Source organism: Balaenoptera physalus (assembly GCF_965194825.1).
Source record: "Balaenoptera physalus genome assembly, chromosome: 20".
Taxonomy (NCBI): domain Eukaryota; kingdom Metazoa; phylum Chordata; class Mammalia; order Artiodactyla; family Balaenopteridae; genus Balaenoptera; species Balaenoptera physalus.
The window spans coordinates 21,786,725-21,857,599 of record NC_138901.1 but is presented as its reverse complement, the minus strand read 5'-3'; the positions used below and the strand labels follow the sequence as shown (position 1 = coordinate 21,857,599).

General features: G+C 47.9%; 2 protein-coding genes across 10 annotated transcripts; one reads left to right on the top strand and one right to left on the bottom strand.

Annotated features, from left to right (window-relative positions):
• Positions 1–21,801: 21,801 nt before the first annotated feature.
• Positions 21,802–36,849, top strand: ETV4 (ETS variant transcription factor 4; the record flags this gene model as incomplete). Of its 9 annotated transcripts, none has more annotated exons than XM_082442581.1 (13): positions 21,802–22,036; positions 22,555–22,697; positions 22,896–22,989; positions 23,211–23,258; positions 30,200–30,253; positions 31,430–31,556; positions 32,123–32,266; positions 32,510–32,787; positions 34,611–34,685; positions 34,846–34,914; positions 35,075–35,247; positions 35,518–35,619; positions 35,952–36,849. In XM_082442581.1, the coding sequence occupies 13 exons, from the start codon at positions 21,802–21,804 to the stop codon at positions 36,174–36,176; spliced, it is 1,767 nt and encodes a 588-aa protein (XP_082298707.1). In that variant the 3' UTR covers positions 36,177–36,849. The 9 variants fall into 9 exon arrangements, with proteins under 9 accessions (XP_082298707.1, XP_082298706.1, XP_082298708.1 ...); XM_082442580.1 differs by having other exon boundaries at positions 32,105–32,266; XM_082442582.1 differs by having other exon boundaries at positions 21,803–22,036; positions 22,587–22,697; positions 32,105–32,266.
• A 3,227-nt stretch (positions 36,850–40,076) lies between these two features.
• On the bottom strand, positions 40,077–68,075 carry DHX8 (DEAH-box helicase 8). The gene is made up of 23 exons (XM_082442579.1): positions 67,715–68,075; positions 63,407–63,492; positions 62,531–62,603; positions 62,036–62,121; positions 60,963–61,072; positions 60,234–60,575; positions 59,709–59,853; positions 59,412–59,615; positions 58,631–58,718; positions 56,766–56,863; positions 55,637–55,784; positions 54,417–54,598; positions 53,052–53,246; positions 52,560–52,745; positions 52,224–52,434; positions 51,481–51,662; positions 49,110–49,250; positions 45,801–45,956; positions 43,286–43,423; positions 42,670–42,798; positions 42,295–42,491; positions 41,636–41,815; positions 40,077–40,779 (listed from the first exon to the last, which is right to left on the bottom strand). The coding sequence occupies exons 1-23, from the start codon at positions 67,860–67,862 to the stop codon at positions 40,560–40,562; spliced, it is 3,645 nt and encodes a 1,214-aa protein (XP_082298705.1). The 5' UTR covers positions 67,863–68,075; the 3' UTR covers positions 40,077–40,559.
• Positions 68,076–70,875: the final 2,800 nt, after the last annotated feature.

Sequence of the window (70,875 nt, the reverse complement as noted above, 5' to 3'; positions counted from 1 at the left end):
ACCAAGTCCCCCGACATGGTCTTGCCCCACATCGGAATGCCCCTCCAGTCCCACCTTTCACCCTCGTCTTGTGCTGTTTTAGACTCAGGTAGACCTTGTCTGAAAGGACAGCCGCTACTACCCAGAGCCCTTCTGAAAGCCAAGTGCCGTGTGCAAAACAAGAATTGACTGACACGGGACTTCCCTGGCGGTCCAGTGGTTAAGACTCTGCGCTTCCAATGCAGGGAGCGTGGGTTTGATCCCTGGTCGGAGAACTAAGATCCTACATGCCACGCGGCGAGGCCAAAAAAAAAAAAAAAGAATTGACTGACACAATTCAACTCAGCGAGTGAGGGGCAGGGAGTGCGCGTTTGCCCAGCCATGTACATGTCTGTGTTTTTGCATTTGAGACCTGTGGAGTTCGTTCAGTTCCCTACCCTGCACTTGTGTGCCCATTCATTCAGTCAGGAAGCTTCTATTCACCCAGCATCTCCTCTGAGGCAAGCATTGCCCTGGGATCCGGTGATTCAGAGATGAACAAGACAGGGTCTCTACCCAGGAGTAACTTGTGGCCCAATGTGGGAGAAAAACACATGTGCAAAGAATTACAGCTATGTGTGGTAAGCACCAGAGTCGAGATATTTGCAAGGGAGAGGAGACAGAAAAGCATCGTATAAAACACCACATCTGAGCTGAGTTAAGGACAAATTAGGGTTCACCAAGTGGGCTGAGGGTGAAGGAGGATGTTCCAGGCAGTAGAGAGAAACATGCAGGGGCATGTCGTGCCCTTGGAACTAGAAAAGTCAAGTTCAAGGGAGGGAGAGGGAGTTAAGCAGGGGTGGAGTTCAGTAGGCATGGTCTGCTGCTGAAGGCAGGGACTAGGGGACTTCGGCCCGGAGGAGTCCAAAAGAATGATATTGGTGGAAGGACAGGAATGTTCTTTCTCAAATCTGGTCAACGACATCAGCTCCTTTTCACAGAAAGTCCCCAAAGACCAATCCTTTTGGTCCAAATGTGAAACTCCTTCCAACGGAGAGAAGTTCTCTTCCAGCTCTAGCTAGAATCACCATGTTTCAATCTTCTCCATCCCTCCCTCTCTCCTTCAGGCTCCTGTAATGCAAAATCTGTGTTTTGCTCCCTGTGAATGAGAGAATTTAATCATCTGAATTAAATAAATTAAGTCAATTTCTTCTCCTAGGCAGGAAGCTCAGCACATTTCAGAGAGAATTCCAACAAACCCTCCAGAAACAAATAGAGGGCCTGAGATCCACCCACATGAACAATGGCTAAAAGGGTCAGCCAGTTACCAGAAGCCATCTTCTCTGCATAAATCTGCATCATTACAAAATCTGTGTATTATAAAAAACACATAAAGGCTATCCACAGGAGGAATAGCAGCGGTGTGGGCCAAGCACTCACACCAGGGAGATGAGTCCCAGAAACTCCACGTGTGGCACAGGCTAAGTATGTGTATACACACCCCTGCCCAGGTCCCACATCCAAACTCCAAAGGGAGAGGAAAGCTTCTGGGGCCCATATTTAAGTGGTGCTCACACACACACATGTCTCTCATACTCACACTCACAAGCACAATCACACCCACCCACACTTGCACACACACTACACACTCTCACGTACATACCCACACATTTTCTGTGCTCCAGGGAATCAAGACTAGCACCCTATATGTTAAGGTGAAAGGTGCGTATGGGCTGGTGAACTTCCGGTCTCTTCAGTAGTGTCCTTCTCTGCCCCAGCAGAGCAATAAGGCTTGGGTGACATCAGCAAGGCCTTCCTGTTCCCGCAACTAGACTCACCGAAATTTCGCTGTTTTTCCCAAGATGCTTTTGGAGCTATTTTCTGTACAGTTTATTGGAGTAGAACATCTGCCCAGAAACGTGCCCAGGTCATAAGTATAGGTTCGATGCCTTTTCACAAAGATCATTCTCAGATCAAGAGGCAGAACATTTCCTGAACCCCAGAGGCCCCCACGTGCCTCCTGCCCAGGGTAACCACTCTCCTGGCTTCTAACGGCACAGATTAGCTTTGCCTGCTTTTGAACTTTATGTAAATGGAATCAGAAGTTCACTTTGATGCCCCCTAATGGCATCCACATCAAGAAATTCATCACACCGACGCCATAGGACAAAAGAAGCCTAGGAAACAGGAGTGTAGAGTAGCGTTTGTCACTTCGTTTAGACTAAGGATGACCAAGGGCTTTGAAGGGTAAAAATGCACTCCATGGATGCAAGGCGTTCTCTGATTCAGCAGGCAAAACTAGCCACCCAGACTGAAGCCAGACTTCTTGCTGCAAGTAGCGGGCCCTGGAAAAGGGGACGTAGATACCACCAGACTCTTCCGTCCTTGAGCATTTTTCTAAGTGGGTTGAAACCACCACCCTGAATGTGGACTCAGGAGATCTGGGTCGGAGTCCCAGCTCTGCCACTAACTCCGCAATGACCCTGGGAAGCCACTTTACCTCTCCACATCTCTGCTTTCTCGCCGTACAGTGGGGGTAAGACCGGTAATAGCTAAATTTTCTTGAGCACTTGCTATGTGCCAAGCCCTGCTCCAGCTCACTCACTGCTCTAATCCAGGGCTCAGCAAACTACCGCCCATAGGCCAAATCCGCCCCCCGCTCCCTGCACCTGTTTGTGTACAGCCTGCAAGCTAAGAATCATTCTCACATTTTAAAATGGTTTGGAAAAAAAAGCAAAAGAATGATATTTTGTGACACATGAAAATCATATGATACTTAAATTTCAGTGTCCATAAATAAAGTTTTATTTGAACACAACCATGCACATTCATTTATATCTATGACTGCTTCTGGAGTAGCTGTGACCAAGACCTTATGGGCTACAAAGCTGAAAGTATTTACTATCTGCCTTTTTACATAAAAAGTTTGCTGAGGGAATTCCCTGGTGGTCTAGTGGTTAAGACTCGGTGCTTTCACTGCCGGGGCCCAGATTCAATCCCTGGTCGGGGAACTAAGATCCTACAAGCCACATGGCCTGGACAAAAAAAAAAAACAAACAAATGAAAAATGTTTGCTGAGCCCTGCTCCACACCCTCACCTTGGACCCTCTTTTTATCATCCATGTAACAGATAAGGAAGCTGAGATCCAGAGAGGTTAAGAAACCTGCTGGGGGGCTCAGCTGGGAGTGGGAGGTCTGGGCTAAGTGCAGATGGGCTGGCCCCAGTCAACCCACCCCGGGGATCTGCCCACCATGTGAGGTCCTCTCAGGCAGTGGGCATGATGGTGTCACTTGGCAAACAGCAGAGACGGATAGAAACATGAGACAGGTGCCTCCCTGACCCCCTGGCAGGCATTGGTGACTGATTCTACACTCACCCCTCAGATCAAAATGCCCCGACACCCTACACATCCCACATCCAGCCCAAAGACCTCCTGATTAATTAACTAGTGATTTTCTACAAACTTCTACTTCAGAGGCAGAGGGTTCAGTTAACCATACTCTCCATTCATGACCTGTTTTCATAATTAGTCTTTTCAGGACCCTATTCTTGGTTTCATTCATACATACATTCATTCATTCATTCATTCATTCATTCTCTCTTATCCCCATTGCCTATGTCCAGATGATAGTGGCTATCTTTCTGTTTGCTGAGTTCTTGCAGGATGGGCAGTGTTGTTTCACATGCATGCAGGGTTTTATTTACATAAATGGTATTGTGTCATATCTCCATGTTTCCTACTTTTTTCCCTGGGCAACATTTTTTGCTCTGTACTCCCCTGTTGAGGGATAACATGCATACAGCAACGTATGTGTGCTTAAGTCTAAAACTCAGTTTTTTATCTATGAATACAACCCGTGTAATCACCACCTAGATCAAAATATAACACATTTCCAAGTACCCTAGAAAGCTTCCCCTGTGCCTCTTCCCAGTTAATAAACTCTTCCCTTCCCCCTTCTGCTGCCAGGGGTAACCACCACTCCAGCTTCTGTCACCACCCAGTTAGTTAGCTTGTTCTTGAACTTCATCAAAATTGAATCATACAGTGGGGCCTCTTTCACGTCTTTCATGTCTTGCTTCTTTTGCCCAACTTGTCTGGGAGATCCCTCCACCTGGTGTGGGTAGCAGTCGTGTGTTCTTTTTTACTCCTAAGTTTTCAAGATCTAGCCACGTGGTTCTGGGTGCGTGCAGTCTGTTGCTTCTTGCTGCTGCTCCGTGGCACATCCAGCCCTTTTTACCTTTCCACTGTCCCAACAAAGGACACACAGGGTGCCTCGGGGATCATCCTCACCCATGTCCCCTTATGGAGCTGTGTGAACATTTCGCTGGAATGAATACCTAGGAGCAAAATTGCTGGCACAGGGTCTGGGCAGGCTGCAACTGACAAGTTCTACCAAAGCAGAAGGAGCCAGGAGAAACAAGGGCTGCTCTGGTGATCCTCCCCTGACCCCATTCTCCCCTCCCCCATTCCTCTCCAGGAAAAGCTTTCAGCCCCTCTTCTGTGTCTTCTTGCAGGACCCAGCTAAGCATCTCGCTTCCTGAGTATTGCTGCCTCCGCGGCAGCCTGCACCATCCTGCTGCATTATAACAAGACGCTAATCAATGAACTGCTAACTCTATTGCAATAAAGGAGCGAGCCCAACCTTATATAATTCTTTTTAATTGTTTTCTCACATTACTAGGGTTTTTTTTTTTTTTTTGCTAAACTTATTCTGCCATAAGTTATGTCATTTAATTTCTCAAAGTGCTAATAATTTAATTGCTTCCTTCCTGTGCACAAAGTGCCTATACTGTCCTCCCTCCCCGGCACAGAGATTATAAAATGGAGTTGGCAGGAATACCTAAGAGGGGAGTCTTTTTGGTGGTAGGATTTGATGAGAAGCAGCTTTCTCAGAAGTCAATGTGTGGGGCTGGGAACCTGGCTGCAGACTTCAAAGGGGCACGGGGCCCAGCCAAGCCTGCTGGCTAGCTAGCTCCGGGGAGTTTATGATAATCCCAAGGGAGGGGAGAAGGGGAAGGAGCTGAGATTAGAGGGGCAGCGTGAGGTAAGGGAGCCCGGAACGCAGAGTGTGTCCCTGTCCCGGAAGGCTGTCAAGGAAACTGGGATCCATCTACAGCAGGAGGGATTTAGATCAGACTCAGGGACGGTCCTGACAATCAGGACTCTTGAGATGCTGGCTGGACCCAGGGCAGGGTTCCGAGGTGACATCTGATAACAAGAACTAGCATTTATTGAATCTTTAAGGACAGTCTGACACTGTGCTCCCCTATATCGACGCATTTTATCATCACACCAGCTCCCTGGAGTAGGTACTCTTATTGCCGCTGATTTACTGATGAGGAAACCAAGGGAAAGAGAGATTCACTTGCTCAAGTCCTATAACTAATTGGTAGCAGAGAAAATGAGTAAGGCTCCCTGGCCTTTCTTACTGCTTTCATCTGCCCTGCAGTAATGCCTCTGCCATCTGTCTGGGTTGGATGGCATCGCATCTTACGTGGCAAGAAGTGGAGGGTATAGGCCTTGGGACAGGATCACAGGTGAGCTACTCTTGAGGGTCCCTCCCTCCCTCTGTCCAAGGTCTGATCAGTCAGAACTGCTTCAACACCCCTCCCCCTCCACAAGCCCCCTCTAAGAAACTCTAAGGTTGTGCCCAAGACAGCTGGCACATTCCTTGGGAAATGTCTTTCTGGGGTCTGGGGAGCTGGATAAAATAGAGAAAACAATCCAATTTATTGGGTCCAATTTCCATCAGAAATCTTTTCCATCCTCTCCCTTAACCCCAACTTCAGTTCAATCTTAGCAAGGATTTACCAAAATAAACTTTGCGCCAAAAAAAACACATGTTCTTGGGGGTCCAGAGGCTCAGAAATGAGTCAGGCCCCTGCCCCTGCCCTGAGGAGCCCACCATCTAGTAATGGCATTATGGGGCAGGGCATGGGGAGGAGCTATGTGTCCTCAATGTTTTTATGCAAAAGTCAGAAGGGTCCCTTTCACCAGAGGGAGACTAGGGGTGAAGGTCAGTCCTGGAGTTCTGATTTCTTCAAGTCTGTCTCTAATGCCATTTCCTCCATGAAATCTTTCCTGCCACATTTGTTCTCCCAGGGAGCCCATTACTCTCCTTCAACTTTCTCAACTCAAGTTGCAGATAACTCTTTTTTTATTACTGGAGTAGAGTTGATTTACAACGCTGTGTTAGTTTCAGGTGTACAGCAATGTGATTAAGTTATACATATACATATATCTGTTCTTTTTCAGATTCTTTTCGCATATACAGACTATTGAGTAGAGTTCCCTGTGCTATACAGTAGGTCCTTATTGATTATTTTATATAAAGTAGTGTGTACAATGTTCATTGCAGCACTATTTACAATAGCCAGGACATGGAAGCAACCTAAATGTCCATCAACAGATGAATGGATAAAGATGATGTGGCACATATATACAATGGAATATTACTCAGCCATAAAAAGGAACGAAATTGAGTTATTTGTAGTAAGGTGGATGGACCTAGAGTCTGTCATGCAGAGTGAAGTAAGTCAGAAAAAGAAAAACAAGTACCATATGCTAACGCATATATATGGAATCTAAAAAAAAATGGTACTGATGAACCTAGTGGCAGGGCAGGAATAAAGACTCAGACGTAGAGAATGGACTTGAGGACATGGCGTGGAAGGGGAAGCTGGGGCGAAGTGAGAGAGTAGCATTGACATATATACACTACCAAATGTAAAATAGATAGCTAGTGGGAAGCAGCTGCATAGCACAGGGGGATCAGCTCGGTGCTTCGTGACCCCCTAGAGGGGTGGGGTAGGGAGGATGGGAGGGAGACGCAAGAGGGAGGGGATATGAGGATATATGTATGTGTATAGCTGATTCACTTTGTTATAAAGCAGAAACCAACACAACATTGTAAAGCAATTATACTCCAATAAAGATGTAAAAATAAAATAAAATAAAATAAAATAGTGTGTATATATGTTAATCCCAACCTCCCAATTTATCCCTCCCCCACAACCTTTCCCTTTTGGGAATCATAAATTTGTTTTCTGAGTCTATGAGCCTGTTTCTGTTTTGTAAATAAGTTCATCTGTATAATTTTTTTAGATTCCACATATAAATGATATATGATATGACTTTGTCTGATTAGTATGATAATCTCTAGGTCCATCCATGTTGCTGCAAATGGCATTATTTCATTCTTTTTTATGGCTGAGTAATATTCCATTTTATATATATATATATATATATATATATATATATATATATATATATACCACATCTTCTTTATCCATTCATCTGTCAATGGACATTAAGGTTGATTTCATGCCTTGGCTATTGTAAACAGTGCTTCAGTGAACATTGGGGTACATGTATCTTTTCAAATTATGGTTTTCTCTGAATATATGCCCAGGAGTGGGATTGCTGCATTATATGGTAACTCTATTTTTAGTTTTTAAGGAACCTCCATACTGTTCTCCATAGTGGTTGCACCAATTTACATTCTGCAGAGAACTTATTTATTCACAGACAAGGTAAGGTCTCTTTCATGATGCCAGTCGTCCTTGACCGTGTATCAGAATCTTCCTTGGACTTGTCTTGGACACTCCCCTGCTACTGCATGAGAAGTTCCTTGAGGACAGGCTGGGTGCCTCACTCCTTTTCTGTGCCCCTTTGATTCTCAGCCCAGGCCCGGGAACAGTCTGCTGATGCTGAATGAAAGACAGCTGCTTTGCACAGCCCCTGGAACTGAGTTTACAGCCAGAGGATGCTCTCCCGAGAGACATGGAAAGACCAGAACCTCTAAAGCAAAGCTTTGAAAACTATGGCCCATGGGCCAAGTTGGATCCACTGCCTATTTTTGTAAGGCCTGTAAGCTCCAAAGGGTTCTTACCTTTTTCAATGATTGGAAAAATATCAAAAGAAAAATAATATTTTATGATATATGGAAAATATAAGAAATTTAAATTTTAGTGTACGTTCGATGAATAACCTTATTGGGACATAGTCATGCTCATTTGTTTAGGTGTTGTCTTTGGTTGCTTTTGTGCTGCAATGGAAGAACTGAGTAGTTGCAAGCGAGATGGTATGACTGACAAAGCCTACAATATTTACTCTCTGTTCCTTTACAGAGAAAGTCCACCAAGCCTTGCTCTAAAGTGTAGACGGAAGACCTAATTCACCAATAGTAGGAGTCTACGTGGAAGGTCGGGCAGCCAAGGGAGGGGACCAAGTATCTCTGGGAAAGTCAGGGGCAGAGGCAGCCCACAACTCATCTTCCCAGCCGGAACCCCGCCCAGGGGGCTGAGAAGGACCTTTGGAGGTGTATCTTCCCCGAGTCAGGAGAGCCGGGAAGTGGAACTGAGAGGTGACAAAGAGGCAGGGGCTTTGGGGTTTGCTTCCATGTGGCATGGCCAGCTGGCTCCAGTTCCCTGCTGCCTCCCAGACCCCTCCAGGGTGTGGGAAGGGGACACCCGCACAAGGAGAAGAGGGGCTCCCAATACATCATGCTCTCACCTTCCTGAAGGCTGACTTATTCAGAACGAGTTGGAGAAGCAGGCTTGAGAATCCTCAGGGGAGAGCCCTGCCCATCACCATGGACTCTGGGCTTGAGCCCACGGGGTGAGAAGTGACAGCTTCTCCCATGGCAGGGCTCAGCCACGGCGCCACTGGGGTCGGCCCTGACCCGCCCTCCCCCACCTATGAAGAAGGGGTTCAGCCAGCGTGCTTTGTGCTCCCACCTTCCTTCTGCATCCACATGGAGGAGGCCAGGCAACCTGAGACACTTGGGAAACTTGCCTTGAAGAACAACCAAGAATCAGAGAGATGAGCAGAAGACCTTGTGCCTGGGTGGCGTTTCCTCGGGACCAAGGGGGGAAGGGTCAACCCCAGGAGACCATCTTGAACAGAACTGACAGCAACTCTTTTGAAAGCTCACACCTGCAGTGCTGGCCCCGCCCCTCCCCATTTGTTCATTCATTCATTCAACACATATTCATGGGGCCCTTCTGTGGGTTGAGCTCACCCTCTGGTAGAGAAGATTCTCTGCTACGGGGAGAATGTTATAAGTAAAATAGAAATAGCTAACATTTATTGAGAACTTACTTGGTACCAGGCACTATTCTAAGCCTGTATAAAATCACTTAATGCTCTCAAAAACACTGTGGGGAAGAGAGGTACTGTCACTATCCCCTTATTATAGATGGGAATACACAAGCTCAGTGAAGAGGGGGAACTTGCCTGAGGTCACCCAGCTGGGAAGGGGCAGAGCCAGCCTATGAATCCAGTGTTGTCTGATGTCAGAAGCCAAAGTCCTAACCACAGCTTGAACTTGGGTGTTCCAAGGAGAGAGAGACACATGCTCAGTGGGAGGATCAGGGGTGACTTCTCGGAGGAGGTGGCATTGGAGCTGGCATTGAAGGGGGTAGGATTCAGGTGTGGGGCTGGGGAGAGGGTATTCCAGGCTTCGGGGATATCAGGACCAGCAGCAGGAGGCTGGTAAACATGAGGCTAAATTAGAAGATTCTAGGGGGGTGTGAAAGGGATTGTGGAAAGTGAGAAAACTAAAAACTCCTGAGATATTTGCCTCGGAATTTTCTCTTTGGAATCTTGGCTCTGCGGTCCCAGGCCTGATGTCCACAGCTGGCCGTCCACAGAGCTGAGTGAGAAATTCTAAGCCAGTGTGAGAGAAGGAGAGGCTCCACCTGGCCCTGACCTTGCCCAGGCCTGCACACACCAGTGGCCTTGAACTTGTTTCCCAGGGCTCAGGCTTGGTCTGGCCGGCCGGGATTCCCCCAAAGGGAGCCTGGGCTTGCTCTCCCGCTGAGATTCCAGATCCTACCTGTGAATTTTCCATGGGACCATCACCCCGGTACTGTGGGGAGGAAGAAAGAGGGAATTGGTTTCCTTTGCAAGCATGCAGCTTGTGGCTTCTCCTTACCAGGCTGGACCCACTGTCCCCTTCTGGGATAGAGTAGGGGAACTTTTACCTTGGGGAGCCTGGGAGACCAAACTGGGAGATTTAGCAGCTGACACCCCAAAAGAATGAGCCTCAGGCATCCAAGCTGTGTCCCTGGCACCTACATCAGTGCTCAATAAATATCTGTGAAGGAAGGAAGAAGGTAAGTGGGTAATGAGGGAAGGGGTTTGTCCAGGGAGGTGTAGAACAGGCTTCCACCTGCCAGAAGCTTCCTGTCTAGTCAGGGAGGTGGGTGGGAGTGGCAGTGAAATGTTATAATGATAACATTTTTCATAACTCAAGTTTGAGGCACCAAAGGCAATATGGGGGAGGTATATGTCAACATGAGGGTGGGGAAGCCTTTCCCAGAGGGGGGGCTTCCCCAATTACGGTCTGAAGAGGCTCTGAGCTCCCGCTCAGCTCAGCGGTGGCTTTTCCTTGAGGTCCTTCTGAGCCGGGTCCCTCTCACCCAGTTTGGCATGTCAGGCCCTCATGTGGTCTCTGCTGTTCTCTGCCGAGGATGGAGATTCCGGAACCACACTGATATGAGTGTGTCTTCCCTGGGGCGGAAGGAGGAGGCCTGGGTGACTTGGCACCCCGCCCCCCAGGAGCTGTGAAACTTACTTTCTCTGCTCAAACAGTGGGGAAGGCGTTGTGCTTTTTGCCCAAACCGAATTGTAGCAACTGCATGTGAAGGGAGAAACATGGCAGCCCCAAGCCACAGTCGTGGTGCCTTGTCCCATGGGGCCCCCTTGTAGGAGGGTATCTGCCCATGCCCTCCAAGTCACCCACTTTTCCGTGGCAAGGGTAATGGTGGTGGCTCTGGTCCACCCCTCTTCCCTGGTCCTCTCAGGATCTCAAACTCTAGAGACGCCAGGCTCTGACCCTGCCTTGTCAGTCTCCAAGGGCAGGCAGCCGTGGCAGGGAAGGGGGACCACCAGAATAATCTCCGTGCAGCTTTACATGACTGAGTCTCACCCATCTCTACATTTTCATACCACAACCTGGGGATTCAGAGAGGTTAAGTGACTTGCCCAAGGTCACACAGCCAGGAATGGCAGTTGGAGCCTGAACCCCTCTGATTCTCTGTCTAGTGCTACTTTATTGCGTCAGTGGTCTCCAGTGACTGAGAAAAGGAGATACGAGGCTTAGTCCAGGCACCCCCATTCTGAGAGGCAGGGCAAGGAGGCAGAGAGTCCCAATTGAGGATTCCTGGTTCCAGATAATAGAGATTGTAGCTGGAGCCAAAGAAGGGAAAGCGAAAAGGTGAGGAATGCTGGTGGCGAAGCTCCGATTTCTCCATATCTGGAGGCAGGACATCCTGGACAAGTGTTCACACTTTCGTTTGGTGACTGCTGCTTCAGGATGCCCTCTGCTGCCCGCTCTCTGGGGTGGAGTGGGGGTGGGGACAGGTGTCAGTTTATGTGGAACGCTGGGAGCCCTGCCTTCCAGAGGAAGCACCAGACTAATGCTACATCTGGGGTCCCAAACTTGGAGAAACGGCAGCATCTCTGGAGCAGAGGTGGGGGAGGTAGGAGAACGTAACTGATTAATGAATGAATCCATTTTATTCATTTATTGAGCAACTGCTACATGCCAGGCACTGTGCTGGGAGACGGGAATACATAGTAAGTGACAGCCAAAAAATAACAGCAAATGTTTCTTTTAGCCCTCACCGTGTGCCAAGCCAACCGTTTTACATGTGTTACTCACTTATTCCATATCACACACATGTGGGGCTCAGAGAAGTTAAGTAACTTTTCCAAAGTCACAGAGCTAGAAAGTAGCAAGGGCGGGGTGGGGGGGGTGGGCGCGCGGGGGCAGAATTCCCTGGTGGTCCAGTGGTTAGGACTCCACGCTTCTACCACAAGAGGAGAGAGCTGAGTAAGCTCATGCCGACAATGCAGGAGACCAGGTCTCCCTCCAGGAGAGGTGTGCTCTGAGTGTCCTGAAGGATTTGAGAGAAGGTTCTCTGCCTGGGAAAGTGGAGAGGAAGCATTTCATCTGGGCCTTGTGAGGTTTCATCCGTAGGGGAGGAAAAAAGGGTTTCAGGTTGAAGAAGTAGCATTTGCAAAGGCGCAGAAGCCCAAAAGAAAATATGTGTCCCAATTCGCAGAGACATGGATGGATCTAGAGACTGTCATACAGAGTGAAGTAAGTCAGAAAGAGAAAAACAAATATCCTATGTTAACGCATATATGTGGAACCTAGAAAATGGTACGGATGAACCGGTTTGCAGGGCAGAAATAGAGGCACAGATGTAGAGCACAAACGTATGGACACCAAGGGGGGAAAGCGGCGGGGGTGGTGGGATGAACTGGGAGATTGGGATTGACATGTACACACTAATATGTATAAAATGGATAACTAATAAGAACCTGCTGTATAAAAAAATAAATAAAATAAAATTCCAAAAAAAAACCTGTTAAAAAAAAAAAAGAAATTATGTGTCCCCGGGTTAATGAACTTGGGTATTAAGCGTGAGACTGGGGAGTGTGAACATTGTGGAGACCAGGTTTAGGAGCTGGGATTGCATCCTACAGACAATGGGGAGTCACAGGGCAGGGTGGGGTGGGGAGGACTCATTCTGAAGAAATTACTGCAGCCTTCTGACTTCTTGGAAATAACAAGTGAAGCAGTGACTATTATAACTTGTGTTTGTACACACACACACACACACACACACACACACACACACACACACACGGACCCACAATCCTCCTTCCTCTGACCTCCTGCCTCTTAACTGGATCCCCATTTCTCTGCCAAAGAAGGCGGAACCCCTTGTCCCTGGAAGCATAGCATCCCAACAGCCACTGCAGACTAGACCCTGGGGACCTCAAAGCCTCTTCCCCTAGAATCCAAATGAAACTGGCCACCAATACCCAGTAGATGAGAAAGGTCACTGCCTGTAAACTGGCACACCCAGATCCATGGCCAAGCAGCTGTGGAGGCTTCCCCAGGACAGCAGCGTGGAGGAGATGGAGGGGAAGTGGGGGAATATCAGCCCATACTCTGGGAGCCAGAGAGGCCTAAATGGAGGAGGCCATGAAGTGAGGGTGCACCGGGGGAAGGGGGCAGCCAGAGAGACCTTGCACATACATTTATAGAGAGAGATTGAAAAGGGGCTTGTTCTTGTTAACTCGGCATTTTCTACCCATTATCCCTAGACCTGAGCCAAGGCAGATCTTATTGTCCCCATTGTACATATAAGGAAACTGAGGCTCAGAGAGATTAATTGACTCACCCAGATCACAGAGCCAGTCAGAGGCACAACCGGGATATTTGTCTCAAAACCCTTGCCAAGTAATCAGACTCAGATTGTGCTTAGGGCAAAACAGAGGCACCATTTTTTTTTTTTTTTCCTTTGCAGTACTTTGGTATTGGTAATCATGATGAAAATCCAATCTTGTCTGGATTTCCTCTAATTTATTCTATGGTTTATGTTGTTTTTAATTGTATGGGAGGTGGGGGAGATGGGCAAAACCATCTTAACAGTACATATAACAACCTCTAGAAGTTCTAGTTCAGTTTATTGAACTATTTGTTCTCTGGTTAGGCCAGGCTGTGTCAGGATGAAGTTTCTTTGGCTCTTGGTACTTTCATGCCCCTGTGTTCACAAGTCTACGCCATTTGTATAAACAAAGGAGAGGAGATTCAGGTATGTGTGTGAGGTCTGCAATTGTTGTGTATATGTGTATTGTTTGTCTCACCAAGAATGCACAAGAAATTGAAATCTCATCTGGGCTGCCTCTAGTAAGGCAAAATGGGTTGCCAGGGGAGAGACTATAAAACTTCACCAGAGAGCATTATACGACTTTTGAATTTTGTACCAAGTGCATGTCTTACCTATTCAAATAAATAATGGTTTGCAACATTTACAACCTTGTTTTAAACAAAAACAACATAAAATGTGAATTCAACAGCTTCTGTTTTCAACTCTGCAGACACAACGGGGACAAGAAAAACAAAGGTCTGGTTACTACCTTGAGGAGGCAGAGAGAAAATTACAGAGAATCAAACACAATTTAAAATCACACCAAATGATCCTGAGAATTAAGAATCCAGCCTGGGAAGCCAGGAAAGCCAGAGGGACAGAACTGGGTGGAGAAGTGGTCGGTACCAACTGGGGAGGTGGGGGGAGGGGCTCGAGACCAAGCCCCTCCCAGCAGGAGTTTGCCCGGCGGATGTGGGGAGACATTTAAAGAGAGAGGAGCACAGCCAGAAGATTCCTGCCCTTGAGATACACCAGTAAGTTACGAAAGAAGGTGGGGCCATGAAGAACCAGCCCCTCACACATCACTGGAACTTCAGGGGTCCCTTCCCCAATCAAGATTCAGTTTCTTTGTCTATAAAATGAAAGGTTTAGCCCAGAAAGATCTCCAGGTGCCTCGCAGCTCTAATATTCTCTGATTTGATGGCTGCAGCCTCCTGCAAACATGCATAAAAGAGATTAGTTTTAGCGGTAGTAAAAACAAAACTGAAAATCAGATTTATCATTTTAATTAAATATACTTTACATTCTCAATTTCTAGGGAGCAAAATGCTTCCCCCTGCCTTAGTTTTCCCTTTGTGGGAGACATTCGTGTCTGATGTGCAATTTAAGAAAATGCCGAACTACCCCCTAAGAAGATAGACAATTAACAAGACCCTAACAGGTATTAACAGGAAAGTGGGTCTTGTAGGGGGAAAAAAAGAGCATAAAAAGGAAATGTCAGGGAGGGAAGGGTCAGATGGGTCAGGATATCAGAGGACCGTGGATCAGGCTGGTAAGAACAATATGCTTTTGTCTCTACGGGTCTCTCAGAAGCGGCTGCCCCTGGAGCTGGGTGGAGCTTGAACAGGGAATCAGGAGGTGGGAGTTTGGTCCACTCTCCCATCCCCCCCACTCCCCGCCCTTCAGTGACAGAAGGCCAATTGCTCTCTGAACTTTAGAGTACTCAACTACAAAATGGAACTAAAAATACCTGCTTTGAAGAATGCCGGGAAAAGGTAATTAGATAACATATCTGAAAAGGCTTAGGAATACAATAAAATGTAAAGCACACAAGCACACGTGAAAACACCATATTTTGGAAATTCAAATTGGGATCCAGAATGCCTGGGCCCCATCTGGTGAGGTTCTGTGTCCTCTCCGCATGCCTCCCCCTAACATCTTTCCTTTCTGCCATCCTCTCTCCACCCAGGTGCTTGGTCCCCACGGAGTGAAAAGAAAGCAGCGCCTTCACCCAGGACGAGCCTCATTTCCTGGGCTCTGGGTTCCATGGCCCCAGATTGTAAATTAACAACTGTGGCTGTAAATTACCAGATAAATCTGGGCTGGGGTCGCCAGCAGGGATAGCTGAGAATCAACAGGAGAAGTAAATCTACAACAGCGCTTCCCGAGTTGCAGGGAAGCCCTTCAGATGCCTCAGGGGGAGTCAGAAGAGTTTCTGATTTGAAAAAAAAAAACCACTCAGAAATAAAAGCAGGAATCCCCACCACCACCACTATTTCCTCCAAAAAGAGTCCAGGAGAAGTCAAGCCCCCAGGCTTCTGCCAGCTCCGGGTTCCCTGCCTCTGCCTTAGCCAGCTGGGGCGTTCACTCGGCGGCGCATTACTCGTGATGACAAGAGCAAATATAGACCAAGAGCAAATATAGACGCTCTCAGAGAACTGGGGAGAGACTAAGTGGAATGAATGGCATTTAATCTTTAACGAGAGAAATTGCCTCCCCTTGGCAGTGCCCTGCCCATCAGGAGCTACGGCCCCTCATAATTCAAATCCGCACTTAATTAAAAAGGGGATCATCCTGGATTCTGCCCAACTGGCACCGATTCCACTCTCATCCTTCAGGCTGCTGACATTTGTCCATTTGTTTCTCTTTGATAGAAAGGGAAAAAATTCAAAAGGGAAAAAAAGATCCTGTTGCATCCTACAGCTTTCAGGGAGGGCCTGTTCTTGAGCTGGGCTGCTTCGTCTAAAGGCCGAGGGTTGAAATCTAAACTAATAGGGGAAGAGACAGAGCAAGACAAGGAAGACTTGGCATTTGGGAGAGTCCTGAGCGGCTGCAGCAGCAAAGTGGAAAAGCTGAAGTCACCAGCACCTTCTAAAAATAAAAGTGACTTTCCTCAGGGGCGCACTTTGACCTCCCAGACTCTTCCCAGCGTTAGGCGCAAACTTTCCTCCCATGACAATATCCCAGATGAAAGGAGGACACATTTATTTAGCCTTGTTTAAAAATATTGAAATGTTCCTCAGTGGGCGTCTGACCAGTTCTTATACGGTTCCCCAAAAGGTGACTCCCGAAGGAGGAATACTAAAATCATCCCCTTCCAGGGATTGGCCTGGCCCAAGGAGGTCACTGTGTCTGTCCCCCTACTCCGGAGAATCTCACACCCAGATGAGGGTCTCTCGGGAAAAGCAGAACCTCCCATCTCAGATTCCTCACTGTGGCCTCTCTCTGCTGTACGAGATCCCGCAAGAGTCAGGCTGTGGTGATCACCTCCTCTTGTTTCTCCCAGGTTTCCTGAGTACATCCCACCCCTACAACACCCAAGGGAAAGAGAGACCTGCTTTCCACCCATGGCCTCATTTTTAGGTCTTTTCTCCTGAGACAGCTCTCCTCTACCAGGGTGCCCTCCGGAGTTGCGTAAGACATCTGCTTTACCCCTACATTTCCTCCAGCCCAGCGACGTGCTCCCAGCCAAATGGCTGGAGGGAGGGCCCACCCCTTTTTTCTGTGGGGCTCTCAAGAGAGGTCTCCCACTAAGTAGAAGGTGGAGAGAACAAGGGGAGTAATTGCTCCACCCCCTCCCAAGCAGAGTCTCCAAAAGTGCTCTTTCCAACCACTTTGAAGATCATATATATTGACAAGATGTTTGTGAAGACATCTAGGATAAAAGATATTAGGGCGGTGGTTCTTAACCTGGGGAGATGGGGGATCATAGACCCATCTGCGATGGTTCCGATAAAAGCTCTGGACCCTCTCCTCAGCCAAATGCATACACGTCTGCACGCACCGATGCAGACAGTTGGTTTCAAGAAGTAGCGTTATCCAAAAAAAAAAAAAAAAAAAAGAAGTAGCGTTATCCATGGACCCTGGGCTCAGAAGCCCTGCAGTTCAGAGGAAGCAGTGTGAAAGAGTGGGACTGTGAGACAAGGACGAAAGGAAATCCAAGAGTGGCACTCTTTTTTTGGTGACCCACCGGCCCATGGCGAAGACCCCATGTTCTCCCACCTCCACCAGAAAATAGGCCCTGACCTTATTCTCTGGTTCATTCCCCCTGGTGGCAGCTCCAGTTTGGGAAACACTAAAGAGTCACAGGTTACCTCTTGACCCTGTTTATCTCACCCATCAGGCCTTACTATTAAGCTGGGTTACCTTCTAAGTACTGCCCTTTAGGTCTCTGAGACTCAGCTCTTCCAGACACTGAGGAAGCCAGGCCTCTGAAGGCATTTCTGTCTTCCCCTCATAGTCGCGCTGGGCAGGTCACCCAGCACCCACCGCTACATTCTGAAAGGCCACCGAGGAGAGCCTGCTTCTCTGATGGCTCCTGGGCCCTTCAGGTCTAATCCAGGTGTCTCTCCCTCCTCACCCCAGCGCTCGGAACTTCCAGCTCTCAGGCAAGTCCCAAGCTGCCTTTGTTGGACATTTGCATATCTAAAATCCACATTGACATTTTATAACTTAGACTCCTAGGAAACAAAGTCAGAGTCCAGCCCCAATATTCCAGGGAGAAGGAAGCATTAACCTGCACAGCCCCCCACCAGAGGGGTGTTGGGGTGTGTCAGGGAGTATGTTGTATGTGTTCTCCGTGAAGCTGTGTGTCCAGGAGGGGACTGCGAGCTTCCTTAACCTGGATGTGTCCGTGTATACTCTCTGGCTCAGGCGTGTTCTCCATCCCTCCTGCTGTGTATTCACTCAAATGTAGTCTTTGGGCCCATGAGTCTGTCTGGGGAGTCCTCAGTCTGTTGAGCAGATCCTTGGGGGTAGATGTGTGTTTCCAAGGCCTCAGTTTCTTCGTTTGTAAAATGAAGATGACGCCCCACAGGACTGCTGTGAAGGCTGCATGAGTAAATACAGGTCGAGTCGTTGCAGCAGGGCATGTCACATGGAAGTTCTCAGTAAATATTGGTTATTGAGATGTGATTGCCAACAGAAAAAAGCTCTGGACCCTCTCCTCAGCAAAACGTGATTTCCAGCCCCTCTTTTCCTTCCTCTCCCCAACAACCTCAAGCCCTGGAAGAAGCTCAAATGTTCCCCCTGGAGATGTCACTGCTCTTAAAACCGTGAAACCCAGATTGGGACTTGAACCCATGATCTTTTTTTTTTTTCTTTTAATAAACTTATTTCTTCATTCATTCATTCATTCATTCATTTATGGCTGCATTGGGTCTTCACTGCTGCACTGGCTTTCTCTAGTTGCGGCGAGCGGGGGCTTCTCTTGTTGCAGAGGCTCTAGGCACACGGGCTTCAGTAGTTGTGGCATGCGGGCTCAGTAGTTGTGGCTCATGGGCTCTAGAGCACAGGCTCAGTAGTTGTGGCGCACGGGCTTAGTTGCTCCACAGCATGTGGGATCTTCCCGGACCAGGGCTCGAACCCATGTCCCCTGCATTAACAGGCAGATTCTTAACCACTGCGCCACCGGCGATGTCCCGAACCCACGGTTTTTTTTTTTTTTTTTTTTTAACATCTTTATTGGAGTCTAATTGCTTTACAATGGTGTGTTAATTTCTGCTGTATAACCAAGTGAATCAGCTATACATATACATATATCCCCATATCCCCTCCCTCTTGCGTCTCCCTCCCATCCTCCCTGTCCCACCCCTCTAGGTTGTCACAAAGCACCAAGCTGATTTCCCTATGTGATGCAGCTGCTTCCCACTAGCTATCTATTTTAGATTTGGTAGTGTATATATGTCAATGCTACTCTCTCACTTCGTCCCAGCTTACTCTTACCCCCTCTGTGTCCTCAAGTCTATTCTCTGCCTCTGCGTCCCTGCCCCTAGGTTCATCAGAACCTTTTTTTTTTTTTTTTAGATTCCATATATATGTGTTAGCATATGGTATTTGTTTTTCTCTTTCTGACTTACTTCACTCTGTATGACAGACTCTAGGTCCATCCACCTCACTACAAATAACTCAATTTCGTTTCTTTTCATGGCTGAGTAATATTCCACTGTATATATGTGTCACATCTTCTTTATCCATTCATCTGTCGATGGACACTTAGGTTGCTTCCATGTCCTGGCTATTGTAAATAGTGCTGCAGTGAACATTGTAGTACCTGACTCTTTTTGAATTATGAACCCACGGTATTTTAATTGAGATCACACACCTGGTCTCAGGACTTAATGAAGCTCAGGTTCTTGATGTCTCATCACAGAAGGATTTTGGTGAGAGACAAAGTGATAGGTAAGAAGTGGATTAATTTAGAGAGAAATACACTCCACAGACAGAGTGTGGGCCATCTCAAAAGGCAAGAGCGGCCTCAAAATATGGCGTGGTTAGTTTTTATGGGCTGAGTAATTTCATAGGCTAATGAGTGGGAGGATCATTCCAACTATTTTGGGGAAGGGGTGGAGATTTCCAGGAATTGGGCCACCGCCCACTTTTTGGTCTTTATGGTCAGCCTTGGAACTGTCATGGCGCCTGTGGGTGTGTCATTTAGCTTGCTGATGTGTTACAATGAGCATATACTGAGGCTCAAGTCCACTGGAAGTCAAATATTCTGCCATCTTGGACCTAGTTGGTTCTAACCAGCTTTCATCATAGCCTATGGCTATGTTGTTTTTTTAAAGGCTGTGCCCTGCCCCCTCCCCTCCTGTTTCACTCTGAGCCTGGATGTTGAATCAGAGGCCAGGTGACAGCCGTGGGGACTCAGCCAGCCTGCTGAGCCACAGCCGGAGGAGGAGGGCCCCTCAGCCACGACCCTGGATGAGGAATGAAAAGGAAGCACTTACTCTCCAGGGAGCCAGGGGGCCTCCAGAGAAATGGAAGAACTCAGAACCAGAGGGGCACCCCGAAGAGAGCCCCAGACTGGAGTGCCCTCTCCAGGACCCGCCAGAATCTTCTTCATTGTCATGGAAACTACATCAGAGCTGCCTTCCTGGAAGCTGCCTTTCCTCCTCCCCCACTTCTCTTGGCTCAGAGACACAAGCTCCTCCCTAAACTGGTCCCATCCAGCTTAAAGCTGAGATTTGCTTGGACTTGTCTCTCCTTGCTTGGGGAGGGTTCCTTGCTAAGCTCGATTAGTTTGGCCTTTATTGTACCTACTCACTAAACAACTATTTCCTGGGACCCTCATAAGCATGAAGTAAGCTGGGGAAGACTTAAAGAGGCAAATGAGATCTTTTCCAGGCCCTGGAAAGCTCTCCATACAATCGAATGACCATGAGGCAGAAAAAGACATGACAACAGAGATATAGGCAAGAATGTTGTAGGGTCTTTATGGAACTGATTCAGGATCTCTGGAAGGCTTCCTGGAGAAGAGAGGCGATAAGCATGAGTCTTAAATATTTCGGCAGAGAAGAGAGGGAAGTTTATTTGCATTTGCCCAGGATGATCTCCTGAAAGGAGCCCTAAACAGGTGCTAGAGGTTTGGTGTTCTAGTTCTGATCCTGACAACTGAAAGAGCTTGCATGTATCATTTCCTTCTCTGAAGCTCGACAGCCTCATCTGTAAAGTGGAGGTGTTAGATTAGATGAATTTTGAAAACAGGCCTGAGGTTTGGTCACTCTCTTGTGTTTATCACAAACAGGCAGGAAACAAAATCAGGCTCTCCTCAAAGGACGGCATAGACTGTAGACCCAGATTATCTCAGGAAAAAAAAAAAAAGACCTGGAGGACCTCATGTCCTGTGTGCCTCCATGGCTCCAGCCTAAGCAGCACAGCACACCAAGTGTCTATCTTGGTCACAGCTGCCTACCTGGCACCCAGCACTGTATCTGGCACAATAAATATTTATTGAATGAATTGGTAAATGAATGAGGTGACAGACTATGAGTAGCTTTTGGCTAGAACTGAAAGCAGTCCTGCCCCCAGATCATCAGATCCCTTGGGGCTTTTGCTCCCTCATACCCTGTGTTTGCTCTCAGGATAAGAGGAAAGATGGCGGAGAGAGAACTGCATTTTCAGAGGTCCATGCCGGGCCTCTAGTTTCTGCTGCAATCAATAGAAAGTGGGTCACAGAACAGCTATGTAGAGAACAGACCCTTGAGAAAAAGCCTGGATTCCGTGCCAGCTTACATTTATTGAGCGCCTACTGTGTATCAGTTGTTGTCACATAGCTTTAATTCATTTAATTGTGGCCTCAAAGGGCTGTACAGGAGAACATAGGGGATTGCGGGCTGCAAACCCCAGCCGCGCTGACGGAGTGACCTCCGCAAAGCCACTGCCCCTCTCTGAGTTTTCATTTTCAGTCTCTGTAAAATGGAAAAAATAGAACCCCTTCGCCAGCTTATGGGAATGAAATGAGCACGTGGAAGCAGAGCGCTTCATAAATGCTCTTTATTATTTTTCCTCTGGGCATGCAAGTCCGCTCGCCTCCCCCCAGGACGCACACACAGATAGATTCACACTCCCACGTACACGCAGATTCACAGAGATGTGTGCAGACGCCAGCCGGAGGTGCTAGCCGAGCCTCAGGGCCACAGCCGAGTCCCGCAGAGAAGCCGTCGGGTCCTCGACTTCCCCCGTTTTCTCTCAGCTATTTATGAATGAACTCCGGCCGCGAGGAGTTTATTTTTTTATGAATGGGAGCCCAAGAAGTGAATGAAGCCGGGAGCCAGCCCATGCATTCTGATTGGCCCCCGCGGCTGGGAAACTCCGCCCCTCCGGCTCGGCCGGGCGAGTCTCGGGATTGGCCGGCGAGCCCGGCCCTGGGGTTTCATTCACAAAAGTCAATGAAACAAAGGGAAAGGGGTGGGGGGAGAGAGAGCCGAGGCCGAGGCGAAGGAAATGCACCAATCAGCGGCTCCCCCGGGCTCACAACTGTCGGCGGCGCCCGGAAAACAAGCCGGTGCGCGGGGGACCCGGGGCCGGGGCCGCCTCGCTCCGGCCTAGCCCCGCGGCCCTCAGTGGGGTCCCGGGGTATGCTCGGGACCCCCCGCTGCTCCAGCACAGACGCCCGGGCCTCAGGTGAGGCTGCGGGAGGGAGAGGGAGGGAGAATGTCTGCGATTCCCAGCCTCGCCTCCAACCCGCACCACACTCTCACCGCCGCCTCCGCAGATTCCAGGGCAGGGGGTGGGAGACGCTGGGATTCAGGGTTGGAGGGGGCGCCAGAGTTGTGGGTGTGCGAATGGTGCGCTCCTCGCCTGCTCCTCCGCGCGCCAGCGCACACGCGCGCGCGAGCGAACACACAGACACACACACACACACACACACACACACACACATACACACACATACACACGTCTTATGTAACTGAGCCTGGGCAAAGCAGGGCTGCAGAAAGCAGCCGAAACGGCGAGCCCGGCTCCCAGGAGCAGGTGGGACCTCCTTTGGCGGGAGGGGAGTGGTGGCGGCGCTAAGCTCGGCAGGCGGAAACCTCCCCATCGCCTAAGTGAGTCGGAGAAGTTTTGCCGTCGGACCCAGAGCCTCGCGACTGCCCCTCCCGGTCACCCTTCCCCACCCCCACCTCGCTGCCTTCCCCCAGACGGTGTGCGAACGCAGCCCCCCCGCCCCCAGGTCTCTGCCCCCGCGCGGGGCCCGGGCCGTGTGGCCGGAGGGAGCGGCCGGATGGAGCGGAGGATGAAAGGCGGATACTTGGACCAGCAAGTGCCCTACACCTTCTGTAGCGTGAGCGCCGCGCCGGCCTCCACGCCCGCCCCCTCCCTGCACCCCGCCCGCCCCCTCCCTGCACCCCGCCCCTACCCACCCAGCGGCCCCAACGGGGTTCAGGGCTGCCCGCCCCTGAGTCACCCCGAGACCCCAGCCCCGCCCCCCAGACCAGGCGGCCTCAGGGTGACTCGGGGGCATTCTTCCCCTTCCCCGCAGAAATCTCCCGGAAATGGGAGCTTGCGCGAAGCGCTGATGGTCCCGCAGGGGAAGCTCATGGACCCGGGCTCCCTGCCGCCCCCCGACTCCGAAGGTAAAGAGACAGAGAGACAAACCGCTACCCTCCCCACCTCACACACCCCGAGGGCTGACTCTGGAGCCCCCGCCCTTTTCCCAAAAAGACTCGCCCTCCAAGGGACTCTGGTCATTATCTGCCAGTACCCCCAAGGGGGAGGTCATCCGGCTCGCTAGGGCTCCCGCTCTCTCACCAGCACCTCCAGCTCACCTTCTCCAATTCCATTATTCACCCCTCAGATCTATTCCAGGATCTAAGTCACTTCCAGGAGACGTGGCTTGCTGAAGGTGAGTGGTTTTGTGACCTTTACTATTATTGGGGTGGGGAATGCTCTCTACTCCTACTATTCCAGCCTAGCCCGCTTCCTCTCTCCTCGGCCTCAAGGGCCTCTCCAAGGCCCCTTCCCCAAGTCCCCTGCCTCTCCACTCTTTCCAGCTCCCAGCGTGGATACTTATATTGATATTTATTTTCTCTGCCCTGAGCCAGGCTTGTGTAACTAGGCCTGCGGATGAATCAGACCATTGTGTGGGGTATTTGCCTATTTGAATGGAACTTGGCCCCAGGCCCGTTTTCCTGGTTGAAATTTTCATTTGCAAAGTTTGTTTGGCACCAGCCGCCAGGCCGAGGTGTAGGTTGGGGTGTTGCAGGAGTGGGGAGTTTAAGAAACTGGAGGAGGAGAAGGAGAGATTCATTTGTTACTTGCCTTCTGGAATTGCCAAAACATTAATTGTTACACCCTTGGTTTCTCTTCTTCCCAGCCCGCAGCGCCAAACAATTTACTGTTTGAGCCAAAAGAACAGCAAAAGTTTAAATAATTCTTTTTTGCCGCACTTTGGCAAAGCAGCCCAGGGCTTCTCCCTCAAACAGCCTTGATTGTAATTCTAATGGCAACTGATCCTTCCGCCTCCTTCCCTCCTGACTACCTCCCTCCCCAGGCAAATTGCCCCTCCAGTTTGCTGGGGGCGGGGGTGGGGTCAATAGCGAGGCCTCCTCTGGGTAGCGAGGTGTGTTCTGGGGGGGGGGGGTGTCTCCTGGTTGGATTCCTTGGTGTTTGGTTGGGGCCTGAGGGTGTCGCCGGTGGGGCTGCAGGTAGGAGGCTTATGGTGTTTAGACAGTCTCTGAGAGGGAGGGGTTAACACCCCCATCTGAGGGTCCCTTCAGTGTAACACTGAAAACCAAGAAACTACAGCACTAGGAACCCCTTCTTGAGGGCTTTTCTCTTCTTTGGGATCTCCCCTTCCCTCCAACTGGGTATCTTTGACGATTTTTTTAAACTCAAACCCAGCTCCTCTAGAGCCATCTTTAAAACCTTGGGGTAGAAGAGAAAGACCCCTGACTAGGTGAGACTAGATCTGTCTTGACGACTGTGGTGTCCCCAAAATACGTACGCTAACAGACTGACTGTTTAGCATAGAGCAGGCACTCAAGACATTTTGTGGAATTCGAGGCTGAACGGCCTCGTGGGTGCTGGAGGGATCTGGGGGTTCTGGGGGAGATTGTGCACATCTTGTCTTCCCCGATTCTGCAAGCCCTGTGTGCCCAGCTGCGAGTTACATGCAGAGCTATGCCCAGTCCTCCCATCCTCCGCTCGAGGTTCCGGAGCTGGGCTGGAGCTGAAGAACGCAGCGGTGTCGGTTTCCACCGTCTCTCGAAGACTTCCTTTCCCAAAGCCTGATTTCTGTCTGGCTTGCCAGGCTCCTCGTCTGTCAGCTGAGGGTCCCTAGGCTCCCCAGGTGGGCAGCTCCCGGGGCTGTGACCTAGGGGTAAGCTCAGAGGGTGGCATTTTGGAAGCAGCTGGGTTTGGAATGGGAAGGGGAGGAAAACGTTCTCATCTGCTCTCAACCTTGGAAGCCCCACCCCTTGGCGGTGGGGGTCTAGAAATTGTACTTGTGTCTATCTGCATGTGTCAGTGTGACAGCCAGTGTGTGTGCTTCCTGCTGCTGCCCTGGAAGTCCCTGTACATTTAAATCCAGTGGGTGGGGAGGTGGGGGTGGGGATCGCAAGACGGAGGTCGGGGGCGCCGCTGGGATCTCCTTGGTTCCCTCTCCTTCCTTCTGAGGGAGCAGCTCAGGTTCCCAGCTGGCGATGGATGGCCAGGCGTGAGGGGGGGATGCTGAGGCCGATCGCTCCTTCTCACTCTCTCTGCGGAGACAGATGCAGCTGCCAGGGCCCTGTCCCCCTGCACCATCCCAGCACCACCCCAGCCTCCTCTCCTGCCTCTTCCCACCAGGTCAGTGACCCCTGCAGCCCAGAGGGAGTTTTGGGGTGGCAGGGAGGGACTAGCTCCTTTGGAAACTTGCCAGTGGTGGGGCGCATGGGACTGGAGGCCAGAGCCCAACCTCCCTCAGCTTGATTTCCCCCTAAAGCCCCAATGTGGAGAGACGCAGTGGGTCCTTGAAGTGTGGAAGAGGCTGTGAAGAATTCGGGGGAACACCAGGCTGGATTCTGGCGGAGGCGGTTCTGGGTGCGGCGTCTGGTGTCCGTGCAACATTGAGGGGGAGGGGGAGTGGGGCTCTGTAGAGGCAGCTCAGACATCTTTGGGTTGGAGGTTTTCTAGATGGAGAGGGTGGGGGTGAAGTGAGGCTAAGAAGGTGTGTCTGTTTTCGGGGTGCCTGGGATCTGCTGAGCTGCTGGAGAAAGAATCAGGCTACTGCAGGGAAACCCAGGCTCAGACAGGCTGAGCCCAAGCTGTGTCTGGCTATGGTTAAAGATGTGCCGCTTCTGGACGAGGGTTCCTTTCCGGGCTTGTCGGGAGCCCTCAGGAACCCTCAGAGACAATGACGTTGGTCTCTTTGGTGGTAAGGAACATTGACTCTGGGTCATGTATGTCCTTTGTATGAGGCGGGGGTCCATAACGGGGTCGGTGGATTCCCAAAAGCTCGGTGGATAGGTTGCAGGGGTCCTTGTGCCCTCTGATATGTGTATAAAATTATTGGGGGTACACCATACACAAAGGCATGTGAATTTTTCTCGGAAGAGAATGATCCATAGCTTTTATGAGATTCTCAAAGCGGTGGGTCTGTGCTCCCCTTGTCATAAGAATCACTGCTCCCAAATCTTCCTCCAAGGTCTTCAGCCCCCTTGCCCCTTGGTTTTCCCTCATCGTATTTTTAAGTCCAAAAAGAGAACCTGTGTGGGAAGGGTATGCATGGAGGATGTGTTTCATCCGTGTGCTGCCGTGAAGTAAAAGGCAACTGGGTGTGTGTGAATCTGCGTGTGTGCACGCTGGTGCTTCAGCCTCTCTGTGGGGCGATATGGGGTTAATCCCCTCCCCCAGTCTTTCCTAGCTACAATGCCTCCTTCTACATCTTTCTGTCTCCTCCCCTTCCAGAAGGCTCTTGGGGACAAATGTCCCCTCCGTAGATAGAGAACTGGTTCCTTCCAGCACACTGCCAGGGTGGGGGCAGGGTAAGGGTGAGTGATGAGGCCAGTGGTGACACAATGGAGCAGAAGCTCCGGGGAATGGCCCCCCTTCCCCCCGGGGCTCCTTGAGAGACCCCTTCACCCTGTGATTGCACCCTAGGAGGGAGAGAAGGTGATGGGGCATATATCGTATAGGCGGGTGGTTTGCCTGGGGTGGGCTTAGCTACTTGGTGATTTTCACCTCCCAGTTCTCCTGGAGCCCAGCTTGGGAGGCCCCTAAGCCCCTTCTCTTCTACTGACCCCCCCCCCATTGGAGGGATGTTCCCTAAAATTCTCTCTTTCTGGGCATCATGCTGGCTTGGCACGTTTTCCGTCCCCTCCTTAAGCATGTGCCATGTCCCCAGGCAGATAAACTCCACCTTAGTGCCAGGATGGAGTTGGGGGCAGACCCTGGCACACTGGCTTGGCAGCCAAAGCTCAGCCAGGTCAACAAATACAGAGTGGCTGACACTCAAGACCAAACACGGTAATTAGAAATTCTCCTGCTCTCCAGGAATGAGAGGCTCCATGTTTCTTTTCCTATTCCCATCCTTGACAGTCTCTGTGCGACTGAAACCCTGTCCCGCCCCTTTGGGAGAAGCCGGTGTTCTGGAGAGGGACCAGGCAGGGACTGGGGTTCCCACCACAGCCCCTTCTTGCCTTGGCTGATTTCTCATGGCCTTGGGATGAAGATGGCGCCACCTCTTTTGAGGTGTGGTCAGTGTGCTGCGGTGGGTGGGTGGGGGCCTCCTCTGGGACTGCTGGGGGAACTGGGGGTTCTGGTCAAACCTTCAGGCCTGAGGCAAGAGGAAAGACAAGATGACCCCAGGGCTCTCTAGCGTCACGTGACCTGGTCTGTGCCGCCAGCAGGAGACGCCCCCAGCCCATTACCTCAGTGGAAACTGGCAGTTAATGTAGCCCCAGAGGCAGACCTGTGTGTGTCAGCCTCCCCCGTGTTCTGCACCTCCCCCACCCTTGGAACCCTCCTTGCCCAGGTAGCAGGAAGGGAAATATTGTCCATCTTGCCCTTATCACCCCCATCCTGCCACCTTGGGGGTCTTGTCTGTGGGTGGGCCAGAGGGCACAGCAGGGATGGGCTTGGGCCTTGCACCCCTGGGTAGCCGAGCAGGTTTTGCACCCTTCCCTTTATCCAGTTCTCCAAACCTGCCTATTCTTAAGAGCTGCCAGGGGCGTGTGTTAAAATACAGATGCCTGGCCCCCACCCCAGGCCTATGGAATGTGGCTCCCCAGAGGAGGGGAAGGGGAATATGTTGTTAACAATGTCCCGGGATTCTCGATTGGGCCCAGCTTGGGAATGGTTGCCTTTGTGCCCTAGTTGCGCTCCTGAAAAGATGTGCTGTGTGGTTTTTTGGTTTATTTGTTTTTGCCACGGGATTTCATGCCCTAATGATCTATTTGATCACTTTAGGATTGTCCTATGCTTACTTTTCTTTCATAAGGTCTTCAGCTGCTAGTGGTTCCTGATTCTTAAACCCCTCAGCCATTGGGTTCCCTCTGTCAGGAAGTCACCTACCTACAAACGTATATTTTAGTTTATTTTATTTATTTTTTTATTGAAGTATAGTTGATTTACAATATTGTGTTAGTTTCAGGTGTGCAGCAAAGTGATTTGGTTATACATGTATGTATGTGTATACCTATATTCTTTTTTATTCCTTTCCATTATAGTTTATTACAAGATATTGAATATAGTTCCCTGTGCTATACCATAAATCCTTATTTATTTTATATATGGTAGTGTACATCTGTTAATCCCATGCTCTCAATTTATCCCTCCCCCCCCCCCCCGCATAAATGTGTATTTTAAAGCACTTGACACCTCTGATATTTAAAGTAAGTTGGTGAAGAATCCACTTGCCAAGCAATTGATCACAGCCTAAAGCATCCCTTGTGAGATGTGCTTTTCAGGGGACCTGCCTCTACTGTTACCTGGTGGTGGAGAGGGGGAGCCCTAAAGGGGAGGGAAGGGCTGGTTGGTTAGGATCTCTTTAGTTCTTGCTCCCAGGCCCATGTTGCTGGCTCTCACCGGCCTGAGGACAAGGAGTCATTGTAGTTTATTCATGTAGTTGACAAATAATGCATTGAGTGTCTCTTCTGAACGAGACCTTGTTTGAGGGGTGCTGGGGAGTCAGACAAATAAGACAGACAAAGCCCCTGCCCTCAGCAAGGTTAACTTTCTGGTAGAGGAGATGGACAATAAATTACACATAAATTATACGTACGTAAATTAATAAGTTCAGGTAGTCATATGTGCTAGGGAAAAAATAAAACAGGGATGCAGTCGAGAGCCAGGAGGGACCACTTTGGTTTGGGTGGTCAGAGAAGGCCTCTGAGATAGCAAAGTGAGCTAACACTTCAAAGGCCAGAAAAAAACAGGCCAAGATGTGGGGAAGAGGGTTCAAGCTGGTCAAGTTTGAGGACCCAAAAGGAGACCAGAGCTCTGGAGAGTAGCAGGCAAGGAGAGGCAGGTGAGAGAGGTAAGCAAGAGCCAGAAACTTGGGTGCCACAGAGGCCAAGGGCAAGAGTTTGGGGTTCATGCTTTAAGCAAGGGAGAGAAGTGATCGGATTTCTGTTGTAAAAAGATCCCTCTGACAGTTTTGGGGAGAGTAGATGTTGGGAGTTCTGATAACATGTCGTGGCTGAAATCCAAGGAAGAAATGATGGAGCCTTGGCCCAGGAGGGAAGCCATAGAGACTGGGGTGTGTCCTGTATAGACTAGGATGAGTGGCGGTGATCTCCAGCCATCTCCTCATATCCCTCACCCTTACCAGCCATTCTCAACTCTCTGGTCATTTTATCCATGAGTTTTCCTATTGTCCAATCTGAGAGCAGTCTCCAGGGAACAAAAGACCCCTCTCCATGGGTTCCACTGCTTCATCTTCAAGCCACTCTCTTCCCAGACTGATAGGAAGTCCCTCTCGGTGTCTACCCTTCCCCTTCCTGCTGTGATCTATTTATTTTTGAGAGAGGGGCAAAAAGTGGGCAAAGACTCTGGGGTCAGGAAAGGTGCTCAGCTGGATCCCACCTGAAGGAGTTAGTGAGGCCAGGATAAGAACTAGAAATCAAAGCCCGGATATCCAGTCTGGAGGCCATGGATGAGCTCTTGTTCTATTTTAGTTTTCCTGCCTAATCCCCAAACCCAACTCGACCCACGCTGGCACCCTGGGAGCGCTCCTCAGAGCTCCAAGCTTGGCAAGCCCTTCTCTCTCTCCTAGACGCACATCAAAGGGATGAGGCACCATGACCTGCCAGTGTCCCCAGCCTCCTCTCCCATTGTCATCCTCTTATCACCTCTCTTGAACCATTCTCTTTCTTCCATTCCATCTCCTTTCCCAGGCTCTAGATTTCTACCTTTCACCCGGGAGGTTCTATAAAAGGCAGATTCCTGGGTCCAGCCCAGATTCAGAATCTTCCCATGTGATTCTAAGTCCACAGAATCTCACTCCTTATAGTACCTGCCCACCCCAGATGTGACTCTGCTGGGAGCTTTGAGGGAGCTTTGTAAACTCAGAGGGGCAGGGCTGTCTTCACTCATAAAAGTGGAGGAAAAAAAGACAAAGCACCTAGGACAAAACTCTGGAATCTGCTCAGACGGGTTCTGAGAACTTGCAGCCTTCCCTCCAGGGTGTTAATGGAGCCCAGAGATGGAGGTCGCTAGGACCTGGGGTGGAGTTGCCTTCAGTCCTAGGAAAGCTGTTTCCCCGCTTCGGGCTGGTGCTAATCTGCAGGGCTGCAATAATGGTGTCTGCCAGGGGCTGCCATCCAGGGCCCCCACCCCAGCCTCACCTCTGGCCTCTCTTTGCAGCTCAGGTACCAGACAGTGATGAGCAGTTTGTTCCTGATTTCCATTCAGAAAACTGTGAGTAGGGGGCCCTGGGTAGAGGGAATGGGGAGTAGGGGAGGGCAGGAAATGAGTCATAGGGAGAGAGAATCACAAAAGATCAACTTGTTCTGTCCTCTAGAAGAGGGTGAAGGGAAGGGCTGCCCATTCTTGGGTTTGGACTCAAAGACCAAGCAACAACTGGGAGATGAAGACCTTGCTTCAAATCGGGGCTTGCCCATCCTAGCTGTGTGACCTTGGAGCAGACACTTCATCTCTGTGATCCTCCATTTCCTTATTTCTGAAACGAGGGGCTTGGACCGGTGCAGCAGGGTCCAGTTCTACTATTCTAAGTTACTTTCATGCAACTGGGGGCGATTTTGCCCCCCAGGAGACACGTGGCAATGTCAGATGACATTTGGGGTTGTCACAACTGAGGGTGGGGTGCTATTGGCATCTAGTGGGTAGAGGCCAGGGATGCCGCTAACATCCTACAATGCTCAGGATAGCCCCCATGACAAGGAATTATCTGGCCCAAATGTCACTAGTGCTACTGTTGAGAAACCCTGCTTTAATGTCAGATACTTTGCTCTCAACTATCTTCAATGAAATGAAACAGGGCACAAATGATCGACAACAGAACAGTCGATTGCAGGTTTTGACTCTCTCACATTCACTGCCTTGGAACCAACTCTGCCGCTCAGCCTGGTGGCTGGAGTTGGCGAACCCAGCAGGGGCCACAGGAAAGGCCAATGTTCTTCTCAGATAATTAGGAGCATGTGTATGATGCTAGTCAGCTGACAGGCAAGTGGGCTAATATCCAACCTTAACCAGAAAAAGAAAGATTCTCCATAGCCCCAAATAAGAAAACATTTTTCTCCCTTGGAATTTTCCCGGGCAGTCAGGAAAACCACAGGCCTTTGGTTGGAGGGGCTCACTCCTAGAAAGGTGTTTGGGGGGTGGGGGGATTGCATTAAATGTTGAACTTCAGACAGTTTCTTTGGTTCATATTGGACATTAGCCTGAGGTATAAAACTACACATAATGTAAATAGCCAAACTGTTCTTAGAAGTGTCTGACGACGGAGATCCAGAGAAGGGGGGTGAGGCTGTCCTGGCACCCAGCTGATCCTTAAAGAGCAGAAAGTGTCCGCAGCTCTTCCTGCCTCTCCTGTGACACTCTCTGGCCTTGCTCTGCCTCTCCCGACCCCCACAGTAGCTTTCCACAGCCCCACGACCAGGATCAAGAAGGAACCCCAGAGTCCCCGCACAGAGCGGGCCCTGCCCTGCAGCAGGAAGCCGTCCCTCTCCTACCACCATGGCGAGCAGTGCCTTTATTCCAGGTGAGCCCCAGCCCCGCCCTGGGGAAGGGTTGGATGGAGGGTGGGGGTGGGCACCTGTGATCAATGGCAGCAGTTGAGACGCAGGTTAGACGACAGAAAGGATTTCCGAGCTCCGGTAATGGAGTAATATAGCTCAGGATTTCCTAGCTCCTGTAATGGAGTAATATAGCTCAGGATTTCCTAGCTCCTGTAATGGAGTAATATAGCTCAGGATTTCCTGAGTAGTTAGGATGAAAAATGCAGCAGGGGGTTCAAGGGATGTGTGTTAAGACTGGGGCAGAGTGTTTCCACTGGAGAAGCTGCTGTCTGACCCAGCCCAGCTGCTCTGGGCTGGGGAGAGGTGTTCTAAAGATTACACCCAGCTTCAGGATTAAGAAAGGAGAAAGAAAAGTTCATTTGGGGCTGAGTCTGGCTCATGCTGTTCCTTTCCCGGCACCCTCTACTCTTCTCCCATAATCCCTGTGACCTGACTTCCCAGGGAGTGAAGCGTTCAAAGATGCTCGCCCAGCTTCTCTGCCCCCTCACCCCTGTCTCCCCCTCACCTCCAGTGCCTATGACCCCCCTAGACAAATCGCCATCAAGTCCCCCGCCCCTGGTGCCCCCGGACAGTCGCCCCTGCAACCCTTTCCCCGGGCAGAACAACGGAGTTTCCTGAGATCCTCTGGCACCTCCCAGCCCCACCCTGGCCATGGGTACCTCGGGGAGCATAGGTAAGGTGACAAGGAGAACCAGGTCTCACCAGTTTTTTTCTCAATCCCTGAGTGTTCTTCGCTGCCCTTAAGAGACCTGGCATGGGGGGAGGTAGGGAGGAAGGGATATTGACATCCCCCCCTCCCATCCCCCCCCGCCCCCCCCCCCACTGGAGCCCACTCTGTAAGCTCTGGGAGCGGCAGGCACAAGGAGGGCTTCGTTTAATATTCTCTTCTCTTCCTTCTCCATCCAACCACATCCAGCTCTGTCTTCCAGCAGCCCCTGGATATCTGCCACTCCTTCACACCCTCTCAGGGAGGGGGCCGGGAACCTCTCCCAGCCCCCTACCAACACCAGCTGTCGGAACCCTGCCCACCCTACCCCCAGCAGAGCTTCAAGCAGGAATACCTTGATCCCCTGTATGAACAGGCCGGCCAGCCCGGCCAGCTGGCAGTGGGCCAGGGTGGAGTCAATGGGCACAGGTACCCAGGGGCGGGGGTAGTGATCAAACAGGAGCAGATGGACTTCTCCTACGACTCAGGTAAGAGATGCTCCCGGGAAGGGGATGGAAGGGTTTTGGTGGGATTGCTGGGTCGGGTGGCATGTGATCAGTTCCGTTAAACCCAGAATGTCTCCCCACAAGTTTTTTTTACCTTCCCGTCCATTTACCAGTTCATACATTCAACCCACCCACCTACCACTTCTTTTCATAGATTCAAAAGAACTGTCACTTTTCAATCAGCAAACTTATATTCAGATAAGAGATAAGTGAGATGTGCAGGTCCTTGCCCTCAGGTAGCTTGTGACTTGATAGGAAAGTTAAGGCATTTCTTCCTATTTCTATTTAGCAGGTGCTTGGGGGTTTAATTACCTACTGAGATTTAAGTACTGTGCCAGGAGCATGAGTGTGTGCAGTTGGAGGACACAAAGATGACTAGGACGTGTCATTGGTCCCTGTCCCCACAGAAGCTTAAAAATACAAAGAGATTTGAATGAGGAGAAACATGAACTTGAAACTAGCCAGGTTCACAGTTCCCAGCTGGAAGGCAGGGTTCGCATGTGGTTTCCACATCCTGTTCCGAGCCTCCAGGTTGGAAGGATCCGCCATCCTGGCCAGACCGGAAGTAGGGACTGCTTTAAATTCTAGTTCCACCTGGCTGTTGACAGGAGTGAGATGCACTCAGCTGCTGTGTTCATAAACAGCTAAAGCTCAAAACCCCAAGCGCCCAGGAAAGGCCCAGAAAACCTTGTCTCCTGTTACATTGCTACCAGCTCCAAATTTGAGTTTATCTGCGAACTTGCATTAGAAAAAATAAATTCAGACATTAGGGTAGGCTCAGAGCTGGCCAGAGCTTTTGAATTTCCCTTTTCCTGGTGCCCCGTCTTTTAGGGGCAGGGGGATGAGCCCCAAATCCTTCAGGCTGCCCCAGCAAGAACCAGAAGGGAACACCTCTCCTCAAGCCCGGGCCCTAAGGCTGAGCCGTGCCGGGCAGTGAGATGGAGGAAGGAGGAGGGAGAAGCTCTTGCCGCTGACCTTCAAAGGATGTAGACCGGAGGAGATCGTGTTACATGCCCTTGAACTCCTGCCCCTCCCCCCTTCAGCTTCCTCTGAATGGAGTCAGGAATTCCATTCACAAAATGGAGGCATGAATGAGCCCACCCTCCCGCCTCCTCCCGGAGGTGTCGGGTTTCACCATCTCATTCATAGGTGGGAGTGGTGGGGGTAGGGCAGGAAGGGGCTGGCACTTGAAGGGCTGGCTTTGCACCAGGGCCTCCTCCAGGTGGGGTGGGGAGGTGTCAATTCCGTGGAATGGAATGAAATAGAGTGGACTGTACTGTCAGACCTGAAAACACACAACCCCGTGTGCCCACTGCCTCTTCCACAAATAGATGCATGCGTGTTCTCTCTCTCCCCCCGCCCCAGCCCCACTCCTTTCCTCCCTCTCTCCCTCCCTCCCTCACACCGGCACTGGGCTGGAACCTGCCCTGCTGACCGGACGTCAGCCCATTCCAAGGGAATCTTAGGCTGGGACACTGAACCCTTTCCCCGGAGGTTCATCTCTACCCTCCTCCTCCCCCTAAACTCACAGGAAACAGCTGCTCCCTGGAATCCTGGGCCTTGTGGAGCAGCTTTGCCCAGCCCCAGCTGCTGCCATCCAGGCCCTCTGGCCCCGCCCTCAAGTTGAGGGCTTCCGGCTTCTCACTCCCTCTGGGGGAACTTCCCCTAGGATTTGGTGGTAGGCAGGCCTCTGGGGAAAGAACCGGAAAGCAGGCTGGCAGAAGAAGTTCTTGAATGTGTGCAGGACTGCCGCCCCTACCCCAGCCGCCTATAACATCGCCCTTTTTTCTTTCTTCCCCCACAAGATGTCCCTGGGTATGCTTCAATGTACCTTCACGCAGAGGGTTTCTCCGGGCCCTCTCCAGGTGACGGGACCATGGGTAAGGCAGCCTCCTCCCTCCCCTGCCAAGCCCTCCAAGTTTGGAGGAGGGAGTCATGCCTTGGGGGAGGGGCTCCTGGCCAGGAGTCCCTCTGGACTCTCTGGGGTCTCGTATCAGTGAACCCCCAGATCTGAGTGATCCCTGCAACTTCCTCCTCAAGGCTATGGCTATGAGAAACCTCTGCGACCATTCCCAGATGATGTCTGCGTCGTCCCTGAGAAATTTGAAGGTCAGAGAAGTGACCCTTCATGCCCTCTGACTGTGTCCCCCAGGAATCACATCACAGTTCATGAGAAAGGGCCTGGAGAGACCCCTGGGGAGAGGGGACCGGGTTGCTTGGGAGACCAGAAGGCGCAAGCCCTCCACCTCCTGTTTCCCGTGTTCCCCAGGAGACATCAAGCAGGAAGGGGTGGGAGCCTTCAGAGAGGGACCGCCCTACCAGCGCCGGGGTGCCTTGCAGCTGTGGCAGTTTCTGGTGGCCCTGCTGGATGACCCAACAAATGCCCACTTCATTGCCTGGACCGGCCGGGGGATGGAGTTCAAACTAATTGAGCCTGAGGAGGTGGGCCTCTCAGATGTCCCCACCTCTCCTCCCAACGACTTTGGGGTCTGGAGATGAGAGGACCTGGGAACTGGTGGCACGTGCCTTCACCAGCACCGTTGCTTTATTTAACCTGAATTCCTGCCAAACCAGGGTCTGTGGGCTGGTGCTTAGCTGCAGGGCCAGCTGAGCATTTGCACCAAGAATCTCAAGTACTCTTTCTGACCTGCGCCCCGTATTTCCTCCGCTGAGCTGCCATCGCCATCCCCAAACTCTGTCTCCTGTCCCCAGGTCGCCAGGCTCTGGGGCATCCAGAAGAACCGGCCAGCCATGAATTACGACAAACTGAGCCGCTCACTCCGATACTACTACGAGAAAGGCATCATGCAGAAGGTCAGGGGTTAAGGGTCCAGGAAAAGGGGGTGGGGGGCAGTGGATGTGGGAAGGTGATGGGGGCAGGAGAGCATTCTCCGCAAGTTTGAAGGAGCAGACAACGAACCAGTCAGAGAAGTCAAACTGTGGACAATCCCAAGATTTCCCTCTCCCAAACAGTGATACATATAAATAGTAACGGAAAAGCCTAAAGCATGGAGAGGTTGAGATTAGAGAACAAGAGCTTCTTAGAAGAACCAGCTGGAGGAGAAATGTGCCCTGGGCATCTGCCTGGGCCTGGAGGAGGGCTGCTCTCCCCACCCCCACACTGACCCAGCCCTCTCTCCCCACAGGTGGCTGGCGAGCGTTACGTGTATAAGTTTGTGTGCGAGCCCGAGGCCCTCTTCTCTCTGGCCTTCCCGGACAATCAGCGTCCAACTCTCAAGGCTGAGTTTGACCGGCCCGTCAGTGAGGAGGACACAGTCCCTTTGTCCCACTTGGACGAGAGCCCCGCCTACCTCCCAGAGCTGGCTGGCCCCGCCCAGCCCTTTGGCCCCAAGGGTGGCTACTCTTACTAGCCCCTAGCAGCCGCTCCCCTGCTGCCAGGGGTGCTGCCCTGTGTACATAAGAGATGAATTTGGTGTCAGGGAAACTCCCACTCTGAAACCCACAGATGTCTTTGGAGCAGATCCCCTCTGCCCATCAGTCACTCCAGCCCAGACTCTGAGCTGCTCCCCAGAGTTGACGGGAAGGGAAAGTGGAGACACTGCGAGTGTGAAGGTGGCGTCTCGGAAACTCCTCCGGGGGCTCCACCTCTGGCCTCTTCCTAGGTCCTGCTTAGAGGCCAAGCCCCACTCCCTCTCCCCCATCACAGAGAACAAGAGTTTGTTCTGTTCTGGGGGACAGAGAAGGAGCTTCCCCACTTCATCCTGGCGGAGAGGGAGACATTGAGCTCCCCTGATCTCCCGTGCCGGGGAGACAGCAGCCTGGATCCTGCACTCCGCTCCAAGCTGTGGCCCTCGAGGGTCCTACTTGGCACTTCTTGGTGCTCTTTGTTCCTAGAGTCAGGGGGAGGCTGGAGTGAGGAACCTGGGACGGGGGAGGGCTTGCCAGGTGGAGGAGGGACGGCTGGGCTCTGCTCCCAGGGCTCTCTGCCTCTCCTCTGCCTTTTCCTAGGCCCAGGCCTGGGATTTCACCTCCATCTCCACTACATCTGCCAGACCCTAATAAAGGCCCCTGCGTCTCCTGTGAGTTCTCCTTTGTCCTCTTTGCTGCCATGGGAGAAGGACCTGGGGTTGGAAAGAGCTCTGGCCTTAGGGGCACATGACCAGAGTTTGGGGCCTGGCCCTGGCACTTAACTTCCCGTATGGGTTTAGGAAAAAACAATTGACCTCTTTTTCCTCTGGAAAATGGGCTCAGTGATACCTGCTCTTTCCCCCTCCCAGGATTATCGTGGGAGGATTGTCCGAAATAATGGACAAAGGGTACTTTGTAATCTGGCCTAGTGCCCATTGGCCACCTGCAGCCATCTCCCTGTCGAGGTTGAGGGAAGCGGGAGCCTAGTAGAGCTTTGAGGGCCTCCTGGGGCTTCTTCAGGCAGAGTTTGGCCTGTGGTTTCTGTGATCACAGTTGCTCCCATGACCACGCTACCCATGTGTACCCCAACTGTGTGTCCCCTCCTGCCGTGGCTCCAGGTTGCTGTTTTTGCTGAAGGTGAGGACAGAGTTTGTATGGAAAGGATCTGAAGAGCAGGGAGAGAAGAAAGGCACCCAGGGTGCGGGAGGGTGAGGGAGGCTGGAGCAGCCCCGAGCCCTGGGTCCTGGCTAGTGGAGGAAGAACAGGCCAGACCTTCACAGGAAAAGGCAAGGGGAAACAGCATGGATTCTCCTGGGGGAAACCAGAACACTGGGCTGAGTTTTCGGGGTTCGGGGGAAGGCCAGGCTGAAAAAGTGATGCCTAGAGAGGAAGTGTAACAGTAGATATGACAACGGGGTGGCTGTGCCTAAGGGAAGAGCAGGATGGGCAGTTCTAGACCCAGCCCCTGTGTGAGCAGCGTCCTAGGAGCCAGGCTCAGGTGAAAACAGGTGCTCTCCATCCAGGTACATCAGAACTGCAGGGAACCGCAGCTGCGCTGAGGCAGGGCCGGCCCAACCCCGTTAATGCTTCACCCTCAGCCCCTGCCCAGTACTTACGCCAAGATGGCAGAAAGGGATGCCACTCAAACCCTACCCACAAATAAAAAGCCATGTCATTTTCTTCCCCAGAAACAGAAAACATAATGTGCTGACTTTCATAATTTAGAGCAAGAGACAGAAAATTTTAAGAAACAAGTTTTAAAAAATATGATTTAATTGCACATGAAAGCCAGGCTATCATGGTGAGAAGAGATGTAAAGTCAAGTGGAAACCCTGAGGTCCCCAGTAGGTGCACATGAGGAGAGACAGGGATTTAGGTGAGAAGCAGTGTCCCAGAAAGGTCTCCACAGGCTGAGACACGTGACCTCTGCCCTCTGAAATGCGCGGTAACGAGACACTCCTCACAACTCTTGCTCAAATCCTTACACTTGGAGGGCACTGCTCCGAGAGGAGACAGCTACCAGACCGCAACCACGAACACTGGAGAGAATTCTCTGGCTGAAGGAGAGACAGCCAAACCAAATCGTGCTCCAGAATGGATGAAGGCGAACCCTGGACCAAGGCACGTGACCCAGCAGGAGAGCTGACATGTGGCCCGTGGGGATGGTCCCCCGACACACAGACAAGTACAAGACTCAGCACATGTGCAGGAGCAGGAAACTCCTGAGCTAGGCTCCCACAGGGGTGGGGTAAACAGCATACTTTTAACAACCGAGAAGGTTCCAGCTCCCTGCGTGAGACCCACATCCTCTCCTGGGCTGTCACTCAATCTCGGGAAATATTGGTTCAAGGAAGAGAAACAGGGGCCCCACTGTGTAGAAGCAGCAGGCGAGTCCTCCTTCCCAATCTGCCCGGGAGCCCCCTTCTCCCTCTGGGCAGGCTCAGCAATACTGCCTACATGCTGTTTCCTGATGGACAGTCGGAAGGTCAGACCCCAGCCATGTTGTCACAGCAGAGACATGACCCCAGCTCTTCAGGGAGATGTTCAAGGAACACCCACGGAGCTGGGGTCCTTTTTGCTCACCTAACCCAGGAAGATGACCAGCCTGCTGTCTCTCACCCTTGGCCTGTTAAACATCCCCTTTTCAACTTCAGCTTAAAACCCAAACCTCCTTCCTTGGGGGCGATGACTTCAGAGGTGCGAATGCCGTCAGTGCTGGTCACCCAGCTGGGACAGGCGGGCTGCCAAGCCCAGAGTTTTTGTTCCTAAACTGGAGAGACCTGGGCTGGAATTAAGACTGGGGAGCTGGGTACCCAGCCCCTGCTTCCACTTCACTTTCCTCGGTCCGTCCCTGCACTATCTCTCCCCATAAGACCTTAAAGGTTAGCATGTAAAGATCCTCTGCCCTTAACTGCTGGCCTGGGCTTCCTGAGAGGCACACTCAGAATCGTAGGAGCTCACTCAGCTCAATAAAGGGGCAGGGACCTAGAGTCAGCAGATTCTGCTGGGTTGTTTCTGAATTGTGTCTTTAGGGTGGTTGGTTTGCTGCTCAATGACAGCCCACATTCCTTTATATCCTAATACGGCATATGGTCTCTTTTAGTGTCCAGCCTACCACTGTACAGTAGTTCTAGTATTTACATCATTACTTACTGGTGTGAGGAGGTAGGAAGCAGTGCGGGCCATAACATAGGATGTCCCCAACCCCCCGGGGGCTTCTCTACAAGATCAACTTTCCAGAAGTTCCACAGCCTGGCCCAGCAGCATCTGCCTGATGTTCTTCCAAGTCCAAGCCCAGAGGCTTCTCAGGAAATGTGAGAGGGGCACTTGGAGGTGGCCATTCCCCAGCCAAATGCTAGAAGAAAACCACCAAGCACGAGGCCAGGAGCACAGATCCTGGGCAGCACAAACAGGCTCTGAGAGGTGTTCTGTTGATTTTCAGTTTGGGGGTGGAGGAACGGAGGCTTTGACCAAAAAACCCTTTGTCAAAGACCTCAGGAGAATAAAAATAAAACCAAAATAAACTGAAAGTTGTGTCATTACTTACATGTTTCAAAAGGAAATAGGACACGCTGCATGTTGTGAGCATGGCGGGCGGGAAAGGGAGCCAGAGAGAGCCTTCTGTATTCAATACGCGGCATCTGTAACCACTCAGGCACCCAAAGTGGAGCGCCTGTGCAGTGGATGTGGTTAATCACGGGGCGGTCCACGCAGAGCCGGACCAGCGCCGGTGCTGAGAGATAAGACTGGAGGTCTGGCTGTGCGTCACCTCCCAGCCCGAAGACGCCCTGGGCTCTGGTTTCAGGGGACTCTCCACTGAAGCCACAGATACTAACCCTCCCCACCCTCAGCCCAGGCCAACACTAACCTTTCAGCTAAAAGAAACAGCCACAGAAAACCAATTTTGTTTCCTTAAGAAAATAAATATTTGCAGGAGGTTAAGCAAAAGTACAGGGGCTGGACAGGGGCAGGAAGCGGGGGGGCCAACGCTTTCAGTGAGCTTTGTGGCTCCCTCCTCCAGAGTACCAGCTAGGGCATCAGGGCCCTCACTGAGTCCAGGTACCAGATGCTCATGACTCCCCTTTCCCATCCGAGGGCTGCAGAAGTTTCCCCTTTCTTGGAGATGATGCAGTGTACTCCCATGTTGGCTGTGAGCCCTGGCTGAGTGCCTTGGGGTGGTGGGGCTTGGAGGCTCTGATCAAACCAGGTGTAAATCCCTGTTTCTATTTTACCACCAGGGAAGAAATGAGAGACAAGTTTAGGAAATGCCCAGTTAAGATAGTCAGTCACTGGACAGCTGTATCCTCAGGATCAGCTTTTCATCAGTAAGAGCGAGGCCAAGCCCTGGCCCACTGCTGCAGAAGAGACAAACAGACTCTTGCCTTTCAGCGCCGCCGGAAGGCTCGGGATATTCGCCAGGCGTTGGGTTCCTCATAGCGGTTGTACAAGGGTTCAAGTCGTTGCTGCTTCTTCTGCTTGCTTAGCTTGGTCGGGTCAGAGACCTTGAAGAAGGCTGGAGCAAACTCCACAAGCCACCGGGGGTCAATGGTGGTGACCTCACGCATGTACTCCTTCGTGGTCAGCACCAGCTCGTGGTACACCACCCTGAGCGGGGGACAGAGAGAGGGCTCAAGCCTCCGATACAGGCCCGGCTCCACGGCACCCTGGTCCCTGGTGGACCTCAGCTGAGCTTGCATTTGACCCTCTTACCTCTCCTGCCTGACCCCTGAGGAGACTGCAGTCTCTGTTTATGACAGCCACACCCCAATACTGAGGAGCCCGCACACCTCTAACCACAGAAAACTGCCAGTTCCAATGATTTAAGTGACACGGAGCCAATCACATCCCTTCTCTGGACCTCGGTTTCCTGCTCTGTGAAACGGGTGGTTTTCTGGGCTGTATCCATAGAACTCTAGGGCCCTGAAGACGACCTCAGAGGCTGCCACAAGGGGATGGGGAAAGCCAAGCAGGCAAGGCTCTACATCTCCAGCCCTCTTGTACCACCATGGTGGCACAGTGGTTTTTAATTGGTTTTATGTTAGGGTGGGTAAGATTTCAATTTTTTTTAAAATACTACTTGAAAAAAGATTTTTTTTAACCACCTCACTAGATAATGTCTCAGATCCTTCCTAGCTCTTACCCCCATGATTTTATTTCTCTAAAAAGGGCCTCGGGACTTCCCTGGTGGTCCAGCGCTTAAGACTCTGCGCTTCCACTGCAGGGGGTGTGGGTTCGATCCCTGGTCAGGGAACTAAGATCCCGCATGCCGCACAGCGCAGCCAAAAAAATAAAACTAAAAATAAATAAATAAATAATAAATAAAAAGGGCCTGATATTGTGTCTAATTCAGGCTCCTGCTTCTCTAGAAATATGAGCAATATTAGAACAGGAAGTGCTGGGGGTGGGTGCGGATACAAACACAAAGGGCCAGTAGATCCACAAGTTCTCTCTGCCCACCTACCATTCGGGCTGTCTGTTGAAGAGAGCACTGGAAGGATGGATGTAGACCACCTGCTGGTCGATCAGCGTCCGGTAACCCTCCTGTGGGTCTTTCTTGGCAGCGTTCCGGAAGAATCCACTGCAGATGGCCTTCTGCACTCGGACTGTGGACTTACCACAGGAGACCACATCCAGCTTGTGTCTAGCAGGAAAATAAATCAAGAGAGGACAAAGATGTGAGACTATTCTGCTTTCAGAGGTTCTATCTTCCGGAATGATGGTACCCAACACACCCTTCTTGGGGTCCCCAGAGTTGGCACCAGGACCCTGCTTCCAGCCCTTCCAGGGGCAGCTCTACACAGAGGGCAGGATGGATGCCATAAGAGCCAGACACTTTGCTTAGGTTGTAATTCAACCCAACTAATAATGTTGCAGACACTTGTAAACAAAGAGCATTTTCAACAACTAATGTTATCATCTCCCTCTTAGGAACTTTCTGAAGTGATTCTCAGCCGCATCCTTACCTGGGGAGGAGTACAACAAAGACAGAAAAGCCGGAGGAAAAGAGTTATGTGAGGAGCAGGAGTACAGGTGCCTACAGCTTCACAGGTTCGTACAGAGACAAACAGACACGGCATTCAAGGAAGTTCAACTTGAACATGAGAAGTCACCGGGTGTTACCTGTCCATTATGCCCAACATCTGCTTGCGAATGTCCTGGGCCCGGCGCAGAGAACGAGCCTGGATAAAGTTCTCATAGCACCACGGGTTGGAGAACTTATTGTTCTTCCAGGAGTTGTACACGGCCAGCAGGGTGAGGTGGTCCCCTTCGGTCTGGTGGAATTTGGCCTTCTTCTGATCTGCAAGGGCTTGTTTATCCTGCAAGCAGTGCGGAGAGGATCATTTTCCACCCAACAGCTACTAACTGAACATCCAGCAGTGCTGGGGAGCCCTCTGCGGCCCCATCAAGTGTCCACATTAAGCACTGTGGTGGCAACAGGCTGAGGTCACCCAACTTCACCTGACCCCCGTCTGAATGTGGGCCTGAACTCCCTACCTTGGGCCTGTAGAAGACGTTCTGCACAGACAGCATGGACACAATGGTCAGCATTTCCTCACTGCAGCCCAGATGCACAGACATGATCAGCATTTTGCACAGCATTGGCTCCAGAGGGAACTCTGCCATCTAGAGGGAGAAGAAGAAACTACAATTGCATCCCTGGGGAAGACCCATCTGGGGTTGCCAGTGTGAAAACACTGGTCAGAGTGGGTAACAGACCACAGGAGGTTTACCTAAGCACGAAAGTGCGGGATGCCTGGCTCTATGAGAAGAATTTTTTTTTTTTTAATTTCCCAAAGAAACCCAACGAAATGTATGTGACCAAGAATATAACTACCGTTGGGGCAGGTGGGAATTTTGCAGACATCTTTTCAAATTAAGGCTAGACTCAATAATATATCATGAGGTAAGATTAACTGAATAGAATTTCTTTTTCTGTAAAGAAGAAAGAGTTTTAAGTGATAGTGGAAAATCCAGGTTAAAAACAGGCATGTAGAATTCTACTCAAAGCTTATCCAGGGCCTCAGAGTTTAATCTTTTAAACAGAATAGAGTACGGAAGGTTAGCCAGGGAACCTTCCCCAAAGCACCAGAAGTTAGGTTCTGTCCCTTACCCTGCGGCCCAGGCGAGTAAGTAGGCCCTCGTCGTCCAGGGCCCCCAACGTGTATAGCTGCTCCATGGCTGTGATCAAGGTTTCCATTGGCGGGGCATCCATAAAGTCAAAGGACAGCAGGTCATTGATGCCCATGGCCTAGAACAGAAGAGAAGAATGTGTGTGATGGGAGGGTCAGCCTCACCAGTGTTAACATGGAGGGAGACTACTTGTCACCTTCTCTCTTACATCTTCGACTGCAATTAGGAAGCCACTAGCAGGATGAGCAGGAATCTCCAGGAATGCGCCACACAAGACTCAAGACTGATAGAAAGCATATACTCTCTCGGGAAACTTTAAAAAACACTCTCTCAGAATGACAGCATGTACAGCTTAACGACAAAAAGATAACAATTTAAAAATGGGCAAAGGTAGACATTTCTCCAAAGAAGATATAAAAATGGCCAACAAGCACATGAAGAGATGCTCAATATAACTAGTAATTAGGGAAATGCAAATCAAAACCACAATGAGATACCACTTCATACCCACTAGGATGGCTATAGCTATAATTTAAGAAAGAAAAAAAAAAAAGAAAGAAAATAACAAGTGTTGGCAAGATATGGAGAAACAGAAATCCTCATATGTTGCTGGTGGGAATGTAAAATGGTGCAGCTGCTGAGGAAAACAATTTGGTGAATCACCAATAACTTAAACACAGAATTACGACATGATCCAGGAACTCCACTTCTAGATATATACCCAAAAGAAGTGAAAGCAGGGACTCAGACAAATACTTGTACGTTAAGTTCACAGCAGCATTACTCACAACAGCGAAAAGGTAGAAACCAGCCAAATGTCCATCAATAGATGAATGGATAAACAAAACACTGTATATACATACAATGGAATATTATTCACCCTTAAAAATGAAATTTCAACACATGCTACAACATGATGAACCTTGAAAACATCATACTAAGTAAAATAAGCCGGATCAAAAGGAGAAATATTTTATGATTCCATTTATCTGAGGTACCTAGAATAGGCAGATTCATGGACACAGAAAGTAGAATAATGGTTACCAGGGGCAGAAGGGAGGGGAAAAGGGATAGTTTAGTTAAATGGGTACAGAGTTTCGATTTGGGATGATCAAAAAGTCCTGGAAAGGGACAGTGGTGATGGCTGCACAACACTGTGAATGTACTTAATGCCACTGAACTAGACATTTTAAAAAGATTACAGTGATAATGTATTGTGTATTTTATCATAATTAAAAAAAAAAAAAAGACAATAACCAGCTTGCCCTGTCTCTTGCATACATAATTTCTCCTGTGCATCTGGGAAGTGCCTTGTACCATGTTAGGTGGCAGGGATATAAAGGTGACTAAGATATGGTCCCTGCTCTCAGAGTTCACAATGGTGAGACACGTGGACACAAAACCACCTGCAATCTGCCTGGCACAGAGTGGGTATTCGATACATTTGTTACCAAATTTGATGACTAAAAGAAACAACTGAATGATGCACTATCCAAGTGTGTATAAAGGGAGATGTGGCAGGACCTAAGCTTTCTGTTTCTTTCTCATAAAGTGATGGTGACCATAAACACAGCGGGTGTTCAATAAATTCTTATTGTATAAGAACTACAAGGAATTATGTAAGCAATCAGTAAGCACTGTGCCAAGTGCCTTTACCTGCATTATCTCCTTTATGTTCACAGGAGAAACTATTAACAGCCCCCGCTTTTGAGAGGAGAATAGAGGGCAGAGGGCCGAGCAGATAAATTTGCCAAGGACACACAGCTCGGAGCAGAAGTTTGAGCCACAGATGCCTCTCTGTTCTCACTCCAGAGACTGGAGCAGGGTTTTTTTTTCCTGAAGCTGTGCTTTAGCCTCTCTTACAGGGAATGAATAATAAATTACAGCAGAGCACTCTGCATCAGTGAAGTGCCAGGGCTCCAGCGCGGCATCAGTGTCGGGGGCGGGGGGCGGGGGTGCCATCATCTGGGAAATTACTCATGCGGCTCCCCCTGCCAAAAGACAATGAAGGTCCTCACGGGGGACTGAGAGAGGAAGAGCAATGATTCAGAATGAAAACCAAGTCCCCAGGGGGCCAGGCTGAAATCTGTACTAACAGTTCCCCTTTTTGGATTGGGGGTTTTGCTTCTGTTCTAAAAGAACAGAATTGGATCTGAAAGTTAAAAGGGTTGAGGGAAGTGAGTTTGTCCACAGTTTGGCACCGATTCGATTTTTTCTAATATCCTGTTTGAAAATGCTCCCAACTAAAACCTTTTATAACCAAATACCCTGCTGGTTACGATGGCAAGAAAAAAATGTCACAGCACACATGCCAATTTAGCCCCAGCCTCGCAGTAGAGAGGCTGTTATCACAGCCGTTTGCATTCCATTCAAAGGGACTGGTTCCATGAGGTTACTGAAGTATTTAACAAGGTTCATAAAACTGAGATTCATTTACTAAGGCCATAGGAGTGGATTGTTCTACCAAAGCATTCTAACAAGACAGTGATTTCTACCTTGAGTGAGAGCACTGTGCTTGCTAAGTTGGTTCTCTGGATTTCCGGCACGTTGGTGGTCAGCATTTCATCCCGGTAGGCACGTTCTGTGTACAGCCTGTAACACTTCCCTGGGCCTGTTCTCCCAGCTCTGCCAGCACGTTGCTTTGCCTGAGCCTAGAGGAGTGGGCAAATAAAAGTAACATATCTGTTAAACATTGCTTAACAGCTTTACCCAGGAAATCTGTTAAAAGAGGGGCACTCAGCAACAGGCAAAACCTAAAATGGGGTTTATTTCACTTCCTTTAGGGTCATTTCCAAGACTACCTACCAACGCTCTTATCATCCCCTCTCCAACACTCAGCATTTCAGGAAAGTTTGTTCAAGTGAGGCCAAATACAAGCACGTGAATAGAAGAAATATGGTAAAGATCACAGAAATATACCTTCAAAATAGTGTGGCAGGGGCTTCCTTGGTGGTGCAATGGTTAAGAAACCGCCTGCCAATGCAGGGGACACAGGTTCGATCCCTGGTCTGGGAAGATCCCACATGCCGCGGAGCAACTAAGCCCGTGCGCCACAACTACTGAGCCCACGTGCCTAGAGCCTGTGCTCTGCAACAAGAGAAGCCACCGCAATGAGAAGCCCACGCACCACAACGAAGAGTAGCCCCCGCTCGCTGCAACTAGAGAAAGCCCACGCGCAGCAATGAAGACCCAACACAGCCAAAAAATAAAATAAAAAATAAAATAAAATAAAAAATATTTTAAAAAACCAAAATAGTGTGGCACATCATAAATGAGAAAGCATAAAACAAAATGACAAAACCCACCCTCCACAGTGATGACCAAAAATGTAAGTGAACTGAATAAACACAATGTTAATCATACCAGTGAATGAGTCTGCAGCTGTTTTAAAAATTAGGTTTGAGATGCTCAATGACAGAAGGAAATGTTCACTCACAGAGGTGAAAAAGCAAGTTGCCAAACAATGTAATACTAATTTTATTTATTTTTTAATCTTAATGCAAATATACAAACTACCAGAAATAAAAAACTAGAAAAAAAATACCTTAAAATGTTAACTGTGGCTAATGCTGATGGTAGGCTTGTAGATGAGTTCTATTTTCTTTATCAAATATCCAACAATGAACATATATCACCTTAATAATCAGGAAAATTAAATACTTAAAAACCGCTTACTACACTACTAGAATTGCAAGCTGAAACAAACATGAAAAAAGATGGGCAAGAAAAACATCAAAATGATGACAGTGATTGGTGGTAGTAGGACTATGGGTAATTTCCAAAATAATGTAATATTATTTCTGAACTTATGGGAGAAGGGCGCTAATTTTTGAAATTAAAAAAAAAAAATGTAGGTTAGCCCTAGGTTGCTAGGAAACAGTGAATAGCAATCTGAAGAGGGCCGTTTTCTGACAAAACCATCTGTCATATAAACAGTATCAGGATTTAGAAATTCCTAATGCCAGCTCCAAACCAAAGGATGGAATATGAAAGGTCACTACCCACTCAAAGGCAGGCAGCAATCACGCACCGTGGCAGATTCCACAGCATCCTACAGGTGTCTCTCCAAATCAGGGAGAGCAGATAATAAATAATTTCCCCATCACTGCGAGTTGCACGTATCACCCCCAGGAGAACTGTACAGAGTACACATGCTGGGGCCAGACTGCCCAGGTTTAAATCCTGGCTCCACCAGCTGCGTAACAGGCAAGTCACTTAACCCCCCTGGTTGTCAGTCTCATTTGTGAAATGAGGATAATAATAACATCTACAACAAAGGATCAACTGAGAATATAATGAGTTCATGTATGTGAAAGTAGCTGGGACAGTGCCTGGCACTTAGGAAGCACCCTGCAAGTCTTAGCTATTATTACTAAAGTTTCAAAAAGAAAACAGCCTTACGGTATTATAAATTATGAAAGTAATACATACCTCTTATAGCATATTAAGACAATATATATAATATATATAAAATAGATAACTAATAAGAACCTGCTGTATAGCACAGGGAACTCTTCTTCACTTTGCTGTACAGTAGAAACTAACACAACATTGTAAAACAACTATACCCCTATTAAAAAAAAAAAAAAGGGCTTCCCTGGTGGCGCAGTGGTTGGGAGTCTGCCTGCCAGCACAGGGGATACAGGTTCGGGCCCTGCTCTGGGAGGATCCCACATGCCGCGGAGCGACTGGGCCTGTGAGCCACGATTGCTGGGCCTGCGCGTCTGGAGCCTGTGCTCCGCAACGAGAGGCCGCGACGGTGAGAGGCCCGCGTATCGCGATGAAGAGTGGCCCCCGCTTGCCGCAACTGGGGAGAGCCCTCGCACAGAGGCGAGGACGCAACACAGCCATAAATAAATAAATAAATAAATAAATAAAATTTTTAAAAAAGACAATATATAAGAGCACAGGGAAGAAAATGTATGTGCTTTACCCATCAGCACAGTGACCAGCAGCACCTCCAAGAAATAACCCTGGCTAACATTTCGCCTACATGCTTTCAGTCGCAGGCACATTTACATACACTGTGCACAAGCACACACCATCTATTTTTAAACAAAAATTGGATTACACTACTCATGCTATTTTGTAGCTCACTTTTTTCAAACGATATATCAGAATTATATGCTTATGCCATTAAATATAGATACACACCACCATGTTAATGTCACATAACATTCTATGGCATGAATTTACCATATTTTATTAAACTACTTCCCTTTTGGAGCTCATTTAGAATTTTTCCAGGTTCCCTCCAATATAAACAATGCTTCAGTGAACATCCTTTTCCATTACCTTTGGATATGTGTTCAGTCATCTATAACTTTCAGATATACTTCTAGAAGCAGAACTGTTAGGTTAAAGAAATGAACTTTTACATTTCAGATACATTGTGGCCAAACTGCCTTCAAAAGGGATGATCAGGCTATTCATTTTAAAATATAATTTAGGTAGGAAATTATTCTATAATTACCAAAGAAACACATTATCATCTCATGAATTATTACTATCTCAGATATCTGTGGCTAAGTGCAATACTTTAAAAAATATGTTCTTACCACTTATATTAGATCACCTAGGGTGCTAGGATTCAATTTCTTTTTTTTTTAAGTTCCAGTTTTATGGTGCTTTTTAATGCTGACACACAATTCTAGAGATTAAAAACAAACAACACAAAATCTCCCTTATCTCAAGAAAGCAGCCAGCATCTTAAAACAATAAAATTCAAAATACAAAACCATAAAAAATTTCAGAAAAGCCCTAACCAGGATTTTCAGAAAAGCTGCCGGTAGAAGCTGCCATACCTGAGAAATAGGAGTTACCACGAGCTGGTCGATCCCTGTCTTAGAATTGTAAACTTTCTGCTTCACGAATCCAGGGTCCACCACATAGTAAATGCCGTCAATAGTCAGTGATGTCTCCGCAATGTTGGTGGCAATCACGACCTGCAGGCAAGAAGGACACAGCTGGATTGAGCCGCCCAGGCTCAGCCCAGAGGTGTGAAAGGAGACTTCTGAACTCAGACACCTTCCCAAAGGGACTGTGCGGCTCTCCCTCTCTCTAGATGATTAGAGAGCACTTAATCTCAGTTTGGCCTCAAATGGGCAGAAGGGGAGGTGCCTTCATCTTAAGGGTTAGGTTGGGGAGGGAGTGGTACCTGAGAGAAGTGGAGTAGGAAAAAGCAGTGGCCAACCAAAGCCAATTTCATTTGGTGCAAATGGCTACATATCTCATTTTCTAGATCCAATGTTGATTATTACAATTTTAATTTTCTAGCACCCTGGGAAAGCAGAGACTTCCTGGCATCACATGTGCCAGTGCAAAATGAGATTTTTCTTCCCCCACGGGGACATCTGGACTACAAAATGGGCTGTTTGTGTATGTGGAACAAGAGGGAGATTTTTTTTCTGATCATAAAATGAACTATAAGGCGGCAGAGGAATTTCACAGTTTGTGTGTATGCAGCAGTATACGTGATCTAGAAGATTATTGGTCTCAGCTTGGCACTGCCACTGTTCTTCCACCCAGAGGTTCAGATAATAAAACACAAATGCTCAGAAAAGTCATTGTTAGGAGGCACCAGAACATCTCACCCCATGCCAGCATCTTACCGGCCCTGAAACGCTTCTACCTGCCAGAGAGCTGCAGAAGCCCTCCCGGAGGGAAGTGCCATCACCGGGAAGAGAACAGAGGAGGAATCACCGTCTTCCCACCAAACCTGCTCCTCCTCGTTTCCCTCCTCAGCACCTTCTTCCATCCAGCTGCCCAAGCCAGAAACTGGTAGTCATTCCTGACTCCTCCCCTCTGCCCTTCCCTAAACCTCCAGGCATCCACTATGTCTTGACCATTCTACCTCTTTAATGTTATTAAATCCTTCTGTCTTCCAGATGGTTACTAGATTCGTTGTGGTGGTCATTTCATAATATATGCAAATGTCAAATCACTTTGTAGTGCCCCTGAAACTAACATAATGTTGTACATCAACTATATTTCAATTAAAAAAGAAAATCCATCTGTCTTCCATTCCTAGGTGAAAACACACGTCCACACAAAAACTTGTAAACAAATGTTCATACCAGCATTATTCATAATAGCTAAAATGTGGAAACAATCCAAATGTCCATCAACTGATGAATGAATAAGCAAAATGTGGTACACTCCGTTCTGCAACAGAATATTATTCAGCAATAAAAAGAAATGAAGTGTTTATACATGCTACAACATGGATGAGCCTTGAAGACACGCTAAGTAAAAGAAGCTAGTCCGCAAGGACCACATATTATATGATTCCATTTATATGAAATGTCCAGAATAGGTGAATCCAGAGACAGAAAGTGGATTAGTGGTTCCCAGGGGCTGAGCAGAGGGGTGAATGGGGGACGATTGCTAAAGGGTGCAGGGTTTCTTTGAGGGGTGATGAAATTGTTCTAAAACTTAACAGTAGTGATAAATGGTGATTAATGATTAATAATGGTAATTAATGGCTGCACAATTCTGTGAATATACTAAAATAATTCTGTGACTATACTAAAGTGTACTGAATTGTATGCTTTAAAGGGACAATTGTATGGTATGTAAATTATATCTCAGTAAAACTATTATTTTAAAATCCATCTGTCCCCTTTCCCACTGTCTCAATACACACACTCACAGTCAATTCCAGCTGCTGGAACTACACAGCTCCCTGAAATGGCCACACTCTCTCACCCCTCGGCGATCACAGCCTGTTCTGTCTACTCAGAATGCATGTTCTCCTGCCCTTCTCGTCTAGATGAACATCCACGTGTTCTTCAGGACTAGCTTAGATCCTCACTTCCTGCAAGAACACGGGCTTGGGTGCTCCCCCTCTGGGCACCCAGCACACCAGCAGCACGTTCACACTACATGTTAAAGGCCTGTCTACCCGTGGATGTCCCACAGCAGATAGAAGCCTGTCCTCAGACTGCAGCCCTGGTGTCTACCCCAAAGCCTGGTAGATGCTCAAAAAAAAAATCTGTCGAATGAAGGAAAAGAGAAGAAGAAGAGCAGGATCACATACAAGACCCTCATTCCTTCGCAAACTGGTTGGACCACTTTCTAAAACATAATAAACAAGACTCACATACACCTTAAGCAATCCCCGTTAGGGCCAGCTGCATACAGCACATGGTTTCAGAGCACAAGAGCCTGTGTTACCTTTCTGCTGCCAGGTGGAGCTGGGTCAAAGATTCGGGTCTGCATCTCACTGGGAAGAGCAGAGTACACTGGAAGGATAATCAACTCTGGAACATCGGGTCCCAGGGATTTCATTCTTTCATACAGGATCTCACAAGCAGTATCAATCTCTTCCTGACCAGTCAGGAAGACCAGGATATCACCTAAGAGGAGAACAGAAGCATTGACTTTCTCTGTGTGTGTCCTATACAAAGGCCACAGTGACATTCACCGAACTCCAAACGATGGAAAACACACTCATATTCTGACCTCTAACAAATGAAGAGGTTTTCATCTATCCATGTTTATTCATTTGTTTGTTGTTTTCGGTTTTTTACATTTTTTAAAATTTGTGTCTATATTTAAATAGATGCATTTAAACCCTGCACACCATTATTTATATTTTCATCACCACCATTTCAAACATGCAAGCCTGAGACTTACAGACAGACCAATATTTAACAGACATTTTTTTAAGGGTCTAAACTACAGATGCTTTTTTTGGTTTTTTTGTTTGTTTGTTTGTTTGTTTTGGCCGTATCACGAGGCTTCCAGGATCTGAGTTCCCCGACCAAGGATTGAACCCGGGCCCCCCCGGCAGTGGAAGCGTGGAGTCCTAACCACTGGACTGCCAGGGAAGTCCCTAAAAGGCATTTTTTAAAAGATGAGCAAAAATACCCACATTAGGACTTGGTCTAAGAGGAAAAAATGCTCTTTCCCCCTACCTGGTGGTTCTGTTAAATGGATCTGCATGACAGTGATCAAGCTGGCATCCAGATAATCGGTTTCAGGTTCCTTTGTATACAATATTTCTACTGGGTATGTTCGACCTGGGATGGTGAAGATGGGAGCTTCATAGAAGTACTGAGAAAACTTCACCGCATCCAAGGTGGCTGAGGTGACAATCAGCTTCATGTCCTGCCGTTTCTGAACCGTCTAAAGGGAAATGCAATGTAGCTTACTAAAAAGGACTGCCCAAAAAGGCACAGGTACTCAAATCCAATTCCCAGAATTCAGTTCCCAACAGGTAGAATAAGGGTCACCAAAGAGCACCTAGTTACCTTTTTCAACAATCCAAAGAGCACATCAGTGTGAATCGTTCTCTCATGCGCCTCGTCCAGCATGATGATTGCATACTGAGTGAGGTCGGGGTCAATCAGGCACTCTCGGAGCAACATCCCGTCCGTCATGTACTTGATAACTGTTTCGGGGCTGGTGCAGTCCTCAAATCGAATGGTGTAGCCCACCTAAAGCAGAACAGAAGCTCAAAACCTTAAGACACAAACCTCTCCTTTTTACAATCTCCAGGCAAGATTCTAGCCCAGGCTATTACCCATAATCGTAACAGACAGAATTTGACCAAGATGTACAATGATTTCCTCAAAGTAAAATCTGCCTTGGATTTGATCCTGAACAGATCAGTGATGACCATGAGAACCCTCGCTCTCAGGAGAAACCTGAAAAAAGGTCGTATTACTCCCATTTTACAGATAGAGATCTGCGCCTTTACACTTTCTTCAGGCATTTTCAGAATAGCTTCGCCAACCACTTACCTCTTGGCCTAAGCAACAACCAAACTCCTCTGACACTCTTTTGGCCACTGACATGGCCGCAACTCTTCTGGGCTGCGTACATCCGATCTTGCCCCTGGAAGTGTAGCCCGCCTCTGCCAGGTACTGGGTGATCTGCGTTGTCTTTCCAGATCCTGTCTCTCCGATGACAATCAGGATCTGATTGTCATGGACAGCCTGAAAACAACCAAATATAAACACGGTCATTAAAATCTGCCACACATTACTCTGGAGTAAAACAATTGATCATGCTCTAACACTAAAGGAGAAAAAGGGGAAACAGTAGTGTACATACGTGAGATGACAATCAGAGTTTAAATTATTTTTAATTATGCATAGAAACAAATGCTAACGGTGATTTTCTATGAGCAATGCTCTTTCTTATTTTAATCACATGTATAACAAATTAAAAACTTTAAACTTTATGAGTATTCTCTTTTTAACTGACTCAAATTTTTTTTAATTATTGGTTTCCTTAAATTCATAAAAACACAAAGATGATGCTAAAAGCATAACTATCTAGAGAGACCTAATATTTTATATATGTACATGTATTTTTTTAAGTATTACATGAACATGGCTAAAGAATTCAGTAGCAAATAAATAAGTTAAATACAATGTTCCTTTCTACTGCCATTCCCAAATCTATAAGGTCACCTTACCCCCTAAAGTCACATGATTTCTACACTGTTTATAACAGCAAAGGACACCCATCAACCTATATGTCTATTAACACAGCACTAGTTAAATAAGCCAGAGCACATCCACATAACAAAGCACCTAAAAAAAAAGGGAACAATGCTGAGCTATATCACTAAGGGGAAAAAGCAAAATACAGAGCAGTACATATAATATGCTGTCATTTAGAAACACAGCTCATATAAAACATATAGTATCTGTGTTTATATATATATTTGTACTTGGTTGTATATGTATAAGATGTCATTGAAAGGATTCCCTGGAAACTAGTAAACTCAGTTGCCTCAGGAAGGTTTAGTGGTCTTAAATCAGATCTCCAGAAAATGGAAATAAGTATCTGAAGCAAAGATTTGCCTCAATGTCAAGCATCCCCATTATTCTATTGTCCAGAGCTATCTGTCTGTGCAACACAATACTCTGTCCACTTGCTCTAGGGATCCCTAGTTCAAACAGATTTTATTTCCTCATAGGAAAAAAAAATGTGTAGACTAATATATACATATTTTTTAAGTACTTGGAAATGTTGTTTTTTTCCCTATCCCCTTCGGAAAAGCCACTTCAAATGTGCTAATTTCAATTAAAACATGTCATCCTCTTTTTAGAAAACACCCTGACTTCCCCACCAACACATCATAAAGGGCTTCTCACCTGGACCAGCTGCTCCTTCAGTTTGTAGATGGGCAGGCTCTCTCTCTGTTCAATGATTGACATCTGGGTCTTTTTTCCATAAGAAGCTTTGTTGCCCCCAAAGGCATGCTTCTTCCACTCGGGAATGTCATTGGGCATCATCCCAATACCCCTCATGTTGGCAGCAATCTGCCTGCCTTCCGCTGCAAAGGAAAACAGGCGACTTAGTATCAACCTCATGCCACCTCACTGCCCCCTCCCCCCACACTCAACAGATCACATTTCTCCAGTACATCCCTCTTCTCTGCTATCTCTGTCTTGAAGCCACCATCTCTCTCCTCTGAACTATTATAAAAGCCTCCTAATTCACCGCATGTGTCTACTCTTGCCCCATCCAATCCATTTTGTAGGGCACCCTCAATAATCCTTTGGAAATGCAACTCTGATCTTGCCACTTCCCTGCGTAGAACTTCGCAGCATTTCCCCGTGAACTTTAGGATTGAGCCCTAACTCCTAATGCCATCTCCAAATTCCTGGCAGCCACAACTCACCCCCCACCTCTCTGCCCATCATTCTCTCTATTCCAGCTACACAGGTCTTCTTTCCCACATCACAGCCTCAGCACAGGCTATTCCTCAGCCTGGAACATATTCCCCAATCCCCATGCCAGCCCCTTTGACAGACTAAGTCCTATTTATCCTTCGGGTCTCCACCTTCCCAGGGAAGTGACCCACCATAGCCAACTATACTACCTGTACTTCTTATCTATGTAGCACTCATCGTGATTTGGTCAGTAATTTGGTAGTATTTGGTTAATATCCATTTTCCCCACTAAAATGTGAGCCTCATAGAGCAGGGATCATGTCTGCTTTCTTCACAGTTGTATACCCAGGTACCTAACACAAACAGTAAGTATTTGTTATGACTGTATCCAGCAGTCAGTTAATATTTACTACACAAAGATTTATATGAAAAGAGAAGTTTCAAAGCCGTATTATCTTTGGAATAAAAATTTTTAAGTTATTCAGAAGAAAACAGCCAGTCTAATGATTTGACCACTGTTACGAAAACATTTAAAAAACAAAACAAACCAAAAACATGCTCTAACTGAAGGGAAAAACCAAATCACCAAAGCCAAGGCTAAATCTTTAGTTATGTACTGGCAGTGCCTTCTCCCTGTGTATGTGAAAGTTCAGATTTTTTTTTTTTGAAAAGTCCACAGTCCCCTCCCAGAGTCCTACCATCAGGCAGAGGATCAACCCAATGTTTGTTGAGTCCCATGGGAATAGAATCCATCTCTGCTTCCCGCTGGGCCTGCTTGAGTTCTCGCCTTTCTTTGGCGAGGGCACTCTGCATCATTGCTGCTTGGGAGAGGGAACCATCCGGGTTCTAGTGCAACAGAGGACAAAGCAACATCAGAATGGGATCTCAGCATGCATTAAATATCCAGGAAATAAAATACAGATGTTAAGCCACTCAAATCTAAAAAGAGGCCCACCCAGAAGAAAGTTCATATTAACATCCCAGACTGCATGAAAGAAATGGATAAACTGTACTATATTCAGAGAAAATGAACAAGGACAATGATAAATCACTGAAGAAATTAGGGATTTTGGGCTTGAAGATGGGAACCCCAAGAGAATGGACATGTAAGAAACGGATAAGAATTCTTCTGAATGGTCCTGAGAACTAAAATTGAGACCAATGAGATGCCTCAATAAAACATATTCAGGTCTACCTAAAGAAGAACTATTGATCAGATCCATCTGGGGATGGAATGGGTCTCCTCAAGGGCTGGTGAATTCCCTGTCACCAACACTGTCAAGCAGACATGAGAAGACCACGTGGGAGGAACACTGCAGAAGGATATATGGGCGGATTACAAGCATCAGCTGGGCTGGGAGATCTTTAAGATACCCTTTTCCAAACCTAAAATTTTATCATAATTATTCAGTGAATTCTTCTCCTCACACTGCCCTCTACAACACCCAGTGCTATAGCTTTCTACTGGGGGGCCCAATTGCTCAAGTGAACCCTTCAAAATTGCCCTTGAATCTGCAAGGTAATGGCTCAAGCCCTAAAGCCTAGGCAAAGGCAGTGATGGTAGATCCAGCACTCATATTTATCTCTGCTTCCTCCCAAAACACACTAAAATGAGAGTGTAAGAATTTAAAAGGCAAAAACAACAAAGCCAAGTCAATCTTCCTCTAAAACAAAAATATTCTGGACCCCGACCAACAGTCACTACTACCTCCCGTGGCCTGAGTTCTGCTTACTCAGATCTAGTAACCTGCTCTGAAAAACTGAATTGCTGCTTTAGGAAAAGAAGTTCACTTGACACGTCCAGGTTAGAGTCTCAGTGTTTCTCACCTTAACAATTTTGATAGGGCTCATGTCCATGCTTTGCTTGGTGTGCCCTCTCAGGAATGGAGGCTCTTCCTCAACCAGTTCAATCTCAAGGTCCTCATCTAAAAGTCCCCCAAAAGAAGAATTAGCCAAAAAAAAAAAAGAGAGAAATGACTGACCGTTTTCACCAAAACAATACATTTCCACAGGCATCAGCAATCTTTATCAAAGATAGCTCCCAAGGTCAAAACTCTAATGCAGGTGTCTGTTTCCCCCTCCACCAGCCATTTCTAGGGCATTTGTGCCCCAGCCCAAGAACTGATCAGAGCTTTTTTCAAAAGAAGTTAAGCCTGTGGAAAAACGTTGTCTGACACTAAATGGCACTAAGGCATTTGCCATCCAACTTCATATGGAGTAACTCCTAACCCACAATAGATTAGGCAAAAAAAATTTAGTTGGACAAATGGACAATATCAAAAGTTGACAAGGATGTGGAGCAACAGAAACTCACTTACACTTATGGTAGGAGTGTAAATTGGTACAAAAACTTTAGAAAACAATGTGGACTGCCTGGTAAAGTTGAATACACACATTTCCTACCACCCAGAAATTCTCCTCCTACATGTTTAGGAAAAAGAGACGGTCTTGCATATGTGAATTAAGAGACAAATACAGGAATTTCATAATAGAACTATTCATAAAGGTAAACAAAAAAACTGAGAAGACAGCCTATATGCCCATCAAAAGTAAAATGAGTAAATAACAGTAAATTTATATACAGAAAAACTCTACAGCAATGAAAACGAGCAAAAAATAACTATAAAAATCAACATAGAGGGACTTCCCTGGTGGTACAGTGGTTAAGAATCTGCCAGCCAATGCAGGGGACACAGGTTCAAGCCCTGGTACGGGAAGATCCCACATGTCACGGAGCAACTAAGCCCGTGCGCCACAACTACTGAGCCTGCGCTCTAGAACCCGCGAGCCACAACTACTGAGCCCGCGCGCCACGACTACTGAAGCCCATGCGCCTAGAGCCCGTGCTCCACAGCAAGAGAAGCCACTGCAATGAGAAGCCCACTCACCGCAACAAAGAGTAGCCCCCACTCGCCACAACTAGAGAAAGCCCGTGCGCAGCAACAAAGACCCAACGCAGCCAAAAATAAATAAATAAATTTAAAACAAAAAATCAACATAGATAAATACGGAAAGAATGATGGTGACTCAAAAAAAAAAAAGAAGTTCAAAAACAGACAAACTGAACAATACAATGTTTAGGGATAGATATATAGTAGATAGTAAAACGCTAAAGGAAAATAGGAAATAATTAACACAAAATTTAGAATGGTGGTTACCCAAAGGAGGAAGGAGGAAGATCTAATCAGAGAGTGGCATGTATGGGTTTCAAAGGTGCTGGTAGGTAAAGTTCTACTTAACTGGGTGGTAGGTACACAGATGTTCATTTGTTATTGTTATATAAACTATATACACTTTATTAAGGAATTTATTTCACAATTTTAAAAAATTGCCAATGGGCTAAGTCAAAAATTGTTCCAGGGCAACTCAGAGGTAATCTAGGCGGATCCAGGGTTTACAGAACAATTACTAAAATGTGAGATCAAATTCACTCCCCAAAATACAATTATGACTTTTTATATCCTAAAAACTGAATAAGCAACAAGTGTAACAATATATACACATTTATCAGAAAAATGAAGTTTTTTGCTTCCATCATAAGGAGACCCTTTTCCTTTGAGAGATAAGTGGTGAGACCCAAGGAACAAATGAGTTTAACCACTGGGTTAAACTACAAATAAACCCCATCCACGGCTCAACTTGCCAACTGTCCTCCCGATCCATTACCCTGCTCCATCTAAGTGGCTGGTTACCTTCTTCATCATCCACTTTAGGGAGAATGCCAGTCTCTTCATCAAAGTCTGGAAACTCTTCTTTGGAAAGGACATTGGCAGCAATCATCTAGCCAAAGGATAAAAGGAAGCATTTGTCACCTGCTAGATCAAAACTCTTCTTTTGTAAGAGAGTTAATACAGAGATTTCATGTAGGAAACCAAGGTTTTTTCCTCTGCTGACCCAGGATTGCAGGGCCTTGAACACCGTATATCCCATCCCTAGGGGGGCACGACAACGTGGTGCCCAAAAGCACAGCTCAAGGGTCTCATCCCCAGGATGTGTTATCTGCTCCTTCCCTTGACTCCATAGCATTTTGCACATTCCTTATTATGTAATATGTAAGCCTTCCCAGTTATTTGTTTCAATCTATCTCCTCCCCTGGAGAAGAGATCCTCAAGGGTTGGAACCATGATAGGTCCTCATAGCCCTAGCATCTGCACAGTGGCCTGGCCAACAGCGTTTTTATGTTTACTGACTAATGATGAGAACAAGAATGAACATTTACATAACACATAACACAGGCAGGCACTAACCTAAGAGCTTCACTTCTACCAACTCATTTAACCCCCACAATGTCACCACTGGCCCTGCTTTACAGATGGGGGCGTGGAGGCACAAAGAGGTAGTGTAACCTGGCTCAGGATCACAAGCTAGTAAGCGGCCTGAAGTCAGCCAAGCCATCATGCGCCAGCGCCCGCACTCCTCACACCATGCTACCTGCTGAATGACTACGTGGCCATAAGAGCAAACGGCCCCAACCTGCTTGATCTCCCACTTCTCCGGGTCAGAAATGCGGGTAAGGCGCTTGCGCTCCAGCGAGTCGTCCTCTACTTCAGGGGCACTGACGAGGGAGAGGTGGGTGGGTCTATCCGGATTCCTCATAGAGGTCTCCTCGTTGGTCTCCCCAACAAGATTTCGTCGTCGATTTGGGTTTAGATCTTCTCCAGTCTCTTGATCCACATCCTAAGGCACAAAAACAAGGGACATAGCCTATCTGCTGTCCTCTTATGTTTCCCTGGCCATCCATTGTGGCAACAGGCTGGATATCTCACCTACCTTCATGCTCAAGCTGGTCTTGGTCCCAGTGAAGGACAGCACTTTGACCTTGACCCTCTGGCCTTTGCTCACCACATCAGCCACATTGGCCACACGGCCTTCCCGGCGGAGCTCAGAGATGTGCACCAGGCCTTCCCACCGTTTCCTGAGGGAGAGTCACACACGTCTGGAACATGCCTAAAATACTTTTTCCCCAACCGATTTCCACCCTTGTTGGAAATGAACAAAGGGAAATGGTCTTAAACTCAAGAGGAAAGTTCCAAGAAGGTGGCCAAACAATAAAATAGGATTACCACCCTCCCAGAGAAAAAGTTGGGGGCCGGGGGCAACAAATTCTCATCTGTCTCAACCAGCAAAAGGGCAGATCTCCTGAAGGCAGAAGAAGGAATAAATGGCTCTATGACATTTCAAATAAAAAGTCAACTTCTAACAACCTGATACAGTAATTTTTTAGAATGTGAAAATCCCCAGTGATAAAAGAAATTCTGTCCTTCAGTGGTGTGAAAGAAGAGTACCAGCCATTACCTTAGTCCCTCCAGCTGCACAAAGCATCCAAACTGCATGATGCTGGTAACTTTGCCGTTGTAAACGTCCCCGATGGCGGGCTCTTCTGGGGGAGGGCGGTCCACATGCTTATCCCGCCATCTGTCCAGATTCCTCTCCCCATACTTGTCTCGGTCTTTCCGGTCTCTGGGGGGACTCTGACTTCTGCTCCTGGACCGATATCTAGACTTTCCCTTATTCCTCTCCCGGGTCCGGGAACGTGATCGAGAGCGGGACCGGTGTCTCCGCTTGTGGTCTCTATTGCGGTCTCGGTCTCGCTCGCGGTCTCGCTCTCGGCTCCGCTTCTTCTTCTTTGTCTTGTCCCTAACAAATCAACAAATACCTGTTTGAAAAAGAAACCAGCCCAATTCCATCTTTGCCTTCCCAAGCACCCAGCACAGTGCCATGTACATGGCAGGTACCCACTAAATGCTGAACTGAACCAGAGTTGCAATAACTATGACATCCCTGCAGGCCAATAAAGGAGGCCACAAACATATTTAGCCTCTTTCAACCTGGATTTCTATCTTCTGAACACCTCAGCATTTGCTGCATAAACATTCTCGACAGGGAGCAGTGAAAATAGATGCAACAGTATGGTACGTGGCCAGTCCAGATTCTGTAAACTTGCCCAAAATTTTGCTTGGCTGGTCCACAATTCAACTATCACCATATCCTAAACTTCCAAAGGACAGGACGCTAGGGACAAACCGGTGCTCAGCGTCTCTGTGCTTCTCCTGGCCTGCTGCACTGGGCATCAAGGCCTCCAGTTCTTTCAGGACATCCACAGCGACTTTCACATCATCCTCATCCAGCATGGTCTACAGGGGCAGAGGCAGTCAAGTTAGGAGAAGAGGGGACAAGAAAAGTCACTCAAGAATCTGTACTTCAGGTACATCTACAAATCTAACACCCCCTACATTTCTGACCACTTATGTGAAGAAGCAGAGAGGACAGAGATTTCCAACACAATTTGAGATACAGGAAGAAGGAATGAGCAAAGGCTCCTGGAAATCATTTCTACACTTGGCAAATCCCCCTTGTCCTTAATACAAGCCTATGGAAGGCAATTAGATATCACCCTTCCCGTGAAAGCATGAAAGTGATGATTATAAACAGAAAATAGATGTCAAAATTTTTGAAAGGAACTCTCCCTCTACACTCCCTTCCCTCTTTCACCTGTTTTATTTTTTTTTCCATAGTTCTATTAGCTATCAGCTATATCGTATACTTACTTGTGTATTGCCTGTCTTCTCCCCATTAGAGGAGTTTACGTGTTTATTTCCTGTCCCCACCCTAGTACTAGGATGTAATCTCCAAGAGAGCAGACACTTTAGTCTATTTTGTTCACCGCTGTACCCTGGTAGTTATAACAGTGCCTGGCACACAGTAGGTACTCAATAAATACTTGCTAAAATGAAATTTAAAAATCAAAACACTTTAAAAATAGGATCTTCTAATACGTAATAGAGGAAAAAAAAATCTAATTTCGCACATCAGGCATCTGTTCCAGAACCTTAAGTTGTTTCATACTTATTCCATATCCCTAATCACTGCTTTCCATAATTCCCAATCTCATTTCCCTAAAATATGGTTCTCTGAACCCTTTAACACTATTCTATACAGCAGTATGTGCTCAGGGAGTGACCAAACACTTTCACTTTGAAAAATATGTTACAGTGTAGACAAACTTAAAATTAATAACTAATGAGACAAAGAAAAGGGATGAGAGGGGGGAAAATGCAGTTACAGAAGACATCCTCATCCTCTCATGGTAACAGTACCCGAACAGAAGGGTTGTCTGGTTGGCATAGGACTGGAAAGAGTTCCTTCAGCTTTTCTTTTTCAGTTTTGGGTTTAACAACTGGATCTTGTTTCATTAAAGCACATGAAGGGGTTTAAAAAAAAAAAAAAAGATATATTTAATACTCTTAGTGGTTAACAAAAGAACTTCAACATTAGATTTGCATCAAACTAAAACCAGAACATTTTCCTACATGTTACTCACATACATTACTATAAACGTAATTCAATTTTCAAAAAAAAACACTGATTACAAAACCCTTAACAAACTATCCCGGCGTGGCGGTGGGGAGTATGATTCAGTATTCATTTGCTTCGTTATGTCTTATCATTTTAATTTTGTCTTAAGTCATTTGAAAATTTTACTAGAACATTTACTTGCTCAGCAGCTGCAGCAAGGGAAATAAATGTAATTTATAGGACGCTTACAATCTAAACTATTCTGGAGATGAAGCTTGGCTAGGAGCTCTGCTCACCTTTGCTTGTGGAAGGCTTCGTTGGAGGCCGCATGGTTTGTATGAGACGCAGCAAGTTACTAATAAGAGAATCCTTTGAAAAGAAACAACAAAAATTGTCAGCTCCTGGATCAGTGCTTAAAAACACTAAGAAAAGGGGTGTCCTTTAGAGAAGGGTGGTTATGCACCTGAATTTAGCTAACTGGGACAAATGAAGCATAGAGTGTCAACCTAATATGGCACGAACCTAGTAACATAGCCTTAGAGAAAGCTAATATTTAGGACTCTTTGGGGGAAGTAATTTAGTTCCCGTCAACCATTTTATTTCCCATGGTTTAGAACTACCTCTCAAACCTAGACTCTTGCTTTTCACTTCCTGATTCACAGGACAAGAATGTAAATACCCATAAAGACTTAATAATGGTGGGCTTCCCTGGTGGCGCAGTGGTTGAGAGTCTGCCTGCCAATGCAGGGGACACAGGTTCGAGCCCTGGTCTGGGAGGATCCCGCATGCCGCGGAGCGGCTGGGCCCGTGAGCCACAATTGCTGAGCCTGCGCGTCTGGAGCCTGTGCTCCGCAACAAGGGAGGCCGCGGCGGTGAGAGGCCCGCGCACCGCGATGAGGAGTGGCCCCCGCTCACAGCAACTGGAGAAAGCCCTCGCACAGAAACGAAGACCCAACACAAGCCATAAATAAATAAACAAAAAAAAAATAATAATAATAATGGAAAGCCTGCCCCATTTTCCTAGAAAGGTGTCACAGGTAATTTGGTTACATTACCACTGCTTAGTGGCATGAAAACACCACACTTAATGGCTTACTTGATTGGCATGTACTACCAAAATTTAAATCCAACAGTGACATTGAAACAAAACAGGGGTCTCTACATACACATACCGTGAATTCTGCACCATTTTTGACCAGCGAAGCCTTAAAAGTATCAAAGGTGGTATTTTTCTCAGCAAGACTGATCACAAATTCAGCTGCAAATGAGAAAAGGGATTACAACAAGAATGGAGACTTGAGCAAGAAATCAGTTTCAAGTATGTTAAAAATAAAACCAGTTGGACTATCCAACAGTCATAAAAACCGACGACCACCATTCAGTAAGGGTAAAGAAAGAATTTAGACTACCAAGATTATCCATGTATATTCTAGTTAATTTTCATAAGTAAAAAGAAGAAATGGCTCATCAGGCCCTTGAGTGTATTTAAGGCAGGAAGACCCCCTTGTCCCAGATCACTGTACTCTCTTCATGAAACTGCTAGGTATGTACTCCACCATATAGATTCTAGAGGCAACCACGTCCAAGAGCATGAGCCCATGTGCATGTGTACATGCGTGCACACATGGACACACGCACAAATAGGATGCTTTCTACAGTTTCTGAAAGGACACACCCGATCTATATATGAGGGCCAGGCAGCTGCTGGATGGTACAACATCAGAGTCAGTGAAAGACTCACTTGCCGGGCTTCCCTGGTGGCGCAGTGGTTGAGAATCTGCCTGCCAATGCAGGGGACACTGGTTCGAGCCCTGGTCCGGGAAGATCTCACATGCCGCGGAGCAGCTGGGCCCGTGAGCCACAACTACTGAGCCTGTGCATTTGGAGCCTGTGCTCCCAACAAGAGAGGCCGCGACAGTGAGAGGCCCGCGCACCGCGATGAAGAGTGGCTCCCGCTTGCCGCAACTAGAGAAAGACCTTGCATAGAAACAAAGACCCAACACAGCCAAAAATAAATAAATAAATAAATTAATTAATTAAAAAAAAAAAAAAAGGCTCACTTGCCCCTCTCCACCAAATTTTTCTCTACAAACCGGCCTAGTTTTAACATTTCTAATATTAGAACTATTAATTACGAGACTTTCAGGAGAAAAGTGCATTATGATAGGCTGAGATAATAAGCCTCACACTGTAAGTTCTACAAGAAAATTTTAATGATTTCATTTGGATTTTTTTTTTTTTTTTTTTTTTGCCGCACCGCTCCGCTTATGAGATCTTAGTTCCCCGACCAGGGATTGAACCCGCATCCTTCGCAGTGAAAGCATGGAGTCCTAACCACTGGACCGCCAGCAAATTCCCTTCATTTGGATTTTAATCCTTAAAAAATAATAATAACATGGAAGATCTGGATAGCTAACTTATAAACTGGTAACTCCATACCATTTCCATGCTGAAATTTGCCTTTACCTTTTTTATGACATTAAGTGAAAGCCAGATGCCATCAGTTTTTTTTAAGTAACAAGTTAATAACAACAATGTCAGTGGTTAAGACTTTTCAAACATCTTCTACATGCCAGGCACTAGGCTAAGCGTTTCACATGGGTTATCACCATGGGTCTCACAACAACCCTCATAGGTAGGTACCATTATTGTCCCTGTTTTACAGATGAGGAGGCTGAGGGTTCGAGACAGTGACTTACCCAATAATAATTGGTGGAGACAGGATTGGAATCCAGAAATCAGATTTCAGAGCCCAAATTCTTTAGAGAAATGTGGAGGGAGAACTAAGTCACATGGTGCTAGTCATACAATGCTCAAAAGAGCCAATCCTAAAGCAGTCAGCAGCATATTCATACTGCAGCCGTCATTAATGAGGATTTTTTTTTTAATTTTCAGAATTATATGAGGACATCATTAAATTAACTGAAGTATCAAAAACTGGATCAGTAATTAAAAACAGGCTCATTGTTGAAAACAGGAAAAACAATGAGACTGATTTAAATGATAATACATCAAGGTCAAAATCAAAAGAATCAAGTCAACAAATAAAACACAAAAGAAGTAAATATATACCTTTTTGTTATTAAAACCAACTCTGGCAATTTAGTTTCATCAAAACAATATTGTCTATCACACTTGTCCAATATTAGTATTTTTAATGTTACTGGTTTTGTAATTCTGTGTTTAACAGTGTAATACTGTGATTTATAAGAAGAAATACATATTTGGTCGCCATCCCTGGCATGGAGCTCCTAAAACCCTTGGAATTTCCTGAGTGCAGAGAGTAAGTTATCTTTTTTTTCTTATGTTCCTGAGATAAGCTTAGGAAAGCCCCTAGGTAACTAGGATGAGGGCTAGTTGCCAGGGAAAGCAATTAGGAGATTAGAGGGCTGGAACTTTCAGCCCCAACCTGATCTCTGGGGAGGGGAGAGGGGCTGGAGATTGAGTTCAGTCATCAATGGCCAATGATTTAATCAACTGTGCCTATACAGTGAGGCCTCTATAAACACCCAAAAGGACAGGGTTTGGACAGCTTCCAGGTTGGTGAACACATGGAGATTCGGGGAGAGTGGGGCACTCAGAGAGCATGGAAGCTCCTCTCTCCTTGCCACATACCTTCTATTTAGCTGTTCCTAAGTTATATCTTTTTATAACAAACCAGTTAGGGACTTCCCTAGTGGCGCAGTGGATAAGAATCCGCCTGCCAATGCAGGGGACACGGGTTCGATCCCTGGCCCGGGAAGATCCCACATGCTGCGGAGCAACTAAGCCCGTGCGCCACAACTACTGAGCCCATGTGCTACAACTACTGAAGCCCATGCGCCTAGAGCCCATGTTCTACAACAACAGAAGCCACCACAGTGAGAAGCCCGCGCACCACAACCAAGAGTAGCCCCCGCTCGCCACAACTAGAGAAAGTCCACGCACAGCAACAAAAGACCCAACTCAGCCATAAATAAATAAATGAATATAATAAACCAGTTAGTAAAATGTTTCTCTGAGTTCTGTGAGCCACTCTAGTAAATTAATCAAACCCAAGGAGGGGGTCGCTGGAAGCTCAGATCTATAGCACCTGACAACTTGGACTTGCAAGTGGCCCTCGAAGGTGGGGGCGAGGCAGTTTTGGTCTCAATAACTTTTTGTTTCCTCTAAAAGGGGCTAAGGCATTAGAACAGGTAGTTCAAAAGAGAGAGAGAGAAACAATGTAAGCTCGCTGACCAAGGGAATCTACCTTGTTCTCTACTGTATTCCTAAGCCCCTAGCTCAACAAAGGTTTGCTGAATGAAGGAACATATTACCCAGAGAGATAACAAACTGATGAGAATATCACCTCATTATTATCTAAAAGAGAAGACTGAGGAAAAACGACACAGGATAGGCACATCTTGATGGGAGGCAAGAGAAAAGTGAACTAAAATATACAGGTGCTATATACTAACCCTGTGAAGAACACAGTATCATACCTATTTCACAGATGAGAAACACAGCTTCACAGAAACTACATCTTACCCAAGATCACACATCTAACTTCCCTGACCCCTCTTTGGCATGCATGTGTCCCTTTCCTTCCATCCCTCCAATTGATGACTTCATCTTCATTTATAAAACAGAACAGCCACATTGGAACTCTCTCCCTCATCTCCCTACACCAATCCCTAAATCCATCTGCATCTACAACCATATTCTGTCCTCCTTCCTGTTAAAATGGATGAAGCATCCCTGTACCTGTCAAAAAATCCCTCCACTCATGCTCTCGACCCCATCCATCCCTCTGCCTTCATAAGGACTCCGCCTGCCTGTGGCCTTAACTGTAAGACTGCAGTCTTTTCCATTTTCTCAGTTTGGGTTCTCCCTGTATACAGTTTGTCCCAAGACGTCTAATGTTTGACAGACACTAGACACTGGTGCTTGAGAGATAGTATAAGCATGAATGGTCAAGAGCACAGTTAAAGCCACAGACTACAAAAGACCTGGATTCCAGACCTGGCTCACTCACATTTGATATGTGATCTTGAGGGGTGTTACTTAATTACTCGGAGCCTTGTTTCCTTAATCTATAAACAGATGATACTATCTCACAGAGTGGTATGAAAACCAAATAAGATAATGTAAGTAAAACACTGAGCATCATATCTGGCATGTAGTGAGAACCCAGTAAGTGTCTGCCGTGAATATCATCATCATCATCATCATCATCATCATGTGGCTCTACGTTGTTGTTGTTAACGCTGTTTAATTGCCTGTGGCTGAAAAAAAAACAAAGCGATGGCCGCTCCAGGTTTCACTGACAGCTCTGGGAAATGGTTTCTAACAGCTCGGCCTGGAGGGCTCTCAAGAGGAGGCCACTGCCGCAGGTTGCCTGGGCCAAGTCTCTGACAAACAGACTCACACGGACCCACACACTCGGTCCATCAATCCCCTTTCTCCTCCGCTCCCCTCAAGCCCAAACCCAGATGCCGCAGGGACGTCCGCGGACTCACCCAGATCCTTGTCGTTGATCCCCAAGTGATTGTCCAGCTCAGTGCAAACCTTCGACACTAAAGACAGATACTCGAGTTTGGCTAGTTCTTCCGCGGGGCCCAGCTCTGTTCCGGGTACGGCTCCCGCCGTGGCCACGGCCACCGCCATGGCTACGATTTGCCCCGGGCCCCTCACTGCTCGCCTTCGGAGCTACTGTACCCGCCGGGCCCCCTCACTGCCGGCCTTCCGAGTTGCTCCCGCCCCGCTCCAGCTTCCTCTTCCGGGTCCGCGCCCCTCTCTTTTGTTTACGGTAAATTGATATCTCCAGCAGCTTCTCTTGGCGTTATCGGATGGATCATAGAGATCAGACAGGAAGTGCTTAAGGAAGGGACGGCTGAGTGGGTTACTCTGCACACAGGGAGGCGCCCTCTACAGGCCAACGAGCTTCTTGGCCCGCTCTCAGGCTCGGAAACATTCATTCTCCACGAGCTTCCGCCCTATGTCGGCAGAGGGCGACCGGGGCCTGCGCAAGGGGATCTGGGGAAAGGGGGTCGCGACCTCCCCTCATCGAACTCCCCTCCACCCCGCCGAACCGCGCCTTAGAAGCCTTGAAAAAGGTACCCGAATTCAAGTATGGAAAAGGCAAGATTCGCTTTACAGCGGATCCCTATATTCCTGGGGCTTTGCTTCCGCTTGGGTCATGACTATCTCAAGCGATTCTGTAACAAAACAGCGGGCAATGGAGTCTAGTTCTGTCATTAACTCATTTTACAGACGAAGAAACTGATACTTCCACTATCTAGCTGAGTGACCTTGGGCAAATTAATCTCTTGGGGCTTAGTTTTCTCATCTGTAAACTGGGATAATGTTGCTCTAACTAGGTTTAGGTGATGATCAAATGAGATAACTGTACAAGGAGCCTGACTCGTAGTAAACACACTACAAATGGCAGTTGCTATAATCCCAAAACTGAGACAATGGTCACCGTAAAGTCTGTCAAGTGTAGATCTCCTCAGTCTGAGACCCCAGAGAGCCACCTGGCTCTTCTCTTGTGAAAACCACTTCTCAACCCCCGATTTTCCGGATACTAATACCCTCAGTCCTCTCAGAACTTGTTCCCCCAAATATCAGCTGTGCTGTGAACCCAAAGTCGATAACCTCAGGTCTCCCAGCTTCTGCTTCAGGCCCCCTTTTCCTATGTGACAGAGGTGAGGATTTTCCCACACCACACTGCTCTGCGTGATGAATGAGGAAACAGAGGCACCCCCAAGTGAGTGGCTGTCTCTTCAAAAGGGATGAAATCAGACCCTTTTGCTTCTGGCTTCAGGCTACATTACACTGCTGCACCTTTGAACTCTGTTCCTCCAACATCTCACCGTGGACTAAAGAATTGCAGAGGGAGAAAACCCCAGAGCAGTAGCTCTCACTGCTTCCAAGAGCTCCATGTTTCCACGTTCATAAGGGATTAGTACTGTACCCTCTGCATTCTTCCCACTCCCCCTTTCTCTTCCTCCTTTCCCCCATGAATGGGATGGAAAATCCTGCCCTTGATTCAGTGAGCTCAACTTGCCAGCTTGGAGTTACGATACCTGGGGCTTATTCCATTGAATTCTTTTCTTTGTGCTTCTTTGCCTTTCAAAATATATATAAATTAATGTTCTGCTTTCCTCCAATATTTAACTGGATGGGAAAAAAAACGTGGAGTGTGTTTTGTTTTAAAAGCTCTGTGGGGGCTTCCCTGGTGGCGCAGTGGTTGGGAGTCTGCCTGCTGGTGCGGGGGACACGGGTTCGGGCCCTGGTCTGGGAGGATCCCGCATGCCGCGGAGCAGCTGGGCCCGTGGGCCACGACTGCTGGGCCTGCGCGTCTGGAGCCTGTGCTCTGTAGCAAAAGGAGGCCACGGTAGTGAGAGGCCCGGGCACCGCGATGAGGAGTGGCTCCCGCTTGCCGCAACTGGAGAAAGCCCTCGCACAGAAACGAAGATCCAACACAGCCAAAAAAATAAATAATAATTAAATGTGCTAATAATTTTTTTAAAAAATAAAATTAAAATAAGTTTTTAAAGTGAATTCATTCTGGGAATTCCCTGGCGGTGCAGCGGTTAGGACTCAGCACTTTCACTGCCGAGAGCCTGGGTTCAATCCCTGGTCAGAGAACAAGGATCCCACAAGTGGAGCGGCACAGCCAAAAAAAAAAAGTGAATTCATTCTCATTGTCCTTTGGATATATTTTTAAATATTATACCAGATGTAATTAATTGCCTGTTATTATTATATTGCTTTCCTTGTACAGCCTCCATGTGGCCGCTTTAATACAGCTGTTGATAGTTCCAATTAAATAATCTACCTTCACAAAACAATTTAAAATATCGAGGGACTTCCCTGGTGGTCCAGTGGTTAAGACTCCAAGCTTCCACTGCAGGGGGCACAGGTTCCATCCCTGGTCGGGGAACTAAGATCCCACATGCCATGTGGTGTGGCCTAAATAAATAAATAAATAAATGAAATAAAAGACTGAAACAAATAGCTTATGCTTAATCACTACCACCACCCATGATGGATAAGAAATAATTTCCCACCGCCCTCCTGTAGTAACAAGGGCTTTGCTTTTATGCCTGTTCCTAGACTGATACATGTGTTCAACCCTAACCACTTCCCACATTATTTCTGTTTTGTCCCAGAGACTGGTCCCAGCTTCTGGCATTGGGGTAAGAACTTGGGGGTTGGGGGAAAGTAGGTAGCAGAGAAGAAAGTCTTGAACCTCTTCGCAACCCTAGATTGGATGGGTGGAAAGCAGAAATAATCTACATGTGTGTAGCTGAAAGATGGCATCCTCAGGGAAGTTGGTGAGAAAAACCACAAGACTTCCTGTCACCAAAACAAAATGGTAGGCCTTCCCTGGTGGCACAATGGTTAAGAATCTGCCTGCCAATGCAGGGGACACGGGTTTGATACCTGATCCAGGAAGATCCCACGTGCCTCAGAGCTACTAAGCCTGTGCGTTGCAACGGCTGAGCCTGCGCTCTAGAGCCCGCGAGCGACAACTACTGAGCCCGCGTGCCACAACTACTGAAGCCCGTGTGCCTAGAGCCCGTGCTCTGCAACAAGAGAAGCCACCGCAATAAGCCTGCGCACCGCAACGAAGAGTAGCTCCCACTCGCCGCAACTAGAGAAAGCCCGCACG

Coding starts and splice junctions, on each gene's coding strand:
- DHX8 (XM_082442579.1), bottom strand. CDS start 67,862: ATGGCGGTGGCCGTGGCCACGGCGGGAGCCGTACCCGGAACAGAGCTG. Junction 55,785..56,765: donor GCCCTATCAAAATTGTTAAG/GTGAGAAACACT, acceptor CTGTTGCACTAG/AACCCGGATGGTTCCCTCTC. Junction 51,663..52,223: donor CCATTTAACAGAACCACCAG/GTAGGGGGAAAG, acceptor TTCTCCTCTTAG/GTGATATCCTGGTCTTCCTG.